This window comes from Nicotiana tabacum, chromosome 9 (assembly GCF_000715075.1).
Source record: "Nicotiana tabacum cultivar K326 chromosome 9, ASM71507v2, whole genome shotgun sequence".
Taxonomy (NCBI): Eukaryota; Viridiplantae; Streptophyta; class Magnoliopsida; order Solanales; family Solanaceae; genus Nicotiana; species Nicotiana tabacum.
The window spans coordinates 73,166,679-73,238,767 of NC_134088.1; the positions used below are offsets into that span (position 1 = coordinate 73,166,679).

The 72,089-nt window shown below is 36.4% G+C and overlaps 3 protein-coding genes across 10 annotated transcripts; 2 read left to right on the forward strand and 1 right to left on the reverse strand.

Moving 5' to 3' along the window:
• Window positions 1-6,233: 6,233 nt before the first annotated feature.
• On the reverse strand, window positions 6,234-21,166 carry LOC107817030 (membrane-bound O-acyltransferase gup1). 5 transcript variants are annotated; one of them, XM_075221741.1, is made up of 21 exons: window positions 20,887-21,166; window positions 18,043-18,108; window positions 15,144-15,275; window positions 14,997-15,052; window positions 14,118-14,286; window positions 13,982-14,030; window positions 13,601-13,701; window positions 13,426-13,490; window positions 12,434-12,504; window positions 11,988-12,047; window positions 11,797-11,910; window positions 11,259-11,383; window positions 11,124-11,175; window positions 10,003-10,065; window positions 9,743-9,852; window positions 9,564-9,656; window positions 9,395-9,476; window positions 9,193-9,270; window positions 7,114-7,189; window positions 6,985-7,034; window positions 6,234-6,907 (listed from the first exon to the last, which is right to left on the reverse strand). In XM_075221741.1, exons 5-21 carry the CDS (start codon window positions 14,174-14,176, stop codon window positions 6,860-6,862), a joined length of 1,296 nt encoding a protein of 431 aa, XP_075077842.1. In that variant the 5' UTR covers window positions 14,177-14,286; window positions 14,997-15,052; window positions 15,144-15,275; window positions 18,043-18,108; window positions 20,887-21,166; the 3' UTR covers window positions 6,234-6,859. The 5 variants fall into 5 exon arrangements, with proteins under 5 accessions (XP_075077842.1, XP_016498287.2, XP_075077839.1 ...); XM_016642801.2 differs by having other exon boundaries at window positions 14,118-14,296; XM_075221738.1 differs by having other exon boundaries at window positions 14,118-14,296; window positions 15,144-15,309.
• A 3,755-nt stretch (window positions 21,167-24,921) lies between these two features.
• Window positions 24,922-30,261, forward strand: LOC107817028 (nuclear pore complex protein NUP98A). Its single transcript, XM_016642797.2, has 11 exons — window positions 24,922-24,964; window positions 25,055-25,192; window positions 25,696-25,941; window positions 26,134-26,343; window positions 26,430-27,100; window positions 27,317-27,380; window positions 27,475-27,517; window positions 27,692-27,821; window positions 28,149-28,265; window positions 28,480-28,645; window positions 29,464-30,261. Exons 1-11 carry the CDS (start codon window positions 24,922-24,924, stop codon window positions 30,048-30,050), a joined length of 2,415 nt encoding a protein of 804 aa, XP_016498283.2. The 3' UTR covers window positions 30,051-30,261.
• A 1,326-nt stretch (window positions 30,262-31,587) lies between these two features.
• Window positions 31,588-42,113, forward strand: LOC107816385 (uncharacterized). 4 transcript variants are annotated; one of them, XM_075221742.1, is made up of 12 exons: window positions 31,588-31,743; window positions 33,493-33,618; window positions 35,863-36,120; window positions 36,278-36,406; window positions 37,187-37,339; window positions 38,052-38,306; window positions 38,427-38,492; window positions 38,718-38,936; window positions 39,063-40,217; window positions 40,349-40,680; window positions 40,892-40,979; window positions 41,263-42,113. In XM_075221742.1, the coding sequence occupies exons 1-12, from the start codon at window positions 31,722-31,724 to the stop codon at window positions 41,889-41,891; spliced, it is 3,432 nt and encodes a 1,143-aa protein (XP_075077843.1). In that variant the 5' UTR covers window positions 31,588-31,721; the 3' UTR covers window positions 41,892-42,113. The 4 variants fall into 4 exon arrangements, with proteins under 4 accessions (XP_075077843.1, XP_075077844.1, XP_075077845.1 ...); XM_075221743.1 differs by having other exon boundaries at window positions 41,272-42,113; XM_075221744.1 differs by having other exon boundaries at window positions 41,377-42,113.
• Window positions 42,114-72,089: the final 29,976 nt, after the last annotated feature.

Here is a 72,089-nt window from a genome sequence, read left to right on the forward strand (position 1 = left end):
TTCGCCAAATTTCATCAGTAAGACAGATCCGATCTCGTATGGGGCCAAGTTATTTCCCTTTACAGCCCGTAGTATAAGTTGTGATATACTTTTATGGATTCGAAGTCCCTTCATACTTCGGAATATCTGGCATTTTGAATCTTTTCGGAATTAATTCCGGGACAGCACTTGGTTTGAACGGGAACTGTGTATACTTCTTTGAATATGGTATTGTTAACACCGGTGGTTCCCCCGGGATCTGATCTATCCGAGCACGAAATTTCTTAGTATTTTGGTACATTCATTCATTAATTTCCCTTATGAATCTCATGAGCTCGATTTTGAAAGGATCATTAGCATTGCTGTCATTCTCGGATCCACTACCTGCACCACCTGCCTCATTAAAACTGAACTCCTACCTTGGAGCATTGTTACTTGTCCTTTGAACTGTTTGATTTGCAAGAATGTTGGGAGGACTCTGAAATCCTCCATTGGAGTTATTGGAAGCAACAGAAAGCGCCTACTTTAATTCTGCCATCACTCGGTCTTGTCTTGAGAGGTGATTCATAATTTTCCTTTGTTGCTCCCTCAAAATTTTAACTGTCTCAACTACGCGTTCATCATCCATATCGTCAGGATTTGGGCTTCTCACATGCCGAGAATTTTGTTCTCCATGAACCGGGGTTGTTTCATCCCCTTCGTTGCGAGTTTCACTAGTCGAAACATCGCACTAGAACACATCTTCATTGTTTGTTCCATCCTTGTAAGAGTTGTTCACATCATTAGCTGCCATATCTAATTTTTCTTTTAGTAGAGAAAAGAATCAAACTGTGTTAGTAACAGATGAATGGATCTAAGTAATTACACATTTGTCTATGCCCCACAGTGTGGGCCAAACTGTTTACCAGTAAAATGGTAGTTGAAATTGTAACGTGATTTGCAGACATGTGAATTAATTTGGCCCAAGAATATGAAAAAAGTAAGAATAGAAATAAGATTATTAAAATAACTTGAAGAAAATATAAACATGGTTGTGGATCTAGCTTTTTCGGAAGCAGTGATAAGAATAGAATTAAGAGCAAAAGAAAGAGAATAATTTTATAAAGTAAGAAAATTTTAGCTTTTGAGTACAGATGATTTCTCGTGTCCAACTATGGATACAAATTTTTTTATTTATAACTCTATTCAGGGAGACAAGATCCTCAAAAGCTCTTCTTGAATGAGAATAAAACCCCTATTGATGGTTGCATAACAGTCAAATGTTAATACTGAGATTCTTTGTAACGGCTGCTCATTGAATGCTGCCCTTTCTAACCGATGTCATCATTTCAAATCTTCATTCTTGGTTGCAATGCCTTTGGAACTTACTCAGCACCGGTCATATGCTTGTATTCGGTGTCAACTATTTGCTGACTCATATCTTACATGTCTTCAGTTCCACGTGTCATCTTGTCATTCATCCAACTGTCACTAATCAATTTTACCCCTACACTATTATTGTTTCCTTAAATGCTTTCACGCTTGAGTAAACTAATGGTTGAGTATTTGTATTTCTTGACTAAACTAAGTATAGAATACGTAAACCGAGTTATATCACTGGTTAAATTTGTAGACTCATATCTATGTTAGCTTTCAGATGCCAGCCAATTGGACTGCCTACTAAAGCTATAGTGAAAAAAAGAATTAAAGTTAGGAGCATTCGTTTTCCAAAGTCAAAAAGATATATAGGGCTTAGCCATATAGGGCTTGGTACTAGTACCTAGCTACGTATTATTCACCAGAAAATCTATGCATATTAAACTCCTTTTAGTTTAGAACTTCCAATTCTAGAACAGTGAAGTTTTTCAAATGAAATTGAGTAGTTTGCTGTTCTTTTCTTTGTTGAGTTGTGATAACTTTTCCTCTTTTGAAAATTAGCAAATACAAAATCGTACTTGATGAGATGCCCGGGGCAGTGTGCACAAGCTGCTCATTCCTCACTTATTGATTGCATTATCTAATCTTTGAAGTTAGTGTTGTTGTGGGCACATTGATGCTAAAGTAGATATAACATCTTTTGCCCACTCCTACATGGCTTGTCTAACAAAGCCAAATCTAGGTAAAGTAGAACTTCATGGGGCCAAAGGAGTTGAAAGCAAATTCTTGGCTGGGGTCAGGGTTAAATCCAACTAAAGTTTTCTTCCATGTTATTATTAATTTCCTTATTAGTTTATTTTAAAAAGAGCATCATCTTTATAAATCTAAAAATAAACTTAAACATTTTATTTTGCACTTAATTAATAATGATAAACTTTTACAGTCATACAGATGTTATGGATAGATATGTTGTAGGATATTAAATCAAAAGTCGATCTTATAGCTGCCGCTCAAAATTATGACATGCTTAACACCTCAAGTTTCTAATATTTTTTTCTTCTTTTTTTTCTTGAATTCCTTGTCCAATCAAACTATGTCATATAAATTAAAACGATTGGAGTATTAAATAATAAGAATAGGGCTTCATTTCCATTGAAAAGAAAAGGAGGGGGAAAAAAAAGGAATGCATGCACCTCCCCCAAAGATGATCATTTTGTTCGATCACTTCTTTTTAAATAACAAATACAACTCAGAAGAAGGATCTTCCAAGTTGATAAAAGGAAAGAAAAGAAAGGGAAGAAAAAAAAAATACAACGGATATATCTCCTGACCAGAAATGTGAAGACCAACGGGATGTATCCATTTGAGCTTTCCCTTTTTCTTTTCTTTTTTTTTCTTTCTTTTTGGTGTGTAAAAACAATTCAATAACAAGACCACGTTAGACTCACCGGTGTCAACTGTCAAGTCATTCAATAAATATCCATGGTTAATTAGCGACCCATCGACAGATACAGTACGAGGACAATGGCCAGTATGTGCAGTCGCAGTCGCTAGTGAGTCTAATGCGCAGTGTCACAATCACAGTGCACGTGCACGAGGGGAACTTAGTGCAATGGACTATTATTTTTAAATTTATTTCTCATTTATTTCAACAAAGTACTAGTAGATACTTTAATTTGTACTGCGGAGTTAGATACGAATAAAGGATTTAATTGGATCCCCTTCATCGTAAAATATACTTGTATTGTTTAAAGAGAAAAAATGAGTTTTTTTTATTATATAAAAACCTCTCAATCCATTTGAGGTAATGACAAATGGTTCAAAAATTAAAAATCCTAAGTATGAAATTGTGGTATTTTCTTGAATCCTCTTAATTATTCCTTGTGAAAGTCGGCCACTTGGAAAGACATTTATTCTACAGCACCACTATTCAACCATCCATTCGAGTTTGATAAACTGTCTTTCTCACACTTCTTTTTCGGATCATCTTCTAAGATATACTCTCTAAATTGCGATCTACTTTGAAAGTTGCCAAAAATTTTGTAAGGTTTCTCTCGTCAGAGCATAGCAAGTACTAACTACTAAGTCAGTGTCAACTTTGGACTTAAAATGACAAGATAACAACTTCTTGATTTATGATTAATTACACGAAGTAAGTCCTTTTTGATAATTAATAGACAATAATTGAGTCACTTTTTGGATACTTGAGTTGTCTAATCTCGTCTGGGGAAACGATTTGTTGTGATAATTGTTTAGACAAATCTATTTGCTACGAGTATCTGCCTATCAAAAGCTTTGGATCTTGCATTTGATTTTGTTATTTAATCCCTTGGTGTGATGGAACCTTAAACTGATAGCTTTGTCTTCAACTCATTAATTTGATCTGGAACTAATTGATAGTACATACAATAACTTCTAGTTAATGCTACAGTTTCAGTCAAATAAAGTGGGATAAGTCATGTCTGTCTACATTTTATACTAAGGAGTCAGTTATTTTCAGAGATGTATTCTGTGCACATGAGAATGTTTTCCTGACATCAATGATCATATAGAGGCGACAAGTTTAAATGACTCTGTCACAAATGTCAGATAAAAATGTTGCTTAGCCTATAGATTTTAGCTGTTTTTTTTTATTTTACTAAAAAAAGATTGAAAACATTGCTCGTTCATGTAAAATGATCAGTTTTTGCGTGAAACTTTTTCTTTCACTCATAAAACTTTAATTTTTTTCAAATAAAATATATATTCAAACATAACTTCAACTTCCAAAAACTCATTTTTCAAGTTTCAAACCAAATAAATATTCATCTGACAGAAAACTGTAAGATTATTTTTCCAAATAATATTTTGCTTTGTTCTTTCTTTTGTCCTTTGGATCAAGACTATTGTGCATAGCTTTTTTTGGTCATGAAACACGAGACCTGGTGTCAATACAACATAAAGAGAACAAGAAGCAGTAACACAAATTCTCTATTCTGGGAGTCATAATTTTAGATTTAACCCATAAGCCAAGAGAAAAAAGATGAAGCAGCAGAGGAAATTAAATAAAGGTACAATCAGTTGTCAACTTCAAAGTTGATATCTTTTTTCTGGTTCAAAGAAAGATGAGTCTAGAAAAAGTTAAAGTGTGGAAAACAACCACACAATACAAATGAAATCTTTGAGGATTATGTTAAGTTTTTTGGACCCATCAATCAATGGATAAACCATTAAACATTTATGGCTGATCGGCACATCATATAGTATATGAAAAGGGTATTGTTGAAAAGAATGTTATGCGCCACATGGATGCATCCCCACACAAAATATTGCTTTTTCATATTTTATAGGATATAGCTTAGTGAAATCCAGTCTATCAGCTATGACTTGAGCTATTTCTTCTCACTAAAGTTTTCTAACTTCAGCAATTTTGTCTAAACTAAGATCAAATTAATATCAGTTTTCTCTTTATTTTCTTGTCGATAAAACAAACACAATGAATACAATTCAGGCTGAGTCAGGGCTAAGTTCCTTGTACTGGTCATTGAGAACCTAATCATCTGTGACTATCGTTTTCAACTCAGCTAAAAAACAGAAGGTAAACGCCAAGCAAATCAAATGCACACGATCGACCTCAACTCTAATAACATCATGCTTGTCAGTTTATGAATCTAGGAATTCTTAGTCGTATTTGATGTGAGAATTAATGAGTCGTGGAGCCCAAGGACCAATAATCAGACAGCAGGAAAGGCCTAAAAAATTAAAGAAGCACAGGTTACATCCATAGAAAACTCCGGAGAAATTAAAAAATAGCCAGATTTACAAGTGGTAATTGAGAAATAGCCACAGTTCCATTATATTATACTGGAGCTCCAGCATATTCCATTATAATATACCGGTTCGGCGTAATATGCTGGAAGTTTATACACAGGTGCTCCAATCTTCAGTATATTATGCTGGAACTTTCTGCGTGCTGGAGTTCCAGCATAATATGCTGAAAGTTCATACACAGGTGCACCAATCTCCAGTATATTATGCTGGACCGGTCCGTGTTGCAGCAAAATAGTGACTATTTTTTAATGACTTTACAAACGGTGGCTACTTTTGAATTACCAGTCCGAAAACTGACTAGTCCGTGCTATTTTTATAGAAAACTCATAGCACTAAAAATTAACAGCAAAACTTATATCCCAATAACTTTTTGGAAAAAGATAAATCACTGAACTCGAAGTTATTCCAGGAGATGTAGGCTAATAATTAATTTAGACTTATGTTTCTCTGTTATTTGGCTGAATAATCTGGAGAATCCGCAAGCCTTTGTAGAGGACTCAGTTGAATGAGAAACACTTTATCCAAAATACTACTAAGAAAAAAAATCAGACAGGCTGAAATTTAAAATCTTATAGTTGTGCTGATACTAAAAGGCCTCTTTCTTTTCCTTATTCTATTTATCTGCTGTTAACTTTCTGTACACACAAAATAGGATGCGAAAATATCTGTCTTTGAAATGTAAGGGTAACACTCATGAAAAGCATTGGAAGTTTGGAACTACACAACCATTTCATTCCACTAAAGCATATGCTTAGATCAAAAGGAAACCATCTCAATTTCCACTATAGGTGATCTTACTTTTGAGACCTAAAAGAGAGAAATATCCAAAGTAAGGATTTCTCCACTTTGCTCAAGTATATTGCATGTGATGAAAAGGCCACTTGACTTCTTTGTCACCAAAAGGAACAAAAGATCAGATAAGTCACAAGATAAATTCTACTTTTTTAACCTTATTCTGCTTTTAACCATAAAATGGGATTGATAAAATCACTGAAACATCTTTGCATTCAACTTTATCTTTTTTGTTGGGTTTAAACATGAGTATCCAATTTGGATGCAGGCATTATAATTTTACGTGTCTTTGTCCATTTGCTGAAATATTTCATTGCAGTGTATTTGTTCTGCTGTTAATCATGATTAAAACCCTTTTAGCAAGGTTTGGACTTTCAAATCACAAGCAGTTTAAGATAAAGACAACTGTACTGTAGCTTGAAATGAATTGAAGCAATTTTAGAATACCCGTACGAGAGATGGCCCATTTGATAAGAAGCCAAGAACCATAATACAAACGCCTGTAAAGGAAACAACTTGCTATTTTCTGTCTTTTACCCTTTGGCTCGAGTTGTCAAATATATCACAATAGATCATTGGAAGACGATCAACAGCGCACACGCTCACCTAATGTAAGCTTGCAGCGAACTCCAAAAATTTTGTACCCCACTTAGCCCCATTCTTGCCGTGGTAAGACCCGAGTTATCCACACAAAACTGCAACCTGGCGAGCTCACATTGACCAATCTGGTGAACATAAAACTTAAAAATAGACGGATACTGAAATACCCAGCTAAAAGGTCACCTCGCTGTCCAAAGACCCAAAAACAATCCTGAAACATACCAAGCAATTCCCTCGTGATACAATACAATTATTGCTTGAAAGCTTCCTCACTTGCATCACTATGTTTTTCTGCTCAGTCGGACAGGAACAAATCTTTGTATCATCTACCACGGACATTTTTCTTAGCTTCAGATATATGGAACATCAGCTGCATTATAAGATCATAGCATGATAAAAAGCATCGAGGAAGTTCAAAGTGAATTAGATGCATTTGGAGAGTCCTACCTTAGTGCCAACGTAAAACGTAATAAACATGCCACCAAGTGTCGGGAGTCCTAAAACATGGAATATTTTGTCATCTCTGCACCTACATCAATCTAATAGACAAGCATCAAGTAAAATGTGACACAGTACCTTCTTTCTGAAGAAATCTAGAAAGAAACCAATTGATTCCGGACGGTCCGATGACAAAGCCAACAAGATTGGCCACCTGATGACAAAGCAGTGTGGTTAAGACAAAATTTAACCATTTCAGCTTTAGGTGGCAAAACATCCGCTAAAATGCAACACGAAGACCTTTGAAACATAAAAGTTGTCCGCTTAACCCTTCTAAACGCACACTAGGGAAAGGTCAATCAGAAGTTCAATTTTTCTCATCCCACCTTGTGGCTACGAACTGTGGCATTGTTGCAATGCATTTGCATGTGCTGATGAGTGCTCATCATGCACAATATGTTACGATCATAAAGTGCACAAAATAATTAGTGACACTCGGCAATAAGTTAAGTCATATGGTTGAATCTTGATATGCAGAAATATCCAAAATTCTTCATATTTCTAGTCTTATGTCCTGTAATTTGAACAACTTTATCACTCTGAAAGAGCAACATTAGTTTTTGTTCTTCAGTTTTTTTTAGCAGAAACAATAATTCAAGTTGGAATTCTTTTTATGCTTCAGAACTACTTGCTTAACTTTTGCGGTATACTTAGTCTGATAAATAATACCACAATCCGGTTTAAGTGCATAAAATAAAATAGAGTTAATACCTAAACAACGCCCCCCCCCCCCCCCCAAAAAAAAAAAAACTAAAACTATCCACGTTTTGCAACTTTAATACTTGAACTATGGAATGTTGTTACACTTAACTATAACATTTCTTATCTAAAAAAACCTACAGTGCAAGTGGCATGGAGAGTGACTTCACTCTTTTTGTAGTATGTGAAAGCTAGAAAATAGACCAAAAAGAGCATCAATGTCGCATTTTACATTTATTTTTTAAAATTAATTATTTTTATTTGTTATTTTTTCTTTCTACTCTCTTTTACTTTTTTCTTCCTCAAAACTCTACATCTTTTGCTAATAACAGTAATACTAAAAATAATTTAATCAAAGAAAATGATAAACCTAGTTGCCAATCACAAATGAATTATATCAATAATGATAGACTCAGTTAAAAAAGACATAACCATACGTGAACATTTATTTTAAGTACATTTTAATGTTCAATCTTTTCAATTGGGTTTAATTTTATTGATTAAATTCGATTCTGATTTGCAATTAGGTTTACTGTTATTGATTATTATTATTTTGTTTTACCGTTATTTTACGAATATGGATTTTCAACTAGATTTATTTTTATAAACAAAAAGTTTCGGTTCTGCAAGAGGAAAAAAAAAGAAATCACTAAATTTAGATAAGGCAACAAGAAAGAAAAAATAAGAAAAAAATATTATATGCTTAAACGTTCAAATTTTTGTTTCTTTTTTGTTAATTTGTTGGTATTACTGCACCTAAGGGTATGGCCTAGTAGTTAATGAAATGGGTGAGAACCATGAGGTCTCGGGTTCAAATCCCAACGAAGACAAAAACACTAGGTGATTTCTTCCCATCAGTCCAAACCTTGGTGGACAGAGTTACCTGGTACTGTTGCACCCGAAGAGGCATGTATGCTGTGGAATTAGTCGAGGTGCATGCAAGCTGGCCCGGATACCACGGTTATGAAAAAAAAAATTAGAAGTTATCTTTTTTAACTGAGATACCACGGTTATCAAAAAAAAAATTTAGAAGTTATATTTTTTAACAGAGTTTATTTATATGATAAAATGCACTCGTGATTTCAAATAGATTAATTATTTTTTGATGTTATTATTATTTTAAGGTTATGGGAAACAAGAAGTTTAATGTCATTAGCAAAAGATTTGAAGAAGAAAAAACTGAATAAGAAAAAGAAAATATTGAATAAGAAAGAAAAAGAAAAGATACCGACTAAGAGATAAAAATAATTAATTTAAACAATGAATGAAAAATGCCACATGTATACTCTTTTTGGCCAAATCTCTAGCTCCGCACACTACAAAGAGAGTGAAGTCACCCAACAATTTAAGTATTAAAGTTGTGATACGTGGATAGTTTAAGGGGTTTTTTAGGTATTAACTCAATAAAATAATATAAAAGCATGCTATTTTGACTGACTAATAATTTAGCAGACAAACCATGAGACAAGTGATGGTGATAGCCCCAGCAACAGCACTAAGTTCACGGCAAAGGAACTTGCCAAAAGAGCTCTCCACCTAGTGCGTACAATAGGTTCAGCAACATGGCACCAAGAAGAAAAAATAGTCGGTCATAAAATAAAATAAAAACCGGCATGCGTAGAACAAAAAGAACTACGAATTAAGCATTGAATGGCATAACCTTGAGAGCATTCGCTGCCGATTTTACTATCATTTCTGGTACAAAGAAGATGCATGTCAACCATGCCCAAGAAAGAAGCTTCCTGAAGCCAATTGCAAACAAGTTGTCAGGTGAAGTCTAAGCCTAGTACAATAATACAAAGTGGAGTTGATGATTGCAGAAACAGTACCACTCCAGATCATGCCATATAGCAACAAACGTGAAGATGACCCACACATTTAGCAGTTTTCTCTGAGTACCTCCAAGAGGAATATACATATATCTAAAGGTAGACACATCATACCAAATCTTAGTGTCAGTGCGAGACAGATGCTCAGATAAAGCAAGTCAAAAGATTGAGAACAGTACCTAACAAGCCATTTGTTAAAGGAGGCATGCCAGTTTTTCCAAAAACTTTCCAAGTTGTAGCAATTATTTAAACACCTTGGCATATTCTCAGGAGCCTCAATGCCATTGACCTGGACAAATATTATGGTAGAAAAGAGGCTTCTCCTCAGATATATGATTAACATGCTGCGGAGACCAAACGTCTCCAAAAAGCATAAGCATAAGGAGCTACAGCTTAGGAACGAGTAGAAAGGCAAAAGAAGCATGACTGCAAAATTTACCAGTGACCAGAATCTGAAGTAGCGCCAAAGCAGAAAAAACTTGAGCCACATGAAATTCAAAACCTGCTCTTTTTATCATAGAGATTAGTAATGGTACATCCTATTAACTGGAAAATCAGTAACTCAAGAGATAGTCTGAAAGACCATTGGCACTTCAATAACAAATACCAAAAAAGATGCTTGAGAGAATAAGCATTTTAAGTAAATATAAGAATGAGGGAAATACAAGAAACCGCGGAGGGAAAAGAATCAGATTTAACAGCAATTCCTTGTTGATGATAGTTGGTGTTCTTTCGTTTGACTTGCTTATAAAATTCTCCTTTAGATGTTGAACCATAAGGTACTATTTGCAAGGGCCTTTCCCTTCCACGCTTGGGGAGTTTAAAGGCGAATGAAAGGATTGAACCTCACTACATAGAGCACCTCAGAGGTGTTGCGTTTATATATATCTGTATAAATAAAATAGGTCTGAATTTTCTAGTTGAGCAGCTCTGTAGAAAGAAAATAGGTAGCATACAAATGTACAAACATTTCACCACCTCAGCATTGAATTAGAGAAATAGAATATCACACTTGAAGAATGGTGGTCAGTGTGCATCTGCAGGGATCTAAAGACAAAGCCTCAAAGTATCTGAAGGATCTAGAATAAGTGATACTTTTTAAGTCTTTAAATGGTTAAAGAACAACGGTCCACATTCCAGTTAGACTCTTGGAGTTGTGCATCGTTAAGGAAAAATATTCCATGTGGCAAAACTGGATAAATCAAAGACATGCGCAGCAAAACTCAATAAAGCCAAAACATTTAAAAATGGAACTAGGGGAGTGAAAAAGCACAGATCTTGCTTGCTTTGAGATTCATCTGTTCCTTCACAATTTTTACCTTTCAAGAAAAAAAATCATGTATTTTGTACACAGAACAGCACTAACAGCTATGACCTAAGTAGCTCTAAATTTAAACACCAGCATTTACTCCGACCTAGATCAAGCTGTTCAAAGGATTTACGACCAATAACTGCAAGCTGCTGTTTTCAATTATTCATTTTTGAGAAACACATAGAATTATGTTTACTAGGGAACTCTATGAGTTAAGTGGCTCTAGCATTATATGTTCCAGCACTTACTCCATACCCAATGACGAAGATGTCCAATGGAGATAAGTATTTCCATGTTCCACTGCAAATTTAACAAGATTCAATCACAAGGCCAGATAGGAGTTCAAAGAAATTGGGGTTATTTGAACACCATAAGATACTCACCTGATTGCGAAAGCATTGTAATAAAAGAAATGTGTCATTGTCTCCATTAGCATCAAGCTAAAAATCCAGCGTAGTCCATACCACACTACATCTTGTACTGAGTATGTTTTCTGAGGAGTATCCAACTGCAACGACAGTAACATCAATAAACAATGAGATTGATGAAGGTCATGCTGTTCACAAAATTCTTGGTTAAAGTAAAGGAAAACAAAAGTGGTCAAATTCATTGCTCAAACTCGTACTGGGACAATCAGCTATACCAAAGAGAAGTACACACCAAAAATAAGAACAGATTCAAGATGTACCACACAAAAATAATTGTGATCTCGCCGAAGGAATGGTTCTTAACAACCTGTCATTCCTTCTGGCACATGGCATTCCAGATAGAAAATTACTGTTTTTTAAATGGAGGGGACTGACACAAGTACAGTTATTCAACAGCATGTATGTTCATATTTTCTACGCTATGACAGTATCTTCTGCACAAATATAAGGACATAAAAGAAGAAAAAGGATGTAAAAGCAAAATCATCTCTACCTGTGAAGCAAATGCGTTGAAACTAATAATTGGTCCAGCAATATAAAGAGGTGCATAAATCAGGTAACACAAGTATATAGTTAAGGAGAATGTGTCGCTTTTGAGACTCCTTCCCTGCAAAGGGGGGAGATGGTTCAGACACGTAGAGAGCTAGATACATTTAGAATCTAGCAATTGAATTACCGGCTAACCTGTAATAGCTGGTAGCATGTTTTTCCTGATGAGCAATTATTGCAACGCTGAACATGCTTCTGTAATCACCGTAACTACTAATATCAGAACAGATAAAGGCTTCATTTTATATGATTGCATTCATCAACTGTTAACCACTATATATAGGATAAAACAATGAAGATAAGATTCCAATATCCAATCAATGAGCTCATACAGGAAATTGATGCTTGAAGTGGTATCTACCCTATTGAGAGAACTAAGTAAATGGAGACCATCTATCAGCAGCACATGGCAACCTTCTCTTAACACGCATGTTCATGCAAAGATATTATGCTGTGAGATAAAGGAGATCTCTTAAGGAAATAGTGTTCATGATGCAGTACTAAAGGAAAGAATCTATGATGGTAACAAGGATGTACATAATTGACAGCACTTTCGAATGGACATCTTACCATCAACATACCTCTTGGTCAAAGCGATTATCATGACCTGCCCAATGGTAGTCGTACCCAAAGCTAATCATTCGCAGGACAACTGCAAAATAGATACACTTAAAACTTCAGATAACCAATGAAGATGTTTCTATCCATGTTGACAGCAAAGTATAACAGGGAATTATTAGTTAAACGCTACAGTTCCTTCACTTTCTTTCTTGGTATATTTGCAGTTCTAAACAGGCACGTTACATAGCACCTTTGCGCTAGGCAGAAAGATAAATAAAACTAAATCTTTTTCCCCAGTAAAATGGGATCTTGATACAAACATATTGCGAGCAGGTAAAGTACCTTTTATTTTTAAATTAAAGAGCACAACTTGGAGTTTTCCTCAAGAAATAATAGGCATGAATCCTAACTTCTCATAAAGCAACAAACTTTCCACTTTGTCAGCTATTATGCATATGTAACATAAAGTTGCACTCAGGAAACCTTGTAAGCAAGGACACTATAAAGGTCATCAAGTGTGTTCCTATTACAACAATTGCCGAGGATTTTCTTATCCACCGACCACCATTAACTATGTTTTTACTTCTTTATGTTTCAAGATCCTCAATATGTCTCCTTATGTGTCACCTGTAATAAATCAACTAAATAGATTGGACATGAGTATAGCGGAACAGTTGAGCTTTATCATATTTAAATGGAAGTGGGTCCTAATATAGAGAGATTTTACCCCTTTAATGAAATTGTTCCCTTCAGGGGACTAAAATAAAGATTATTTTTGGAATAAAATATGGTTCAATCTTATCTCAACGGCATCTTACTGAAAAAATGTCGAACAGCGTAGAATGTTTATTTGATATCCCAAAAGTACCACGGCAAGACTTTTCTCCCCAGAAAGAAGACTCATTTTTAGATCAACCAAGAAGGGGTAGTTATTTGAGAGAACAGATGAGGTGATAAGTGATGGAAATAAAACATGCATGCAACTTAAAATAGACAGATCGAGAGTATATACCAAAGTTAAAGCATATATGCCACCTAAATGTGCCTCGATAATTGTCCAAGTAGGCCCACTTTGGCCTACAACATAGACACAAGATCATCGGAAGTATTAAAATAACGTAATTTCTGGACTCAGATAAATCACATCATAGTAAAATGCAGCTTGTGATTGACCAAAGACAACTTACCCCAAAAGGGAAAATGGATATCCTCCATAAACACGGTTACATATTAGAAATGTAAGATTAAATATCCACAACAGGAAGGCATATTTGGTCCTTCCGCATACCTGCAGATACAAAGGTATAGTAAATAAAAACAGAATAACTTCTTTTGTCATGTGGGACTATTTTCCGCAACTTTAACAATAAAGATATTTTTAGTTATGAAAATCCTCCACATCCAGCACTATGGAATGAAAATTGTCTAGTTGTAGCTCTTGCAGAAAGATGAAAAATTTCTGCAACACAGCTAAAAATAAAATCTCCAAAGGAAAGCTAGCAGATTTGAATATCATAAATTCTCTATATCAACAATAGAATATGAAACTAAAATTCCACGATACAAACCTTAACTAAAAGATAATTAGCTGAAGCAATTGACAAGATGTATACAATGCTGCACCAAAAACAGAACGTCACAAAGGAATCCCGAGACCCACAATGGAAAAATATTACTTTTTAAATTTTAAAATAGAAAACACACCAAGCTCCATGGAGATATGACAAATAAGCCATAGACAGTAAAAGCCAAACGATTGACATTCCCTTTGCTTTTAGGCCATATGATCTAGATACAGTAGCCACTAGAGCGAAGATTCCAAAAACCAAGGTAAGAATCGGCAAGTTGCCCCGAAAATTTCTCCACTGAGCATCTGATACATCCTAACAATAGAGCAAAACTTAACAAAGAGGATGAAAAATATCTAAAATGTTACTAGATGCACAATTGATACAAAAATGACTACTCCCTCTGTCTGAAAAATAATGGCAGGGTGCGTACCAGAGTCGATGCATCTAATTTAATATGCTAATTCAAACATCACACCTTAATTCTTGTTGGTATGGAGAAAATGTTATCCATGAAAAATATTTTCTACAGAAAATGTTCAACCTTGGAAAATCATTTTTTGGATCAACTACAAGAAAAATAATTTGACAATACTACAACAACTCAAACAAGTTGGGTCGGTGATAGTTGACTATTAAAGGTTGAGAACAAATTCTAAGTATTAATTCAAGTAAGTTACAGTAAGAATAAGGATATTTGTATAGGAAATTACTTCATAAGTGAAGGAAGTAATTTTTTCCCTTTTTGCGGAAAATGTTTTCCCTTCTGAGAGAATATTTTTCACCAATCAAGCACATTATTTCGAAACTACGTAATAAGTACTACAAACCACAATGTTCTCTGGTTTAAAATATATGAAAGACTCTAGTGGTAAAAGAAGAAGCTATTTGACTCCTAAAGTAGTAATTGTGCCCCACAAATTAGGATAGAGGGATTACCATAACAAAACCCCAGTAGCAACAGTAACCAAAATAAAGAGAACTCAAAAATGGTTAAAAAGTAAAATTAGCATACATTGAGTCTATCAGAGATCCAGCCAGGTCGAAGCCCATAAAGTTTGGTGTAATGATCTGCAGATTCAATTAACCAAATAAAAGTTGGATTAGTAATTATTTATTTGTCCATTCAACACACAGAGACATGGGGAAAAGGAGAGAATACCGCGGGAGATTTGGAGAGAACGACGAATGATGATAAAGTAAAATCCAACGGCGTAGAGAATGAGAAAGGGAAGCTCCTTCCTCTGCCAAGAGCTTGTCATGGCTGAATAGCTTCAATCAACTATGCCTACTCCTGTAACTCAATGGTGAAGAAAATGGGAAAGAATCTACTTGGTTTAGAGCAAGAATCATTCAGGCATTTCGTCAAATACTTTAAAATTCAAATCAAATGAGTACTGATACTGGGGGTTAAGCCTGGAAGCAATTGTTTTTGGGGCTTTTCTTTTAGCGGGTCAAAAACACTTCTATGCGGGACATTTGTCGAAAGAACATTTCAGATATACTAGTACTAGAATAACATAAGAAAGTAAACATAAGATAAATTATACAAGTAACTCATTGGTAAATTTTATTAGTTGCTTCATATTTGCTCCTAGAAGTTAGATTAATTAAGCCATAAAAGTTTTATGTATTTGTAATTTTTATTTTAATATCTAATTTTAGATTTCAAAGTTAAATTTACCAGATTTTGGTGTGTACACACGGTGTACACCCAGTATATGGAAAATGGTTTCTCAAACTTTGACCTCGATTAGGCCAAATGCCACAAGAGGTCCTTAATCTTCGTTAGATCATAATTTGTAGTTATGTACCTTCTCCTTTGTATTCTTTTGTTCTATAATCATAGTAACGGAGGTTAGTTTTATTACAATTAGTACTGCTATTAGGTTATATGCACTGTATATTGAGTTTTACAAGGACAACAAGGCCTCATTTGTTTTTATTAAGATTAAGACATTTGAATTTGAATGCACATATGAATATTAAGATGTATATGCATATCTAAACACTGAATAATTAAGATTGTTTGTTCAATATAGAAATGTGTATAATTTATCTATATTTAAATATAACAAATATACAATTCAAATAAAAATATTTAACTATTATATGAATAAAATACTAGAGAAATACTAACTTGAACAAAAATAATCATTATTTGAGATAAATTGAAGTATTTAAATATGTAAATGAGTATTTTGTGTTTGATTCAATTATTAAACTATCTGAACTATAAATAAATTATATATCAATAACAACAATTTTTGTAACAAAATATAATCATAAATATTTTATTCAACGTAAATTTATCTTCTAATCAAACTTATCCAACAAATTTAAACAATAAACTCAAAACTAGTTCTAATTTAGATGCACAAATATTAAAGTATTTAAATAACTAACTGATAATCTGATCAAGTTTAAATATTCAAATACTGAAAAAAAAAATTAAATAACTAAAACACAAAACTCTCTAGTACCTCCTCTTCTCTCTAGAACCAACAACAATAATCTCATATCCAAGAAAGAGGGCACATACACATGAAGTAAACATTTTTTGGTCCTCAAATAATCCAATGATGAAGCTTCAAAACATAAAAGGAGCTTTGTTAAGGGCTATAATTTCCCATGATTCAAGATAATGTTTTTACCATCACCAACCCAATTTACTATATTTCACTGTTCTACTGTTCCAAACAATGACATAAAACCCTTTAAATTTGATATTACTCTATGCATCTGAGATCTCTCATACACAAACTGATAGTGCCCAAAAGTTTTTCAGGGAGTTAGAATGTAGATTTTTCACTTAGAACTCACAAGAAGAAATGTAATTTTAGAAGTTCAGAGAAGATTATGCAAAGAACTGTATGACGAGCCATCGAAGTTTACTCAGACCTAACACTTCTGTCAAACTGTCAATAACTCTATTCTTTATACTAGAATTTATCCTTCCCATCTGAACCCACAATTTTTATCAATGCATCCTTCTACTTTAGAAGGTCTTCTCTTTTTGATGATTTCAAAAAGGGTCTTTTCAAACTCTAATCTCAAAACAATAAATTACCATTGAAAAAATGGAATCAAGATGGAGAATTCTAAGTAAAGATTTTGAAATATTACCGAAGAAAAACATTTGGCTGTGGCTGGTTGATGTTGATACGAGTGAAGTCGTTTTGCCGAAAGTAGAAATAATGTTTTACGCGAGAGAGAGACAAGCATGTATTTTAACGTCCGGAAAAAAAATGGACTCAATGGGCTGAGATCAGGACCATTCAAATTCAGACCCTCAAGTAGAGAAATCCAAGGAAAATTTACATGGTATAACCAGTGGCGGATCCAGGATTTTACACAAGCAGGTTCAAAAAAACAACATCGATAGATATTAGTATAAGCAGTGTTGGGTATGACAAGCATGTAAGGTTTGATCACTTCTTTTTTTCTTAAAACAAAATCAAAACAAAGACATGCTAAAGTCCGCGCTCTATAGTTTTAACAAAGTTAAAAATACTTTTAAAAAGATATAAAAATAAATATTTTTCTATTTTTAGCAATTTATCTATTTAATTTAACAATTTTTACTTCAAGAAATTCAATTTAAAAAATATTATTAGCTCTAAGATATTCATATAAAATCTAGAATTTTTCTTGTTATTATGTTAGAAGTTGTTATTTCTAAACAAAAGAGAATAAAAGAATTTATAAATCCTAAATTAGTTCCAATAATTAGTGAAAAAGAGTTACTCTATATACCACATCCAAAAATTTAGTATAAAACAAATAGACATTTCAACATAGACTAAATTTAAATTAAACTAAAAAATAAATAGTTTGAATAAATATACTTGCATTTTAATCAAATTTTAAGAAAGAATCAAAATTCGCACCAAAGGGAGTGGTCGGGTGGTCAATGAAGTGGGTGAAAACCATGAGGTCTCAGGTTCAAATCCCAGCGGAGGCAAAAAATACTAGGTGATTTCTTTCCATCTACCCAAGCCTTGGTGGATAGAGTTACCTAATTTCTTTCCATCTACCCAAGCCTTGGTGGATAGAGTTACCTGGTACTTGTTGCTGGTGGGAGGTTGCAGGTATCCCGTGGAATTAGTCGAGGTACGTGCGCTGGCCTGGACACAGAAAGAATCAAAATTCACTTTGTAGATAGATTTAATTTTTTAAAGCAAATTAAATTATAGAATAATTATTATTGATTTCAAGCAAAGAAAATAAAATAAACTAGTAAAATGACAAAGGAGAGGACATGAGAGTATAAATTCAGAAGGGACAAAATGTCTTTGCCTTACATAACTCTTTCCGCTACAGGCTAAAAAAATATATTGGACCAAGCGTCGAGCGGATTCGAATATATGACATAATCCCATATTAAAACCAAATACCCAGTCAACCTATACTTCTTGGTCAAAGGTGCAGTTTAGGTTGACCAAATCTGGTACGGATCACACAGCCACATCCAAATCGTATCTGATCGACGGCAGTGCAGCAAGGATTTAGAAGGAATTGACAATATAGCTCATTCATAAATAGCCCAATGGGATTGTTAGCAGCATTTTTAACAACATTGATTGTTATCATGTCATGAACCATAAGCTTAAAGTTAAATTGAGTGAAGAAGAAACCAAGATAAATCTCTCACCACTTCTCGCATGCAAACTTCACTATAATGCAGATGACTGCACTTTCCTGGATACTACCAGCAAGGGAAAATACAATACATCAAAGAAGTGGCAGCCTAATGAAATCTTATCACACAAGGAACCATGGAGGTTTTGTCATGATAAATTGAACCTATTATGATTTGACTACAAATTTACGTATTCCAATCTACAGTGGCGAAGCCACATGGTCCTAAGGGTGGTCAACTGACCACCCTTCGTCGAAAAATTGCACTGTGTACATAGGTAAAATATTACGTTTTAGAGGTATATAACACATATTGAACACCCTTTGTCGGAATCTTTTTTCACTTCTTTTAAATTTGAACACCCTTGGAGAAATTCCTAGCTTCGTCACTGCCAATCTATGTATGGTCCCTCCCTTACTCCCTCCCTTTAAGCCAACCAAATAAGGGAAATCAATTGATAAAGATTTAGAATTATTACTTAGGTGCAAATTCTCTGCAGTGGTCAAAGCAGCTTGCTCCATTGTGACTGAGAAGGCAGAGCTGCTGAGAACACTAAACTCAAGTGAGCCAGGCGCATTGTTGTTACAACCAAGTAAAGATCAGCTGTTGAGAAACATGCTCTCTGTCGAACAAATATAGGTGTAAAAACAAAAACAGAACACCTCTACCAACTCTAACTGCCCCCAACCCTTTATCCCCCACAAAAAGAGAGTGAGAAAATTACGCCTTTCTTATATCAAACTTGATGTTCTAAAATTAATTGCAAAATTGTAAGTATTGAGCAACTTCTTTTTGACTGTTCTCTTGTCATGTTGGTCTCAAAATCAAGTCTAGAGGTGAGGAGACCAAAAAGAGGTAAAAGAGAAAAGAAAGACACAGTTATATGAACCAAAATTCATATGGGATGTACTTGTGTATAACTCTAATGCCACTCACCATACAAAAAGAACCAGCAGCTTGGTGCACTAAGCTCCAGCTATGTAGGGAAGTGTTGGACCATATTGGTTCTTATATACGCAAGCGACCATATAAAAACAAATCTAGCAAAATTGTAAGACATCCCTCCGATAGAATTTGACCACCCTCCAATAATTTAGTGGTAAACAAAATAGTAATTACTGTAATTTTTAGAGGTATCAAGTATCTAGTTCTCTAATATATTAACCTTAAGGCATGCAGAAAGACTGGATTATACTCAAGGGTACCTAAAACAATGATATCTAAACAAAGAAGTTTTACAAAATTATAAGACATACCATAAGATAATACTTCACCAATCCCTAATGTAGAGGTCCTAATTATCCGTTTTGGTAATTTATTAACCTTCAGTCAAATATACCAATTTTGCGCTTAAGCTGTACTTAAAACAATGATATCACACTGCTTATATTTGACACAAAAGACTTTGAAATCAAATTATCTGGAAAGGATGTGGCAGATGACCTTAATATTTGTAACTTTTTCCCAAGAACTGATAAATATTCCATCTTTAATACGTTTGGGACACAACTTAATCGATGATCAATCTAGACATACCAAATGGTGGATACTATTAGCAAACCACTCATGTCCCACCTAGCCCACAGTTTCTTTCATGTCATATTAGCAACCTGTAAGCTTAAAGTTAAACATAGTGAAGAAAGAAACCAAGATACAAACTCTTTCCTACTTCTCAAGTCCAAATTTTAGGACAGTATAGACGAATGCAACTTATACTAGAACAAAAGAGCACAATATGGCGATGAACTAGCAGCATACTGCCAATTAATCATATCAAGAACCATGCCGGTTTATCAAGATAGTTGCTCTTAGTTTTTTATTTGGCTGCAAAGTCAAGACTGGTAATCTTAACTCGACGCATATGGATAGAGTGAATTATACTTAAAGGAGTAATTAAAACAATGGCATATAAGCAAAGAAAAGTAACAGGAATCTGTAACACTTCCCTCAGATAAACTTGTCCACTCTCTAACAATTTATAATCTAGGCAAACAAGACATTTATAGTTAATTATCAGAAAAATTAAAGTTCTAGTTCTCTAATATATTAACCTAAAGTCAAGCCATGTGGATACAGTAATTTGTGCCAAAGTACCAGTAATTGCTAGCACTTAAAAGCTAATTAGTACAACATAACAAGTTAGAAGCCATTATCACATGGTGAAACACAATTTTATGCAGTATGAGCAGACACAAAGCAATCGATTCGGAATTCCTATTTTACCATTAAAGCACATTCGAAGACGAAAAAGACGGTAACTTACAACTTGATTTGGCCGGCAAATAGAAAGAAATGGAGCCTGGGGCGAGTAGAGTAGGGTTGCAGTGTCAGCTGGTCGAAGAAGAAAGTGTAGCGCAATTTGAAATTGGGGGCGAATTCAATTCCACTCTGATTTTGTGATTTAGGTTCGAATATGGAGTCCGTTGCGCAATCAAGGGTCGCGTGCTTCATAGACTCGTTTTGTTATAATTATGAAAAGAATCGTGTTACGTATAATGCATTGGTTATAATTAATTTATATTCAAGGTGTCAGACGGGCCAGGCTGGCCGGTTTCGGACCGGCCCTGATAGGTTGTAGACCGGACCGGCCCGATAGTAAGGGGGCCAGACAAAGCTGGATTGGGACGAGAACCGGCTTGTGTCGGGGAGAGTTTTGATATCGGTTAACCGGATCGGTACAACCTGGAACCGGTTAAACGGACAGGCCTGGATTGGTTCAATGACTAAGTTAAAAAAATATATATATTTTGACCGTTGCTCAACGGCTAATTTGCAAGAATATCCCTTTTTGGATATTTTTTTCAAAAATAATACTTTTATTATTTACTAATTTAACCCTTTAAAAAACTATAAATAGACCCCCGCTCCTTCTTCATTTCTTCACTATCTCTCAATTCTCAAACCCAAGTTAAATCATGCCCCATGCTTCTAGAGTGCGCTCATATGTTTGGAAACACTTTGAAGTGGTAGAAGAAAATGAAGAAGTTCGCAAAGTAAAATGCAAGAACTGTGGTCGAGTCTTAAATGTTCGCTGAAAGTGAGAGGACGCATGCTGTTTAAGGAGGCATATGAAGAGTTGTCTTGAGCGTCTTCCAAAAATTCTTATTTAAGTTGATTTGAGACAATTTGTATTATTTTAAAATTATTAGACCTATTTAAGCTTAATGTTTTAGTTTGTTAGACAAGTTAATTTGAAGTATTATTATGCAATGAAAATATGAAATGAAAGCCTTTGAAGTTTGATCATTACATATCAAGTTATCAACACTCTAGTATAAGACTTATCCTATAAGTTATATTTTTTTCATGTTCATTGTATTATCTAAATTCGTAATGAATTTTTCAAATATAAAGCTTTTAAAGCTTTTGAAATTTATTCAAACATTCTTTTTATACGTTAGTTTTTAGTGTTTTGCATTTTTACTTTATCTTAATATAAAATTACAATTGCTATACAAATACAAGAAGAAGAAAAAAACGGCCCGGCCCATTAGGCACGGAACCGTTTCGGTTCAATTTAGCATCGGGGAAGCCTGAAACCGGTAAAAAATAACCGGTAACCGGCCCGATACCGAAACCGGCCTGTTCCCTTTTCCTCTACCCCGATCGGCCCGGCCCGACCCCTTGACATCTTTAATTCGTACTAACAATACCTACGAGGTTGTTTGATTGGAGGGATTAGAAAACATACTCCTAATACAAACTCCTCTACAAAAATAATAAAATATTTTATTGGAGGAATTAAGTTAATAAATAATAATCCCAACACAAGTAATGTAGTGTTTATTGGTAGTACAAGAAAAAAATAAATTTTGCGTAATTAATGAAGCGTTCGATCAGCGATATTAAATAATACTCGCATTAGTTATACTCGCTTTAAACAAATTATGTGCAAGATCAAACGAAAAACCTTCTTGTTTTTTTTTACCTCTTTGGCTTGACTACTTCTTTCAATATAGACATAAAAGCATTTAACAATAAATTTGTCCTTAAAGCAAGTATTCTCGCCATAATAATTAGTGTATTATTTCCTCCGTCCTAATTTGTTTGATACTATTAGGATTTCGAGAGTCAAACTTCTCAATTTTGATCGCAAATTTAAATATAAAATCTTTAAGTTTTTAAAAAATGTACATATTTTTTTAAAAATGTATAAAAAGTATTATAAGTTATAACAAGCGACTATTTAAAATATTTAAAAGGCATATGAAAAATATGTAGTAAAAGAGAAACTCGTTTGACTCTTGAATGAACTATATAACTTATTCGTCATATGACAAATTGATAATCCTTCATTTGTTAAATGAAAATGACAACCAAACAAAAAAGATAATACCAAATTGTATTAGGATTATTTTGTTCGGTTAGTTAATGTTGGGCATGATATGGGAGAGGGCGGAGAACCGAGTAGCTTAAAGAGTAAGCTACACGTACGGTTACTCGGCTTAAAATGTAAGTCTGCGTAAAACTAACTACTCTTCTTCTCTATTTATATAATATATACTCCTATACACGATCATGTTTCCTCATTCCCATACATTGTCTTTTCCAACATTCCACTTTTAAGGAGAATATACCAGTGATCTTGCTCTTTGCTATCTCTGTTTCAAAACATGTCGATGTTTTCCTTTAAAAATGATACCGCACCATGTAAGTGAAATTTATTCTTTCTGCTCTTATGTTTGCTTGCTTTTGTTCCTCCTCTATTTCTGTTGGTTCTAACTTAATTCTAAGTTGAAAGTTTATGCAGTTTCTCCATATCCTTGATATTTGAGAACAAGAATGACTACTTATATATTGATAAACACTTACAGTATAATATAAGCATTTTGCCTCCTTTTTTTACAAATTTTTTTCCAATAATTAAACACAACTTCAACTTTCAAAAATTATTTTTCAAAAACTCTTTTTTCAAGTTTCAACCAAATTCATGTGCAAACGCTAGCTAAGTTTCAGCAACTTTCGTCTTCAGTGGAGTAGAACATTCATATGATTCCCCATGTTACTTGTCTGCGAATAATTGCTGGTATATTACTATATACACTAAACAAAAAGACCAGTAACAAATAACAATAAAAGTTTTTGCATATTTATACAAAAAAAATGGTTTGAACCCACAGAAATCGTCTCCTCTAATTACATGTAGTAGTATGATTTCTCATAGTTGTCTTCTTCCTGTTTGTTTTATGTTTAGACTATTTTTTCTCCTGGTTGATTATAATTTTTTTTGTAGAATTACATAATTAATATAGTGATTGATTGTTTTCTCTCTTTCTCTCATGCATGTTCTTTTGACAGCTTCAGGCCTCTTTAGCAGTAGCAACCTATTTGGTTCTACATCCGGAATTCAACAGAATGGGAATCCTTCTGTGCCATTTGGAACAACATCATCAGCATCAGCACTTGCTTCTTCTTTTGGAACCTCAACGTAGTAAGCAAGAACATTACCCACCATACTGAGATATTGCAGTTATTACTAACATTTGGAAAAAGAGTAGAGCTCTATGCCACTTCATTGCATAGCTACCTTTCCCAAGGAGCAATTTTATTTTTTCAACCAATTCCACAAACCACCTCACTGCTCTGTCAAAGAAGATATGGTAACTCTGCTTTCATGAAATCGGCAGTATTAAGTATAGCATCTGTACCAATCCTCACCTGCGCCATAGGCGACAGAGAATATTATGTTATAACATTTAGTACATAAACCATGGAAAAGCATAGTCAAAGGGTGCCTTTAGTTCATTCGCATGCAACAACATCCAAATTAAATAGAATAAGTGGTCTTTCTTCTGAGTGTATACATTTGGACAGAGATGGGGGAGTGTTCTATGGAAAATTCAGTTGATAAGACATAATAATATAAAGGGGAGCCTTGAAGCAACGATCAAGTTGTTTCCGTGTGACTTATAGGTCACGGGTTCGAGCCGTAGAATCAGTCACTAATGCTTGCATCAGGGTAGGCTGCCTACATCACACTCCCTTGGGGTGCGGCCCTTCCCCGGACCCTGATGCTTTGTGCACCAGGCTGCCCTAAGACATAATAATGCACCATAATCAAGCTAGAGACGCAATTTAACTGCAAAAAGTTTCACAAAGAAGAAGAAAAAAACGTATTGATTATATGGTGACAAGTGACTTTTTCTGAGACAATTGCAGAACCTAATCTTTTTGGATTGGATATGATCATGCAAGCTGAAAAATGTCATAGTAATAAACAGATCGTGGGATTTTAATTTCTTGGAGAAATCAATCGCCTATTCCAAAATCATTATGCATAAATAATCGAGTGATATTAATGTTTTTACCACCAAAAGACGTTGAACTTCCAAAGGGAGAAAGTACTGATGCGGATGAGGTTGCTCCACTACTTCCAAACCATTGTGGGACTGAAGGATTACCATTACAGCTCCTAATCTGTTGAATTCCAGATATAGAACCAAAAACATTGATGCTGCTAAAGGACGGTCTTGAAGCTGTCAAAAGAGAGAAAACAATTGATCACTATGTTAATTATGTAACTAAGGAAGTTGTTCTACAAATATCACAATCAACCTGCAGGAGAAAAAGTAGTCCAAGCATAAAACATACAGGAAGAAGACAATCATGCTATGTAATCAGAGGCGGATATAGAACGGGTTATGCGGGTTCAACCCATTATTTTTTTGTTCAAACTATGTATACATATGCAAAAAACATTTAAACAGGCGCGTATAATAAGATTACATTCTGAAAGCGTTGACTTTAGACTCTAAATTCGCCGATGACTATGTATATATTGTGATAGCAGTTAAATCCACAGAAGATGAATGAATAGTCTATTAGTGTTACAATTGATGCTTGACAAATTTTTAAGAAGGAACTAATTAGACTAGGAAAGATTGCACAAAGCTTTAAAACATTTATAATCTATCTATCTGGTCCTCTATATTCAAGTTGAGAAATCAATCGCCTATTCCAAAATCACTGTGCAAAAAAGAAAAGAAATAATCGAGTTTTTATTTCGGGAGAACTTATTCAACCAATCTCGTGCGTCTAGCTACTGATGCTTGTAGTTGTCTTCAGTGATTAGAGAAATCAATTCAGTCTGCTTCTGGTACTGCAGGAACCACAGCCTTTAATGCAACAAACAATGCTACAACTTTACAAACACAAGACAAATCTCTGGGCTCGTCGTCCACTTTACCAACATTTGGAAAGAAATATGAAGGTAATAGTGTGGCCTATAAACCTCTGTTGTGGTCCAGAGATGTCAGTGTTTCAGACTCCTCAATATTTGGTTCCTACTCCTTCGGCCAGCCAGCAGTATCCACGTCAGGTGAGCAAAGGTTTACATTATAAGTATTTCTCATGTACTAGCAGATTATTCAACATTTGGGGGGAGAATTTTGTTTTGATATAAGATAAGATACCATTCAATGTGCATTCCTACATGCTCCATATAGCTCTGAAGTCTATGTTGAATTTTTATTAAATATTTATCGATTTCTTGATCAAATTTGCAATCCAGGAAAAGTAGTTACTACACCATTGCTCAAGAGCTCTGATTTTGGAAAGTCAGCATTCGGTATTAATCAGAAAGGAAGTAGAATAGCATCATACACTGCAACTAAAGAGAAAGAGAGCAAGGAAAAAATTCAATCCATTAGTGGCATGCAGGCTTATGAAGATAAAAGCCACGAAGAGTTGAGGTTTGAGGACTATCAGTTAGGTGATAAAGGTACGCTTAACTTATTTTATTTATCTTTAAATAACAAGCAAATCTACCTTATTTTATAGGTATATATTTCATGTGTGAATTTGCAGGTCCGACATGTGCTTCTATATTTGGTGATTCAGGCACATCTAAATTTGGTGTCATTGACAAATCCAGGCCTTTCACATCACCAGTATTTAACCCATCCACTGTTAATCAACCTTTTCATTCTCATTGTCCAAATCCATTTGCCGTGAAAAGACCAGGGATTGACTCACTACCAAATGAAAATTCTATCACAACTTCATCTACCCCATTATTTCCAAAGTCACAGCAGTCAACTGTTTCCCATATATTTCCCCCCAAAACATCATTCTTAAACTCAGATGTTTCTTCTTCTCCATGGACCAATTCAAGCCCTTTTGCATCTTTAAAAGCAGCTTCTACTTCTTCCACTACCTCCATCTTTTCTCCGTCAAGTAATCCATGGGCTTTATCAACGTCTTCTGCTCTATCGTCTCCACTGTCTACTGCTTCTCCATGTTTGGTCTCACCTTCCCGAGCCCATCATTTTGATCAGAATCGCTCTTTCTCTACTTTTAACTTGCCCACCTTACCTTCTGTATCACCTCCATCCCTTCTTCCAACTCCTGTCTCGACTACAGCACCAGCTCAATCATCCTGGCAGTTGCAGCCTACTTTACCAAGCCTTTTTAATGTTCCAAGCACACCATCCTCTTTGTTTCCCACATTCGTTCCACTTGCTCCTAGTCAAATTACTGTAAGTGATTCTCAACCTGTATGGAATTAGATCTCATTTATATACCTGTGGCATTTGCTTTCTGTTATAAATAAATTATATCCCACATTGTGGTCTCGTGGAGAAAAGGAGAGGAAAAAAAAAGTTTGGACACTTCTGTTGTGGGTAGTGGAATAATTCTTTCTGGTGTTGTACATTTAAGTTGATTTGCATCCACTGTTCTTTGTTCCTCTGCAGCCAGAAAAGACTCCTAATAGTGAAGCAACAATTTCACCGGCCATCTCTTCTCAGCCATTGACAGGTACTAATTACTTCACAATGTTTTTTCACATTGATAATATGTTGGATTAACAATCCATGTAAACTAATCACCCCCTGGCTCCTGTTTCTTTCAGAAAATGGACAAGGAGTTGGTCATCCGGGTATCAATGTGCAACAGTGAGTAATCAAACTTAGCTATCCTTTTGTTTTGTACTTCTCTTGTTAAAAATGCCTACTTTTGGCTTTCAGAATTACCGATCATTATTTTGATTTCTGCTGCTTTAGTAAGAAGTACTCTACAGTTGTTGTCTTAGCCTGATCCTTTTATTCAATACTTTAACATGTTTTCAGGTCTTACTCTCCAAGCATCACAGGGTTGCAGCCATCTATGGTTCCTTCTGAAACAAAACCTGAAGTCCAGGTATTCGCTGGACGCCCAGATTCAGCAACATCCGTACAGTATGGAATATCAAGCTTACCTGTAAGTTTTATTAACCTATGCCTCTGGACGTGTTCATTGGTCTCAAACAAAGCATCATACTTCTCAATAGCAGTTACATGGTGTACTAGTATGCCTCATTACAAATCCTTGTATGCCGTTCATTCTATGCATCTTGGCAATAAGAGTTTTCACTTTTAGTATTTCTCCAATAAGCATAGACATCAATATAGGTGGCCAAGTTCAAACCAAACCATCAACTTTATTTTGGGTTTATAGCCATTTTTTTTTTGAAGTCATATTGTCTGTTTAAGGTGAAAATAGAGGTTGTAGGTTCTTATGAACAATTCTCTTTGGTTGCGATTACAGGTTTCTGACAAAACTGCTCTGGTCAGACGAAGATCCTCGTTGATAATTCGACATTCATCTCTAAGTCGGCATAGGTTGCCACCTCAAAAATACAATCCTGCAAGTGATAAACCAAAGGTGAGAAGTAGTATTGTTTTTCTGGAAAGAAATCTAGAGTGCAATAATAGATGCTTGTGTAAGGAAAAAAGCAAAGATCATATGCAAAATGCAAGTATTGGTATTCATCTGGTCTGGGTGAAAAAATATATAGTATAAGACAACGTCCATTCAATTATCAGCTCAAAGTAAAAAACGGGAAAATCTAACAGGACTATAATTTCTGTTTATGCAGGTTCCCTTTTTTATGGGTAAAGAAAATGCTTCTGGCATAGTAAGGAAAGAAGTTGTGATCATTTCAAGGGAAAATCCAAGGGATTGGGTTCATCCTACCGCTAGAGAATTTCCTATGGGGTCTGATTCATGTATATTGTCTCAACTGAAGCATACATCTGCGGACGGTAAGCTTTCTTTTTTAATGTACTATTTGTCTATTTCATGCCTTCCTTTCACCTCTTTTATCAAATGTATATATAGGAGCTGATTAAATCCAAAACATGTTCTACACTAAAATCAAAATCTGTTTTTCACCAAGAGGCTATTAGATTGAGACATTTAGCTTCAAAACTATTGGTTTAGCTGGAGATGCATATATCAATTATAGTCACGAAACGAGACAACACGTGTAATGTTAGTTGATTACTTGCTATCTACCATTTTATGGCTGCTCCATTAAGATTACCTCTTTCCATAAGTTCAAACCTTGGAATCTCTAATAGTTCAAATTAACACCAAATAACTTCACAAATTAATGATTCTTTAAATGATATGTGGGACACTATGATTTGTTATCTATTTGAGTATATCTAAGATATATAAAGAAGTTGACTCGCTATTAGAGTTGCCATGTGTGTAGACGTAATTTACATGAAAAAGAAAGAGAAAAAGTGAATCGTTTATATACAAATTTCAAGCAGACAGGCAGTAACATCATCCGTTCTCTGTAGCTAGGTGCAGTTCCAGTTAGCTATATTTATCTGCTTGAAGTCTGGACAATCTTTGGGTTTTTTCTTAATCTTGTGAGAACTATTGAATGAGTCTTCTGATGCTTCAATGATAAAGCAGTAGTGCTACAAAGAGATGGAGAAAAAGATAGAGCTGAATAGCAAGTAACTAGTTTATCTCTGTCTGTAGACATCAATGCAATCTTAAAAGGGGGAAAGAGTTAATACATAGTCCGTCTTAACACCTTCTAAATTCTCTTTCTGTGAAAATGTAGGGATGCACGATGGAGTCAAAGTTAATGACAAGCCTAACTTAGCGCCTGAAGAGAAGATGCATCATGATAAATCTGGACACCAAGTTTCAGCTGAAGCATTAAAGGATAGCAAGCATGATTATAAGGATATTGATGCCATAATGCCCGAGCTTCAACGCTCTGATTACTACACAGTTCCTACTATCCAGGAATTAATGTCAAAGGAGAAGGAAGATCCTGGTTTCTGTAGCCACGTGAAGAACTTTGTGGTCGGAAGATATGGCTTTGGAAGCATCACGTTCTTGGGAGAAACAGATGTCCGGAATCTTGATCTTGATTCTGCTGTCCATTTTAAGTGTCGTGAGGTGATCATCAATATGGACGAGAGCAAGAAACCCTCAGTTGGACAAGGCCTCAACAAGCCAGCTGAGATAACTCTCCTTAATGTCAAATGCATCAACAAATCGAACGGGAAGGAGTACACAGATGGACCAGTGGTTAACAAGTACAGAGATATGCTTGTTAAGAAAGCAGTAGAGCAAGGTGCAGAATTTGTTTCTTATGATCCAGTGCAAGGGCAGTGGAAATTTAGGGTCTCACACTTCTAGATTAGTTTACAGCTTTTGCTATAGTACAGTCAACAGAGTTTTGGATTTGGTAATATTCTACTAAAGGTCTATCACTTCAATTGTAAGGTGGTCCTCCAACTGATTCATTATACAATTTGCTCATTTTGTTCAATGGCCTGGTTCTGATCATTTACTATTCCCAATAATGTATATTTTACCATTTTGCAGTATAATTGTGTTATAATTTCATTTGTACTTCATTTATTTACTAATGGATAGATATCCCTCCATTTTATTTCTTGTGAAAGTGATTGATTGAGCACAATATCTTAAAAAAAAATGACTTTTGAAATATATGGCCTTAAACAATTCGTGAAATTTTATATTGCTATATAATTATGACATTAAGAGTAAAATTGAAAGTTTATACTAAATGGTTATTCATTTTGAATATAAATAGGTATTTTTCATTTTAAACTGGTTAAAAAAAAAAGAATGTTACATAACAATGAATCATATGAGTATATCTATTTGAATATAATTTCGAAAAAACTGGTTTTATAACCTTTTGATATTTTTTTTTCTGAGTGTTTGGATTTGGTTTTGGGGGAAAAGATTTTGAAGCTATAGTGAAGGAATTTATTTTGGGATTTAACTCTTCTATTTAATTTTCAAAAATAAAAATCTAATAAAACGTGCTTGAACGAGAAAATAGAACAAATTCACAGAAAACAAAACAATCAGTAAATCTCTTGAACAAACTTGTTGGCTTCCCTTCAACTGCAATTCAAGTCAGCACCGGGAAATGAGAAATCTCTTCGATTTGGTTGGAAAGTTGATTGAAAGTTTTTTGCAAAACTTTTTCTCAACTTTTGAAACTAAATTACTGCGTTTGTTTTATCAAAAAAATCGATGTAAAATAGATAGTTTGTTCTATCCTCCGCTGAATATTTTTTAGATCAATAGATAATTTGATAAGCTAATAATTTTTTTCGTGTTTCGGTATGTGGTTAACTCATCGACTAAAGATAAATTAGATCAGTTTTTACTATTTTTTTTGTACTACCTCGACATAACATGAGCATAAAAGGTGTTCGAGAATCAATTCAACTACTTGTTTAGGAGTTTTTAACTTCGCAAAAGAGTTGAATTTTTTGTTCTTCCAAATTTATAAAAAACGTAATTTTTTCTTATCAAACAAACTAGTCCGAAGAATTTTTTCCATCTTCTTCAAGAATATGACAAACTATTCCTAGAGGTGCTTCCTTTTAAAAAAAACAATTCTCTCTAATAGTGGTTGGGTGAAAAAAAATGATTTTTTTAAAACAAAGATAAAATAAAGTTTTCAATAACTTTGTGTAAACAAAGGGAGCAAATAGGTTTACATATCTTGCAATAAAAATGATAAGGGGTTTCCTTTTTTTTTTATTGGTTTAAAATTTAAATAGAAAAAGAGGGTATAATTTGACAAACCAAAGAAAAGAAAAAAGCGGGAAAAGAGAAAAGGCAAAAACCGAGAAGAGAAAAAAACCGGAAAGTTAAAGCGGCAACCGAGTTAGCTTTAAGAATAAGCTAAACAAGCTTACTGGGCTGCGTACAGAATATGCAACCTCTCAACTTCTGTCTTCTCAATATATATATACGACCAATGTTTCTTCATTCCCACGCATACATTCCACTAGTGAAAGAATATACCAGAGATCATAGATAATGTCGTTGTTTTCCGCCCCATGTAAGTAAAATTCTTCTTTTTAATTTGTCCTCCTCTTAATGTATTTATTCTCTATTGTCATTCATTCTTGATAACTGAGACTTGCAGTGTTCTTTTTCGTGTAATTACTGTCGTGGTTCTTGCTTGTTTGGTTTTAATTTGAAAGTTTGTGCGATTAATTTCTCTACGCACCCAACGCCCAATGCATGGGGTTCGTCCAACAGTTGTCTATGCTATTGTCTGTAATTAGCCCTGTAAGGTTATGTTAAAAGAGATGGCTATGAGATTATAAACTCTGAAAATTAGAATTTGAATTTCTAATATCGCACATTATCCACTAAGAACGACATGATAGTAGTCGATTCTGATGGACCTTTCAATCTTTAGGTATTAACTTTTGCTAGGTCTTCATTATTCAATCATCCTTATTTCTCTTTGAATCTTATTTTTCTCAATATTGTTCTTCTCTTGTTCACGAGGTACAGAACTTGTTAATATAATAGTTAAGTGTTACCGAGTTAACTACCTATAAGGAACTGATTCACACATTACGCTTTTAGTTGTGACTTATAGTATGGCTGTGTTTGTCAAAATTTTAAATTGTTGAAAGCAAACAATTCTAGAGTTGCATTATGAAATTGTTAGTTATTTCTATAAGACTAATAGTCATTTTTTTAATTTATCTGAAAATTTGTTCTCTCGCAAATGATGAAAAGAATGTTTTTTGAAGAGAAAGTTTGAAATTATAGTATTAAAAAATGTTTCATGATTTATTTACTTCTTATGATATATATATATATATATATATGAGAGATTTCCTCTCCTAAAGAATGTTTTTTCACTTTTGATATTAGCTTTTTAGGATGTTGTAGATAATTTGTGTGTTTTCTTCTTATTCATATATATATATATGTGAGACTTAAGCCCCATGTCTCGGGACTTACCGCTAGCCTCGTCCTAAGTAAAATGCTCGCCTCACGAATGAGTTCTTTCTACACTTACATTACTTGCTTTTATCCTCCTCTATCTTTGGGTATTCTCTGTTTTTCATGCATCCTTCAAAATTTAAAAAGAGAATGTTGTTTTCTAAAATTCTTTTTTGGGTTTAAATTTATGTGTGGATCTTGAATGCAGTAGAGGAGCCATATACGACAAAGTGGATTCAATCTTATACTGCGTAAATAGGATAAAAGTAAAATTATCAATACATATATATAAAATTTTGAATCCCCTTTAACATAAGAGAAATACAGGAGTGACGTTTTTGAACTTTTTTGAAACTCCTTGATAACACCTTTAAGTTTCAGAAATTTGTGTTTTCAAGCGAGCTGAATATTCATGCTACCCAAATTTAATTTATAGAAAGAATCTTGGTATTACTCTCTAAACTAACAAAATAGGAAAGAGGAAGAGAGAGCGAGGATACTGGATGAATATTCTTTGTCAAACTCACAATACATAAAAGCTTCTCATGATTGTACAATTGTTGGACGTTTAATGTTATGCTAAAAATTTACAAGTGATCATCACATTAATGATAGATGTCTAACCCATATTTTGTGGATTTTAATTCTGCTTCAGCATGCATGCATGTAATTTGTAAATCACAATATGTACCTAGCATGCTTTCTTCTGTTTTGCATAGTTTTCTTCTACTGTATGTTTCGTGCTTCGATTACTTTTTCTGGTTGATTACATTCTCTCCAGAACAAATTGGTTATATAATTGCAGTGACTGATAGTTCTCTCTCACATACTTTTCTTCTCACAGCTTCAAGTCCGTCATTTAGTAGTAGCAATCTGTTTGGAAATAGAGCATTTGGAGCAACCTCATCAGCTTCATCATCGGCATCATCAGTATTTGCTCAACCTATTGGAAGTTCAGTGTCTTTTGGCGGTAAAAACTTGAGTATAACTTGATTATTTCTTTTTCTTTTAGCATTCTGATTTTGGGATAAGGAGATTCTGGAGATGCTCGGAGGCAAAAGGTGTGTCGGTTCCCTACATTATGGCGATTAAGGACATGTATGATGGGGTTAAGACTCGGGTTAGGACAGTAGGAGGCGACTCTGAGCATTTTCCTATTGTAATAGGGTTACACCAAGGTTCTGCGCTCAGTCCGTTCTTATTCGCCCTGGTGATGGACGCGTTAATACACCATATTCAAAGGGATGTGCCATGGTGCATGCTATTCGCCGATGACATAGTTCTGATTGATGAGTCGCGAGCCGGTGTTAACGAGAGGCTGGAGGTTTGGAGACAGGCTCTTGAGTCTAAGGGTTTCAAGCTGAGCAGGACGAAGACGGAATAACTGGAGTGTAAGTTCAGCGCTGAGCCAGGGGAAGTGGGCGTGGATGTGAGGTTTGATTCGCAGGTCATCCCGAGTAGAGGCAGCTTCAAGTACCTTGGTTCGGTTATCCAGGGGGGAGGGGAGATCGACGAGGATGTCACACACCGTATTGGGGTAGGATGGATGAAGTGAAGGTTAGCATCTGGAGTCCTGTGTGACAAAAGAGTGCCACCGATACTCAAAGGTAAGTTTTATAAAGCGGTGGTTAGACCGGCCATGATGTATGGGGCTGAGTGTTGGCCCGTTAAGAACTCACATATCCAGAAGATGAAAGTAGCAGAAATGAGGATGTTGCGGTGGATGTGCGGGCACACTAAGATAGATAAGATTAGGAATAATGATATTCGGGAGAAGGTGCATGTGGCTCTCATTGATGACAAGATGCGGGAAGCGAGGCTTAGATTGTTCGGACATGTTCAGAGGAGAAGCCCAGATGCTCCGGTACGGAGGTGTGAGCAGCTGGTTACGGAGGGCACGAGAAGAGGTAGAGGGCGGCCTAAGAAGTATTGGGGAGAGGTGATCAGGCAGGATATGGCGAGGCTCCAGATTTCCGAGGATATGATACTTGATAGGAAGATGTGGAGGTCAAGTATTAGGGTTGTAGGTTAGGAAGTAGTTGAGTCGTGCCTTACTTCGTAACATGGTGGGACTAGCCATGTAGGGTTTTTGTCTAAGATAACTAATGGGAATGTTGTGGCTTACTATTTCGCTTTTCAATGCAGGTCCTATTTACTAGCTATCGCTTTTGCTTTACATCTTTCCTCTAGATTTCATGATGTTCCTATTTTTCTTATGACTGTTGTGGTGATACTAATATTTACTAATATTGTCTTCCTTTACTTTGCATTTTTCTTCTGGATTTCATGGTGTTCCTATTTATCCTGTGATTGTTGTTGTGATACTAATATTGTCTTCCTTTTTGCCCCTTTTGTTTTTTTATTTTTTTGAGCCGAGGGTCTTTCGGAAATAACCTCTCTACTCCTTCGGGGTAGGGGTAAGGTCTGCGTACACACTACCCTCCCCAGACCCCATTAGTGGAATTTTACTGGGTTGTTGTTGTTATTCTGATTTTGGGATAGGCTATTGACTTTCCCGAAGAAACTGCAGAATATATTCATTTATTGTTAATTAGAAGATTTTTAGCTTGCATGATCACATCCATATCAAAAGTATTAGGTTTTGATTTTGTCTTAGATCTAATATCATTTGTCGCCTTATCACCAGCGTGTTCTTTTGTTCACCTTTTACAGTATTAATTGTATCAACCTCTTGCTTGATTTTGGTCCAACATTATGTGTTATCAACTGAATTTTCCACAGAACCCTCCCCCATCTCCAAAAAAATAGAGATGGGGCTATTGCATTTTGCATTCGAGAACTAGAGGCACTCTTTGAATATGTTTTTCCTTTCATCTTTCAATTCTTTAAAGCATAGCATTCTCTGTTGCCTATGGCCCAGTAAGAAACGCTATAGATGCTATTCTTAATAATGGCAATTTCATGAAAGCAAAGATACCATATTTTCCTTTCTAGAGCAGCAGTGAGGTGGTTATGGAATTGGTTGAAAAAATAAATCTGCTCCTTGGAAAAAGTAGCTATGCAAGGCGTTGAGCTGTATTCTTTTACAAATGTTAGTAATAACTGCAATATCTCAGTGGGATTTCTTATGGTGGGTAATGTTCTTGCTTACTATTTTGGGAGAAGTTATTCAACCAATCTCGTGCCTGCTACTGATTCTTGTAGTTGTCTTTAGTGATTAGAAAATCAATTCAGTCTGCTTTTGGAACTGCAGGAACAAAAGCCTCTAGTGCAACAAACAATGCTACAGCTTTTCAAACACAAGACAAATCTCTGGGCTCGTCATCCACTTTACCAACATTTGGAAAGAAATATGAAGGTAATGGTGTGGCCAATGAATCTCTGGTGTGGTCCAGGGATGCCAGTGTTTCAGCTCCTGCATTTGGTGTTGCAAGCAACTCACACTTTGGCATGTCAAGCACTCCCACATTTGGTTCCTGCTCCTTTGACATGCCAGCAGTATCCACGTCAGGTGAGCAACTGTTTACAATATAGTCCATTTTTCTCATGTACTAGAGCTGATAATTCAACATTCTGAGGGAGAATTTGTTATGTTATCTGGATTATGTGATTGATTTAAGAGAATATACCATTAGGTCAGACATATGGTTCTTCATTTGGTGTTTCAGGCATATCTGGATTTGGTGGCCTCCTCATACCAAGGCCCTTCAACGAATCAACAGTCGAGCAGTTTGGTATGTCAAGCGCTCCAAGATTTGGTTCCTACTCCTTTGGCCAGCCAGCAGTATCCGTGTCAGGTGAGCAATGGTTTACTTTATACTCCATTTTTCTCATGTACTAGAGCAGGGTTTTCAACATTTCGAGGGAGAATTTTCTTCCGTAATCTGGCTCTTGTTGATTGAAACAAGAGAATATACCGTTCAATATGCATTACTATATGCTATATATTGATCTGAAGTCCATGAGTTTGTTTTAATTAATATTGTTTATTTCGTAGCTTTAGAGTCCGTTTGGCCATGAATTTGTTTTTCACTTTTTTCTGGAATTTTACAATTTTTATGTCCAAACGCCAATTAGTTTTTTGGATATGTCAAGTGTTCATTCTTGATCAAATTTGCAAACCAGAAAATTAAGGTAGTACAACACCATTGCTCAAAAGCTCTGGTTTTGTAAAGCCAGCATTTTCTATTAATCAGAAAGAGAGAGAGTGCAAGGATACTGGATCTGATGAATATTCTATGTCAAACTCAAAATAAACAAAAGTTTCTGATGCTTTGTGCAATTGTTGGACGTTTATTGTTATGCAAAAAATTGACAAGTGATTATCAACATTAATAATCGGCGTCTTACCCATCTTGTGTTGATTTAAATTCTACTTTAGCATGGCATGTAATCTAACTCACAATAGCATGCTTTCTCTGTTTCTCATAGTTGTCTTCTTCTGTATGTTTTTGCTTCTGAACACTTTTACTCTTGGTTGATTACATTTTCTCTAGAACTACATAATTGCAGTGATCTGTCTCTCTCTCTCTCCCTCTCCCTCTCTCTCTCTCTCTCTCATACTCTTGTTCTCGCAGCTTTAAATCCGTTATTTAGCAGCAGCAATATGTTTGGTTCTACCCCCGAAATTGGACAGACTCAACCACTGTTTGGAAATAGAGCATTTGGAGAAACCTCATCAGCATCATCCGTATTTGCTCAACCTATTGGAAGTTCAGTGTCTTTCAATGGTAAGAACTTAAATATAACTTGATTATTCTTTTCCTTTAAGCATACCGATTTTGGAATAGGCAATTAATTTTCCCTAAGAAGCCCCAGAATATATCTATTTATTGTTAATTAGAAGATTTTCAGCTTGCATGGTCACACCCATACCAAAAGATTAGGTTTTTGAAATTTTCTCAGAAAAATTGTCACATTATCATCATCTTGTTCTTTTGTTCACCTTTTACAGTATTAATTGCATCAGCTTCTTGCTTGATTTTGGTCCATCATTATGTCTTATCAACTAAATTTTAATAGAACTCTCCCCCATTTCTGTCTAAATACAAAAGTAAAAGACCACTTCTTTGAATATGTTTTTCCTTTTATTTGTCAAATCTTAAAGCATAGCATTCACTGTTGCCTGTGGCTAAGGAAGGGAAACGCTTAGATGCTATTCTTTTAAAAGATACCAAACGTTCCTTTCTAGAATAGTTGTGAGGTGGCTATGGAATTGTTCCAAATACAAAATCTTCTCGTGAAAGTAGCTATGCAATGAATTGGCATAGAGCTGTACTCTTTTCCAAATGTTTGTAATAACTGCAATATCTCAGTATGGTGGGTAATGTTCTTGCTTACTATTTCAGGAGAAGTTATTCAACCAATCTCGTGCCTGCTACTGATGCTTGTAGTTGTCTTTAGTGATTAGAAAATCAATTCAGTCTGCTTCTGGAACTGCAGGAACCACAACATTTAATGCAGCGAACGATGCTACAGCTTTTCAAACGCAAGACAAATCTCTGGGCTCGTCCACTTTATCAACATTTGGAAAGAAATATGAAGGTAATGGTGTGGCCAATAAACCTCTGTTGTGGTCCAGGGATGCCAGTGTTTCAGCTCCTGCATTGGGTGTTGCAAGCAACTCACACTTTGGCATGTCAAGCACTCCCGCATTTGGTTCCTACTCCTCCGTCCAGCCAGCAGTATCCACGTCAGGTGACAAAGCTTTATATTATAGTCCTTTTTTCCCATGTAATAGAGCAGGTTATTCAACATTCTGGGGGAGGATTGTGTCCTGTAAATGTAGATAATGTGGTTCTTCATTTGGTGTTTCAGGCATATCTGGATTTGGTGGCCTCGTCATACCAAGGCCTTTTGACCGGCCAGCAGCATTTGTGTCAGGTAAGCAACCATTTACCTCATAGTCCATTTTTCTCATACCGATTATTCAACATTCTAAGGGAGAATCTTTTTCTATGTGATTGATATAAGAGAATACACCATTAAATGCGCATTACTACATGCTCCATATTGCTCCATGTTGAGTTTTTATTAAATGTTATTTATTTCTTACTTTATCTTTTTAGATATATTAAGTGCTCAATCTTGATCAAATTTGCAAACCAGGAAAAGAAAGTACAGCACCATTGCTCAAGAGCTTTAGTTTTGGAAAGGCAGCATGTGGTTTCAATCAGAATGGAAGTAGAATAGCATCATACATCGCAACTCCAGAGAAAGATAGCACAAAACCAGGTGAAACAATTCAGTCCATTTGTGGCATGCACACTTATAAAGATAAAAGCCAGGAGGAGTTGAGGTTTGAGGACTATCAGTTAGGTGATAAAGGTATGCTAAACTTGTTTTCCATATCTTTAGATAGCAAGGAAGTCTACCTTGTAATTCATTATATTATCTATATTTCATGGGTGAAATTTGCTGGCCAAACATATCATTCTTCATTTGGTGTTTCAGGCATATCTGGATTTGGTGTCATTGACAACTCAAGGACTTTTCAATCACCAGTATTTAACCAATCAACTGTTGATCATCCAAATCCATTTGCCGTGAAAAGAGAACCTTCTTCTGGTCATTGTCCAAATCCATTTGCCGTGAAAAGAGAACCTTCTTATTGTCATTGTCCAAATCCATTTGCCGTGGAAAGAGAACCTTTTGATTTTCATCCTCCAAATCCATGTGCTGTGAAAAGAGAACCTTCTTATTGTCATCCTCCAAATCCATTTGCCGTGAAAAGAGAACCTTCTTCTGGTCATTGTCCAAATCCATTTGCCGTGAAAAGAGAACCTTCTTATTGTCATTGTCCAAATCCATTTGCCGTGGAAAGAGAACCTTTTGATTTTCATCCTCCAAATCCATGTGCTGTGAAAAGAGAACCTTCTTATTGTCATCCTCCAAATCCATTTGCCGTGGAAAGAGAACCTTTTGATTTTCATCCTCCAAATCCATTTGCCGTGAAAAGAGAACCTTTTTGTTCTCATTGTCCAAATCCATTTGCCATGAAAAGAGAACCTTCTTATTGTCACTGTCCAAATCCATTTTCCGTGGAAAGAGAACCTTTTGATTTTCATCCTCCAAATCCATTTGCCGTGAAAAGAGAACCTTTTTGTTCTCATTGTCCAAATCCATTTGCCATGAAAAGAGAACCTTCTTATTGTCACTGTCCAAATCCATTTGCCGTGGAAAGAGAACCTTTTGATTTTCATCCTCCAAATCCGTTTGCTGTGAAAAGAGAACCTTCTTATTGTCATTGTTCAAATCCATTTGTCGTGGAAAGAGAACCTTTTGATTTTCATCCTCCAAATCCATTTGCCGTGAAAAGAGAACCTTTTTGTTCTCACTGTCCAAATCCATTTGCCGTGAAAAGAGAACCTTCTTATTGTCACTGTCCGAATCCATTTGCCACGAAAAGAGCAGGGTTTGATTCTCTATCAAAAGAGAAGTCTACCACAACCCCACCTGGCACTGGAACTAGAGTGGCATCTTATGCTGCAACTAGAGAAGTGGAAGGACAATATTCAATAAAGTTTTTGTCAATCTCTGCTATGCCATTGTATTCTAATAAAAGCCACGAGGAGTTGAGGTTAGAGGACTATGAATCTGCAAACAAAGGTAACACTTAACTTTGGTTTTCATTAATGTCTCTTTCCTTCTTGAGTTTTCATTTGTTTTCCCATGAATCTTCAATGAAAAAGTAATGTTGTCTATTTGACTAAGTGAAAAATCTGCTGCTGGTATTGCAGGGGCTGCATCAATTTCACAAAGTAAACCATTTGAGTCTTCATCAGGATCTACTGCCTCAAATGTATTTTTTTCTCCATGGATCCATTCAAGTCCATTTGCTGCACCTTTGAAACCAGATTCTAGTTCTCCGATTACCTCCGCCCTTTCTCCCGCTCCTATTTTAACTACCGGAGCAGCTCCACAATCCACATTATGCTCAAACTGCCTAAACAAGTCTCAATCATCCTACCAGCTGCAGCCTACTTCCCCAAGACTTTGTGATTCATCTATTGGGTTGGAAAACTTGACTACATCCTCTCAGCTCTATCCACTTGGTCCAAGTCAAAATACTGTAAGTGATTCTTAACCTATATGCAATTGGATCTCATTTGTATACCCGTGCCATTTGTGTTCTGTCGTAAATAATGTATATCCGCACCTTGTGGTCTATAATATCGGTGGAGAAAGGATAACTAACAAAAAAAAGTTTGGAGCACTTCTGTTATGGTATGTGGAACAATTCTTTTTGGTGTTGTACATTTAAGTTGTTGCTACTCTTGCAGCCTCTGTTCGTTGGTCCTCTGCACCCAGAAATGACTCCAAATGTTGGAGAAACACTTCCTACAGCCATCTCTTCTCATCCAGCAACAGGTACTAAGTGCAATATGTATCACTCTTTTTCAAGTTGATAGTATGTTGGATATTTCAAGGATAAAGCAGTAGAGCTACCATCAAAACAAAGAGAGAGGAGAAAAAGATAGAGCTGACTAGCAAGAAAGAAGTTAATCTCTTCTGTAGTCATCAGTGCATTCTTAAAAGGGGAAAGAGAATACATTGTCTGTTTCAACACCTTTATAGTTTGCATTTTGTTTAATTGCATATTATTTGATTAGCTCTTTCAAACTTCTTAATTCCTTTTTCTGTTAACTTAAAGAAAATGTAGGGATGCATGATGGAGTCAAAGTTAATGACAGTTGTGGCAAGCCCAACTTAGCGCCTGAAGAGATGCATTATGATAATTCTGGAAAGCTGAAACCTTGTTTCATAGTTTCAGTTGAAAGTGCTGCTGAAGAAGCAACAGATAGCAAGCATGATGATAAGGATGTTGATGCCATAATGCCCAAGCTCCAACGTTCTGATTACTACACAGTTCCTCCTATTCAGGAATTAATATCAAAGGAGAAGGAAGAACCTGGTTTCTGTACCCACGTGACGGACTTTGTGGTAGGAAGACATGGCTATGGAAGCATCAAGTTCTTGGGAGAAACAGATGTCCGGAAGCTTGATCTTGATTCTGCCGTCCATTTTAACTGTCGTGAAGTGATCATCTATATGGACGAGAGCGAGAAACCTCCAGTTGGACAAGGCCTCAACAAGCCAGCTGAGATAACTCTCCTTAATGTCAGATGCATCAACAAATCGACCGGGAAGGAGTACACAGATGGACCAATGATTAACAAGTACAGAGATATGCTTATTAAGAAAGCAGGAGTGCATGGTGCAGAATTTGTTTCTTATGATCCAGTAAAAGGGGAGTGGGCATTTAAAGTGTCACACTTTTAGAATGATGTTGAGATCTCTCTAGTTACTTGCACTAAACATTGGGATTTCAAAAAAGCTGAAACTTTCTTGATTGATGCTGTGACATAATCAAACTTAATATAGTTATAGTTGAATTCTATTTGACTCTGATATATGAGGTGAAGCATTCATTGCTGCAAGTGTACTCAGTCAACAGATTTAGTTTTGGTTTTGGCTATCTTCTAACATGAAAGTTCCAGTAAACTGCAAGGTGTCCTGTAATGAGTTTTTCATACATTTTACTCGCTTTGTGTGTATAAATCTGTTCAGTACTAATGCTAATGCAGTTATATAATATGAAAAAGTCCAGTTAGAAGGAAATTTCCAATCTAGTCCTGTCCGAACTAATATTTTGGGAGAAGGAAAAACATGAATGGTGACAGTGATTAAGCATCCACCCTTGGCTCCACTGGGGAGATTTCTTCCTGCATGTTTCATCCAACTGAAACACTCATTGTGCAATTATTTCGTCAGTCTGTTTAAGGTGCTTAATATTACTGCTTGGAGCCAATGTTTTAAAAGGCGTTTTCGGGTGAGTCCGGGACAACGCAGGGCGTAGTAAAAACGCACTGGGGCGATCTGAGGAGGCGAAAGTATTGTGAGGCGTAAGCCCCATTGTTCTGGACGTATGCTTAGGCGTTGGGCGAGTTTTTGCTTGGGGCGTAAGCCCAGAAAATCTTTCCAAATTAGAATGAAAATTGCGAAACAAGTCCCTAATTTAATACCAAAAAATACAAAAATCAACTTGTTATTGCATTCTAAAAAGTTTAAAAACTTAAAAGTTAAAATATACTTTATTCTTAACCCTAATTTTATTCTCTCTTTGTTTTCTTCGGGGTAAAGGAAAAAATAATCAATTTTCAAACTACAAAGCAAAAGCGCATCATCCTTCATGATTTGTTACGGTTCAACGCTTCCTATTATTTCTTTTCAAGTTATTTTGCTCTTTAATATCAAGTTAGTTTATAAATTTCTACTCAATTTTTTTTCTAAATTCTGATTCGTTTTTTTTGCGAAGCAGTTTTGATTAGTTTTTTAGTTAATTGCTGATTTAAATTTGTATTTTAAGATGAAGTAATTATATACACATTCCACTTATTTTATATTTTTTGAAACTTCTATAAATTTTATGTATTTTAACCTTATCTTAATATTTATTTTTATTATTTTAATTTATAGAATTTCAAAAATTAAAAATTGATGGGGCTTACGCGCAGCGCCTCGAGGCTTACGCCTCGCCCGTATAAGGTAAAACGTTTCGGCTTGTGCCCTCACCTTTTAAAACACTGCTCGGAGCTAAATGAAGGTCGCTTCTAGCTTGAGGCATATTGTTTGCTGAGCAGTTATTATTGTATCCTGTAGCTTGTTTAACGTCGTGAAATGTCACCAATGACGACTCCTTTTGAAATCTTAACAATTTTGTGTGTCTATGTGTGAATATTATCACAATGTAATTGTGTTATAATCTCATTTTTACATAATGAATTCCTAATCAGTAAATATTCTATCAGAAAAGGAAACGATGTCCAAATGTATAAAGGCGAATCTTTAGTTGCAACCAGCAAAGCTAGAATTAACTTGAGGTTTTCCAACATGTCGCCTTCCGAGTTATTAAGAAATTGGTCATCTTGGAACTGACCGCACACAGAACCGACATAATGAACAAAATATAGGATGTCGGAGACAACCATGTCATTGGTAAAATAATCTATTTATCTATATCTATATATATTATATTATATATTATCTATATCTATCTCTTTATTTATTTATATTTATATTTATATCTATCTATTTTATTATAAAAGTACGAATAGAATGTTAATTTACAAAAATAACCTTGTAATATTAAGCATAATAACTCATAGTAAAAGGTCATAACCGAAATTCTAGACGTCGTTAGCAATATAATCCTATTAGTTTTAGGACATACTTGACACTGGAATTCTTGATGTTAGCCATATAATTCTATTACTTTTAGGATCCTATTACTGATTCTTAAACTTTGGAAACTTTTTGCTAAATCAATTTATTTATAAATATGCCGGTTTTAGAATATAGTAAAAAAAGTTTGTGAATTTGACTAAACTTAAATATGCCCGTTTTGGGAATTAAACGAGAAAAAGAGACTAACCGTAAGTAGTCTACCAATCCACAAATTTGCTTTACTACTTAAGTCTAAATCCCAATATCAATTGGAAATGTATATAACTTATTTTTTGTTTGAGAATTGCCACATTGTCACGTAATTCTATTATCTTTAGGAATCCTATTAGTAATTACTTATCGGATATAGATATGTTTTCTTTTTTATATTGCACGTTAGCCGTGTAATTTTTTTTATTTTTAGGACATATTTTTAAAAAAAATCTATTACTAATTTAATTGAAGAACGTATTAAATTGTACGAATCCATTTTTAAAAAAAAGGAGCCAAACACTTCAACAAAATAAGTTAGTTTTTAGCTTTGATCTTCGTGTAAAAATACAATAACAAAATTCTGCAAACTTTGAGAAGGGTATTATTCCTTCCAATTATTATAATCTTTTTATTGAACTTATCAACCAAGTTTTTCTTACTTTAGCTTATGTATTCATATGTTATTTCCTAAGATTAAAAATTAACCATACGTGCAGGTGATATATTCCTCCATTTTTACTTTTTTCCTTCAATTTATCAACCACGTTATTTTGCAAAGAATTATTCAAGGTAATTCATATAAATAGTTATTAGATGTATATATTTGCAGAGAATTTCATTCAGATGTATCAATATTAGATCAAAATATTTTTATCTCTTTTCTATTTGGCTTAAATATTATATTATTTAGTTATTTCCTAATCAGCATTCACCTATTAATGTTCTATTCGTTTTATTAAAGAGATGTACTGGATTAGGCCGCTCGGCCTTTATAGCTCCTTTGGGTATTTTTTAAGATATACTTCTTAGGAATTTTAATCCTAAAATTAAAAATATATAGGGATACACAATTTTTTACTTTGTCTTAAAATAGTTAATGACATCATAAATGGCTCATGTACAATTGTGAAGGTAAAAAATTTCAAAACAAGTTATAGTCTTTTTGAATGTGTAAAACCATCATAAATAGCTCACCTACAACTGCCAAGGTAAAAAATTTCAAAAAATTTCAAAATAATTTACATCCTTTTTGAATGTGTAAAATCCAATATATTGACTTTTCTTTATATGTAGGATTTATATTGTAGATCTTATGCATAAATAACAAGCTTTAAAGATAGAGATGCATCGTCATATTCTTCTTACAAAAAATGTTACAAGAAGGTATATGTTAAAAACAAAATTGCTAATTGTAGCAATTGTACAATAAAAGACATCACTTGTGAATAAAAGTAAACAGATAAAAAAAACTTTTCCCTTCTTTTTTATTTCTTTAAATTAAATAAATATCTTTCTGATAAAACTATATAACACTTTATAGATACTGTTTAAAACTTGATGTGTTCGATCACAAATACTGTTATGCTTTTTGATGCTATAAAATACTTGCTAGGTTGTGATGTTAAAGAATATATCCAAGTAATTTCCCAAAAGATTATCATTTTTCAATTTTATTTTTGGTATATTAAATATATAATTTGATGACAACTTGGATATTCGGCTAATAACAAGGACATATACATCATTCCGTAATTTCTTGCTTCGTGTCAAAAACGAAAAAGAGCAAACAATAAAAGATAATTTGGTATGTCTTCCAAAATAATCGATCATCGAGCTCAATGATGATATTAATTGTGAAGATCGCTTAACAAGGGATATATTTTCACTAAATAAAAATAAAAGTTTTTACAAGGTACATGACAGAAAGAGCTATCTTACTTAACAGAAATGAATACGCTGATCAACTAGATGAGATGTTGATTGCAGAGTTTCTTGGTGAGAGCAAAATATTTATCCGTTTCGACTCAACAGAAGATTATACCAACTACTACTAAAAGAATACTTAAATACTTAACACCAAATAATATTCCACCTCACAAATTCGTTGTCAAGTTCATTATTTCTTTATGTGTTAGTTTCATGTATGTATATAATAGACACAAAAATTCTTTCACCGTCACTATGTTAAATTTATAATGGGTTCTAACTCTCTAAATGCTTAAAGAGTTCTCATTCAATTAGGAACCATTGCAGATTTTAGTTCTATATACCTTCTTTTTCTTCCACTCAACTATAGTTCATAAGTGTCTGAAAGCCAACAGTCAAAACACATGCTTTAGTAAGTTTTTAATTCCGTTTGACAATTAAAGGCCTTTAATTTTCTTTTACATGGTTTTGGTTTTTTTTGTGGCTTCGTGGTGCATTAGCTTTTATTTATTTATTGATAGCCGCTTTTAACTGGAGAATTGAAGATATTCTTATTAATTCAAAAATAAACTTCCACATCGTACATGCTGATTTTGAAGCAAAATGCATTCATTATATTGCTAAGAAACATAGATCTGTCAAATAACTTAATAGTATAAGAATAATATGTAGAGGTTTTGACAACAATGTTATATATGCAGAAATCATAATGGTCAATGTACTTTCAAGCATGCGTTGATCTCCAGAATTCAACTTTCGCCTCCAGATAATGAAGGATATCCTTTTTAATTTACCGAAAAATAATTTTCAGTACGCTTGCATTTTGCAATGACAACAAATAAAGCACAAGGGCAAACAATTTCAAATGCTGAACTGTATCTGCCACAACATATTTTCTCACACGGACAATTATATATTGTACTTTTAAGAGGAATATCATATTTTACAATAAAAATTCTGCTCATGACGAAGCAAGCAAAGCGTCAAAATAGAATATACATAAAGAACATCGTCTACAAAGAAGACTTAGGTAAGATAACTATAAATATATAATAATATTATCTAACTAACATGACTAAATTGATCCTTTTTGCTGGTTCAGATAACAATGTCCAATCATTTTGAATTCACGTCTTATGCTAATGTAATGATATTTTTCGTCATTTAAATAACTATTGTATTATATAATTTTCTCATTACTTAAATTTCACGTTCCTTCATAAAATAATTGCCTAAACAATTACGTACAATTCTTAACGTGCAACGCACGTTCGTAGAAGTTAGTTATTATAAAAGTATGAATACAATGTTGATGGATCATAATAACCTTAAAAATATAATTAATGTTGGATAAAACTGTAATCTTTAAAAATTTGAAAATAATAGGACTTGAAATCAACTAAAAGTAAAATTCTCTAAATTTTGTAACGAGACATGGTGCCCATGTAATAGTAATTCTACTTGGAGGATTAACTTTTATGAACTTTCAATCCTACTAGGACTAACAAGTAACATCTTCAAAACTAATTGGGTCAAAGAATTATCTGAAACCTAATTTTATTCTTATCAAATTATTTTAATATAATCCAAGGAAAAATCTAACTTTTCTATCTTTACAAACCAAAAAGTTCAAATTTGTAAGTTTAGTTACTAGAGATATTTCTATTTAGAGTGGACTACTTAAGACTCTTGCTTTTGGACGTCATGTCAAGCATGCTTAATAATTTGGACTTTTAATCAACTAAAATTTATAATAAATTCTGCTTAGCAGTGTTAATGATTTGTTTCGATCGATTATTTATAACTTAGGATTATGTATGCAGCTATTAATTTAGCCCGACCGTCATTACTGAGCTCATTAGGATGAAAATATTAGACATGAGACTTATTCAAAAACTTGAATTTAAAATTGGAGAAGGAATTTAACATGCCACTATATATTAATGGTGTTTAGCTCAAATTCGTTCTACCACGACATTCATCAAACCCAACTAACTAGACACATCTAAATGATAATAGTAGTGTTAAACAATATTTAGTTAGAAATAATTACGGTACCTTTAGCATACACATCGATTGATCAGACAATTTGCAAAAAATTAAACGTAGCTTTTTGACTCAACGTGAGATGCATCTCACGTTGGGGAATTAAGCATTCATGTAGTTTGAGCTTTTCAATTATTCACGTAATAAAATTTGTAAATAAAGTAATATAGTAGGAGTGAACTAACGGTACCTTGAAATAAATGCTTCTATTTGTTTCTTCTAAAAAATATCGTTAACACATATAAAATACTATAGAAAAACAATTTATAGAACATATTTTTTCTATAAATTTTGTTCAGTTCGGTTCGATAAATTTTTTATTTCTTTTTATAGAATTAAAAATCTATCCTAATTATTCGATACGATTCTAAATTTATATTAGAAACCCACGGCATGTTCTTTTAAAAAAATATGTTTTTAAGGATAATCTACTATATTTTGTTGTTGTAAAAAGACATATTGACACATTGCTCAAAATATAGTAATATTTAGGACATTAATTGTCTAATTTAATAATTTGAACTTTGAAGTAACTTTACCCTCTTTAGATTAAAATACAATGCTCCAATCTCAAATAAATATTACTCTGTAGTACTTTGTAACTCATAGTCTGTGTTATTGTAAATACTAACATCTCAGTCTATTGCATTAAATTATATTTTATGAATATATTCTATAAAAATATTGTCCACCCTTTAGCTAATACAAACTTTTAGTATAACTTTGTTATGAAGCAGTTTACATCTATGATTATTTCTCTCTTTTGTGTTAGATGGATATGTGTGGCCTGAGGCCATGTCTTAAAAAATCCTGCAATATTTTATTAGTTAAAGCACTTAAAAGATGTGAAATTACTTTGTTGTATTTAGACTCTCTTCATCTTAGTTATCACACCCAGAACAATGCCAACATGCATAAGGAAATGAATTTTTGTGGAGTATGGATGAGGTCCGAAAATTGATAGATCTTTCACGTAACGATGTAATAGGACTCTTTGAACAACACGAAGATTTATATCAATTGTTCTACGTTGACATTTGCAGCTTGAATGTCCATATTGTGTTCTTTATAGTGATGATGAAGAGGAATTTTGTAGAAAATGATGATCAAGTTCGGCACGAGAGAGGAGAACCAACTTATGATATCCTAAATAATAGAGCGTATATGGCTTATTTTTTTGTGAATGTATTATTACTTTAATATTATTGAGTTCCGCTAATTTACTTGATAACTGTTTTTATTAATATTCTTAGCCATAGTTAGTGAATTTAAATTTTATTAGATATATCACTGGAAATCTCCTTTCTTGAATATTGTCCACTTAGATGGTACAATAGAGTTACTTTAGGTACACATGCAAAATATATTCGTGCAAAGCATGAACATAGAGACTAGTATCTATATCTATATCTATCTATACTACATTTGTCACGATCTCAATTTTCCACGTCACGACCCCAAATTCCCTCTGTAGGAGGTCGTGATGGCACCTAGTCTCTAAGACTAGGTAAGCCTATTAATGTAGAACAAGAATAGATATCTGAAATAAATAAACTACAATTCAAATAATTACAACTCCTAAAACCCGGTAGAAATAAGTCACAAGCTTCTAAGAATTTATTATAAAAGCACATACGGAGAGTTTTATTTAGGGGAACGAGGTTCTAAAAGTTAAAATGACCGGTTGGGTCATTACATTCTCCATCTCTTAAACAAACGTTCGTCCTCGAACGGGTTTAGAATTATACCTGGAGTGGTGAAACGATGAGGATAACAGCTGCGCATATCATGCTCGGTCTCCCAAGTCGCCTCCTCGACCGGATGACTCCTCCACTGAACCTTCACGGAAGCAATATTTTTTGACCTCAGCTTTCGAACCTGCCTGTCCAAAATAGCCCCTGGTTCCTCAACATAAGATAGATCCTTGTCCAACTGAACTGAACTGAAGTCTAAAACATGAGGCGGATCGCCGTGATACTTCCAGAGCATAGAAACATGGAATACCGGATGAACTGCAGAGAGACTAGGTGGTAGTGCAAGTCTGTAAGCCACCTCGCCAACTCTTTCAAGAATCTCAAAAGGCCCAATATACCTAGGGCTCAACTTGCCCTTCTTCCCGAACCTTATCACACCCTTCATAGGTGAAACCAGGAGCAAGACCCACTCGCCAACCATGAATGCAACATCAGGAACCTTCCGATCCGTATAACTCTTCTGTCTAGATTGGGCTGTACGAAGTCGATCCCGAATCAATTTAACCTTTTCCAAGGTATCCTGAACCAAGTCTGTACCCAATAGCCTAGCCTCGCCCGGTTCGAACCAACCCACTAGAGACCGGCATCGCCTGCCATATAAGTCCTCATACGACGCCATCTGAATGCTCGACTGATAACTGTTGTTGTAAGCAAACTCCGCAAGTGGTAAGAACTGATCCCAAGCACCCCCAAAATCTATCACACATGCACGAAGCATATCCTCCAATGAATAGTGCGTTCGGACTGCCCGTCTGTCTGAGGGTAAAATGCTGTACTCAACTTTACACGAGTACCCAACTCTCGCTGTACAACCTTCCAAAATTGTGAGGTAAACTGTGTACCCCAGTCAGAGATGATAGATACCGGTACGCCGTGAAGTCTGACAATCTCGCGAATATAGATTCGAGCCAACTGCTCGAAAGAGTAGGTAGTCATCAGAGGAACGAAATGAGCTGACTTGGTCAACCTATCCACATTCACCCAAACTGCATCGAACTTCCTCTGAGTCCGTGGGATCCCAACAACGAAATCCATAGTGATCCGCTTCCATTTTCATTCTGGAATCTCTAACTTCTGAAGCAATCCACCCTATCTCTGATGCTCATATTTCACCTATTAATAATTTAGAGACTGAACTACATACTCCAATATGTATTTCTTCATCCGTCTCTACCAATAGTGTTGTCTCTAGTCCTGATACATCTTTGCAGCACCCAGATGAATGGAGTACCGCAAACTGTGAGCCTCCTAGAAAATCAACTCATGCAAGCCATCTACATTGGGTACATATAGCCTGCCCTGCATCCGTAATACACCATCATCTCCAATACTGACTTCTTTGGCATCACCGTGCTGAACTGTGTCCTTAAGGACAAGCAGATGGGGGTCATCGTACTGACGCTCCTTGATACGATCATAAAGAGAAGATTGAGAAACCACATAAGCCAAAACTCGGCTCGGCTCGGAAATATCCAACCTGACAAATTGGTTGGCCAAGGCCTGAACATCCAAGGCTACAGGACTCTTTGCTACCAGTAAATATGTTAAGCTGCCCAAACTCTTCGCTTTACGACTCAAGGCATCGGCCACTACATTGGCCTTCCCGGGATGATAGAGAATGGTGATATCATAATCCTTAAGCAAATCCAACCATCTCCGCTGCCGCAAATTAAGATCCTTCTGTTTAAACAGATGTTGTAAACTCCGGTGATCGGTGTAAACCTCACAATAGACACCGTACAAATAATGCCGCCAAGTCTTCAAGACATGAACAATAGCTGCTAACTCAAGGTCATGGACTGGATAATTCTTCTCATGTACCTTTAACTGTCTGGACGCGTAGGCAATCACCCTACCGTCTTGCATCAACATTGCGCCGAGACTAATACGCGACGTGTTACAATACATAGTATAAGACCTTGAACCTGTAGGTAACACCAATACTGGGGCTGTAGTCAAAGCTGTCTTGAGCTTTTGGAAGCTCTCCTCACATTCCTCGGTCCACCTGAACGGAGCACCCTTCTGGGTCAATTTGGTCATAGATGCAGCGATAGAAGAGAAAACCTCTACAAATCGGCGATAATACCTTGCCAAACCAAGGAAACTCCGGATCTCTGTAGCTGAGGATGGTCTGGACCAACTCTACACTGCCTCAATCTTCTTCGGATCTACCTTGATCCCCTCGCATGAAACTATATGACCCAAAAATTCCACCAAATCAAGCTAGAATTCACACTTTGAAAATTTTGCATATAACTTCTTTTCTCTCAAAGTCTGAAGCACAGTCCTCAGGTGCTGTTCATGATCTTCCAGACTCCGGGAATACACCAGAATGTCATCAATAAACACAATGACAAAAGAATCAAGATAGGGATGAAATACACTATTCATTAAGTGCATAAATAATGTTGGGGTATTGGTTAGCCCGAATGACATTACAAGGAACTCATAATGACCATACCGAGTCCTAAAAGCAGTCTTCGGTATATCTGGCTCTATAATCTTCAACTGATGATAGCCTGAACGCAAGTCAATTTTTGAGAATACCCTGGCACCCTGAAGCCGATCAAATAGGTCATCAATACGTGGCAATAGATATATGTTCTTCACTGTAACCTTGTTCAGTTGGCGGTAATCAATACACATCCGCATAGAACCCTCCTTCTACTTTACAAATAAGACAGGAGCACCCCAAGGCGATACACTGGGCCAAATGAAGCCCTTATCAAGCAATTCCTGTAACTGTTCTTTTAATTCTTTCAACTCTGCTGGGGCCATACTATATGATGGAATAGAAATAGGCTGAGTGCCCGATAACAAATCAATGCCAAAGTCAATATCCATGTCGGGTGGCATACCCGGAAGATCCGCTGGAAATACATCAGGAAAATCCATTACTACAGGAACTGACTCCACGGTAGGAGTATCAATACTAACATCTCTCACATAGGCCAAATATGCATCACACCCCTTCTCAACCATTCGTTGAGCTTTAAGAAATGAAACAACCCTGTTAGGAACATGATACGAGGTACCTCTCCACTCTAGCCACGGTAGACCTGGCATAGCCAATGTCACCGTCTTGGCGTAAAAATCAAGAATAACGTGATAGGGCGACAACCAGTCCATGCCCAAAATAATATCTAAATCCACCATACTGAGTAATAATAAATCAGCTCTGGTCTCAAAACCACTGATAACAATTAAACACGACCGATACACACTGTCCAAAATAATAGATTCACCCACAAGTGTAGATATATAAATAGAAGAACTCAAGGAATCACGTGATACGCCTAAATACGGGGTAAAATAAGATGACACATAAAAATAAGTGGAGCCTGGATCAAATAAGACTGATGCATCTCTATGACAGACCGGAATAATACCTGTGATAACAGAATCGGATGCAACGGCCTCTATCCTAGCAGGAAGGGCATAATATCTGGCCTGGCCTCCCCTCTAGGGCGACCTCTACCTGTCCGACCTCCACTTATAGCTGTCTGTGCAGGTGGAGTGGCAACTGGTGCAGTAATCATTGCTTAAGAAGCCTGAGGCCCCTGTGGAATATGTGGGGCTTGAGAAATCTATGGAGGTGCACCCCTCCTAAATCTAGGGCAATCTCTCATAATATGACGAGTGTCACCGCAGTCAAAACAAGCCCTCGAAGGACGTGGCTGCTGGGATTGGCTCGGGCCTGATCGACTGGACTGCCCGCTGAAAGCACCCCGTACAGGAGGTACAGTAGACACTGGCGGTGCATAATATGGAACCTGAGGTCTGGGAGCAGCCGGAATACCACTGGAAGCTGGAAGTGTTGAATGAATAGGACGACTCACATAACCTCTAACATGACGGGCTGCAACTGGGGCACGAGAACTATTATATGTGCCCGAATCTCGGGGTCTCTTAGGTTCCCTCTCCCGAGTCCTCATACCTTCCAATATCCTAGCAATTGACACCACCTGTTGGTATGTGATGTCCATCTCTAGATCTCGGTCCATACTGAATCTGATACTATGGTGGAGACCCTCAATAAATCTGCGAACCCGCTCTCGAACAATAGCAACTAAGGCTGGTGCATGCCTAGCCAACTCACTAAATCGGACCGCATACTCTGACATGGTCATAGAACCCTGGCGCAGTTGCAAAAACTCTACGCGTCATGCATCTCTAAGACTCTAAGGAACATACTCCCTTAAGAACATATCTGAAAATTCAGTCCAAGTGAGTAAATATGCCTCAGCGGGACTATCCAACTCATATGCCCGCCATCACTGGTAGGCTGCTCCTCTAAACTGGAATGCCATGAAAGAAACCCCACTGGAATCTACAATACCCATATTACGAAGGATACAGTGACATTTCTCTAGAAAACTCTGAGCATCCTCTGAAGCTAAACCGCTGAAAGTGGGAGGGTGGTACTTCTTGTACCTCTCGAGCATGAGCTGCTCCCCCTATGAAACTGCTGTCCTAATCTCAGGATGAACTGGGGCAACTGGCTGCACTGGTATAACCTCTGGGGCATGGTCAACTTGGGCCCATGGCTCTGGAGTACGGGTGGAGGGAATTTGTGCTCCTCCCTCGACCTGAGATGTGGCAGGAGCAAGTGGAATTAACCTTGCCTGAGCTAGAGTGCGAAACATTCTAAAACACTGGGCAAGAGTCTCCTGAAGTCCAGGAGTAGTAACAGGCGTCTCAGGTGCCTGTTCTCCAACTGGAGCTACTGGTGGCTCTGGTGCAGCAGCTCGTGCAGGTGCTCTAGCTGCACCACGTGGTCTTCCTCGGCCTCTGCCCCGACCCCGGCCTCTTACGGCTCCAACAAGGGGCGCGAGTGTCTGATCATCAGATCCAGTTGTGCGTGTCGTTACCATCTGTGAAAGAATAGAAAGACAATAGTTTAAAATTTCGAAGCCAACAAATGCGCACGATAAGGAATCAAAGAAGTGAATATTTCCTAACAGTTCCATAGCCTCCCGAAGATAAGTACAGACATCTCCGTACCGATCCGCAAGACTCTACTAAACCTGCTTGTGACTCATAATACCTATGAACCTAGAGCTCTGATACCAACTTAAGTTTTCAATTATGAGACTAAGTGTCTCATTTCACTCAGAAATCCTTCCGGACCCGAACCAACTAACCCGATAAGTCATAAATTAATTGTAAGGCATAAATTGAACAGTAAATTATGGAATAGGGTTATAATACTCTAAACGATCGGCCGGGTCATTACACGTGATGGCACCTAGTCTTTAAGACTAGGTAAGCCTAACACATGCTGATTATTAATGGAATTTAACTAACTTAATTGCAATACATTAATAATATCTGTAACAACATAGTTGAACCAACATCAATTAAATAACCCCAAAATCGGCAGTACAAGTCATAAGCTTTTCTAAGAGTAACTAGAAATAGCAAGTACATCACTGTCTCGGAATAATAGTAGACAACGGAAATAAAATACAACAGAAGGTGTCTTCGGGGCCTGCGAATGTCGAGCAGGTATACCTTGAAATCTCCAGCCGCGCAGACATAAGTCTCAAAACTAATTCGATCAGAAGTACCTGGATCTGCACAAAAATATGCAGAAGCATAGCATGAGTACACCACAGCGGTACCCAGTAAGTATCAAGCCTAACCTCGGTAGAGTAGTGACGGAACTAGGTCAAGACACCTACCATACATGTAAACCTGTACAGGATATAACATAAATCTAACAATGGAAAGAACATCAATGTAAGACCAACAATAGAATGATTACAAATTTACAATCAACAGTGAAAATGATGGAAGCACAAATGACAACAAGAAACAACCAGGTAATAAAGCAACAACATAGTTAGAATACAAATGAAATATGAGTGAATTCAAGTAAGGAGAACCGATGACAACTCAATCAATCAAATCATTCCTAATGCACGAATTACAACAAGAATTATCTGAGGCACCACTCCTCGTAATCTCAAATCATACATCACAACTTCCAAATCTTACACGCATGGCACTTCGTGCACATATTTTCCAGATCATTTTCGCACGGCAAAATTGACGTGCTACCATGTACATCATATTCGTATCAATATCAACTAAGATTATCGATGAATAAATTTAAACACCATAAAACACAATTTCAAACTTGAATAAAGTAAAGCGTCAAATGAGATATTTAACTTAATTTAGGATTCAAATAAAGTAAAATAAAGGAGAGGTTGTGCAATAGAGTATCAAATGAGATTAGTTTAGAAATAAATGAGATGAAGTTAAATATCATATTTTAAACAAAGGAAAACATCAGTTAAATTTAACGAGTTAAATATAGAATTTGTTAAAATAAAACGTGATAACAATTTTTAGGTAAATTACACAACAATAAGGTGATGAGTAGAACATGAGAAACTAATTAAAGTAAAAATGTGATAACCATTTAAATTAGTAAAGTGCCGAATGAGATACGAGTTTTATTTTTGAAAGGCACACAAGTGAAATGCCTTAAGAATTCTTTCATTTAAATCCGCTAAATTATCAACAACTCAATCGGTTATAAGATAATGATCTCGTGCACATAAATTCACCTCGACAATCAGTTTATCAAGAAATAACGGAGGCAGAAATTGGCATGTTGAAGCAACATAATATATCATGTAGAATTCATGACTCACACAAGAAATCAATATCGTTCCATTATTAGAATACTGACGGTTAACCAAATACGATCAAAATACAATGAAGTGATTTAAGAGACAACAATAACCATCCTAACATAAAATGTACCATAAGAACCACAACCGAAAATAACCTTAATATCATAACAATCACAACATGTACATCCGTTGTGGTGTGCAACCCGATCCCACACAATAATAACAATATCCGTTGCGGCGTGCAACTTGACCCCACCATATCATCATTTATCAATATCATAATCCTCCCTTATTCCACAATATCATCATTATCAATACTATTGCGTCATGCAACCCGCTCCCTAAGCAACATAAATTAAGCAAACAAATTACAACCAAGTCACAAAATCATAAACCAATAACTCACAAAGAAATCACAACGGATGAAGAGGTTAAACCATAACTCACAAAATCAAATAGTAAGAAATGACGATTCATAAACCAAGACACGCTTTTCGAAAAATCAATTAACAATGAAGGCATGTGACAGATAAGGTATGTATTCGACAAGTAGTTGCAATCAACAATTGAAACATATAAGGGTGAACTTGACAAACGAAAGATAGAACACGTACTAACAACTTCAAACAAAGTACGTAAGGGAAAGCCTAACAACAAAAGGTATAATATGAAACAATAACTTTAGTTTAAGGCATGAAAGAAGCCTAATAGTCTAAACCGGTCAAATACCACATATAAGTCCGTGTACACACTCGTCACCTCGTGTACACGCCTTTCACATAATTCAAATAGTACCATTAATCCAAAATCTAAACAGGTAGTCCCCCCCACAAAGTTAGGCAAGATACTTACCTCAATTCGGCCAAATCAATACTCAAATTAGCTTTTCCTCTATAAATTCTCCTCCGCTCGGCTCAATCTAGCCAAAGACGACTTAAATACATCAAACAATGCAAGAAAAAACAATTTCAATTAACAAAGCTATGGTCTTTATACAATTTCCAAAAAGTCAACAAAAGTTAACCCGGGCCCGCCCGGTCAAAACTCGGGTCCAAGGGTAGGTCTTGACTACCCATAGCCCCACTAGTCCATATATGTATTTTGTTTCCAAGTCCGAGTCCAATTCAACTCTCAAATTCCAAATTTTTATTTTTCAAAACTTTGGCAGAAATTCCCAAATTTCCCCTTAGATTCTCATGAATTTGAAGTTAAATCTACTATAAAATCATGAAATATAGGTTCGGGGCGTGACACTTACCCAATAGTTTGGTATGAAAATCTCTCCACAAAATCGCCTCCCACCGAGTCTAGGGTTCAAAATATGTTAAAATGAAGCTAAGTCCCGGAATGAAAGTCTTAATACCAGCCTTAGATGTCGCATTTGCGACATCAGATTCGAAAATGCAACAAAGGCGTCGCAAAAGCGAAGGCTGACCAGCTCTGTCAAAGTCGCAAATGCGACACAAAACTCGCAAAACGCGCTCAGAGTCTTTGCAAAAGCGACAGTTTGTGTCGCAAATGCGATGAAATCTTCCTAGCCCATCGTTGCAAAAGCGAGAATGATCTTGCAAATATGGACATTGCAAATGCGATAAAAACCTCGCAAATGCGAGAACAGAGACACCAGCAAAGCTGAACCTTCTTCCAACACTTCAAAACACGTCCGAAAATCATCCGAGCCCTCGGGGCTCTAAACCAAACATCCACACAAGTCTAAAAATATAACACGAGCTCGCTCGCACGATCAAAATACCAATTAACCTTGAGAATCATGAATCAGACGCCAAAACACATGAAAATCACCGTGAACTTCAAGAACCTCTAAAATTGCAACCACGCGTCCGAACCACATCAAATCAACTCCAAATGACAATAAATTTTGCAGGCAAGTTCCAATGCCGAAACAGACCTATTCTAAGTCCCGAAACCAAAATCCGAACCCAATAGCCTTAAAGTCAAACCATGGTCAAACTTAGAAAAATTCTAAACCTTTAAATTGCCAACTTTCGCCAAATGGTACCAGAACCTTCTAGAAACATCCATATGCAAATCCGGGCATACGCCCAAGTCCAAAATCACCATCCGGACCTACCGAAATCATCAATACTCCGATCCGAGGCCAAATTGTAAACCCAATTTCCTACTCCTCAATAATAAGATCCTCTATTGGATCTACTGGTGGCATAGCTGGAGCAACTCTACTACGGGATGGAGCCCTCCCTCGGCCTCTAGCAAGAGGGGGAGTAGCTCCTCCATGGTCTGGAACATCCGTTGCACACGTTCTCACCATCTGTGAAAGAATAAGAGAAAGATATTTAGTACCACATTAACTGCACGATAGGAAATGAAGAAAGAGTAGTTTTCTAACACCCTATAGCCTCTCGAAGATAAGTACGGACTTCTCCGCACTGATCTACAAGACTCTATTAGGCCTGCTCATAACTTGTGAAACCTATGTGAACCTAGTGCTCTGATACCATGTTGTCACGACCCAATTTTCTATAGGCCGTGATGACGCCCAACGTCGCCGCTAGGCAAGTCAACGGTAAACTAACCACGTATCTATTCTTTTAACAATTTTGAAATAGTTGATTTTTAATTATTGCATAAGTAAGACATGAGAAAATTTAATAAAATAAAACATAACGAATTGTAGGAGCACGTGTAGTGAAAAGAATACTCAAAAATCATTAAGTATCTACTAGCAAAATTCCAAGACCTAGTGTCACAAGTGTATGAGCTACTAGTAGAATACACAAAATACTAAACTACTATCTGAAGTAAAGTAGACAGAAAGTAAATACAAAAGAAAGACTTCGGGTGCTGCAGAACGGGTTCGGAAGGCAGATCACCGCTAAGTCTCGATGTATCAGGAGTGCGCGCCGGGATGATGTCCAGATGCTCCTGCCTCAGATCCTGCACGGTTAGTGCAGAAGTGTAGCGTGAGTACATAAACAACATGTACCCAGTAAGTATCTAGTTTAACCTCGAAAAAGTAATAACGAGAGGTCGACTTCGACACTTATTATGGGCTAACAATAAAATACCGAAATTCTAAATGAACATGAGTTATGTAAACAACCATAAATCTCCATAACAAGTGATAAATAAATATTTATTTCACTAATAATAAATCCCAAGTCAATTACCATCATTTAAATAATTGTAACCTCTCAAGCCAATAAAATCATATCATGAAGATTAGGCTCCAAGTATTATTACGCACGATTTATGCCGAGGTCGTATGACCCGATCCAAAATATATGTAAATACCGTGTGCACTGCTGAGGGTCGAACGACATGAACCATAGATTCATCTATTAACCCGCTGAGGCAAACAACCCGCTCACATAAGAGTAGAGAAAATTTACCTCGCTCGCGAAAGTACTTGCGACGCGAGTGAACATCTATTTCTCAAAGTTATTATAAAATTCTTCTATTCTTCCCCACACATAAGAAATTTAAACGGGAGACTTTAAATCTTAAAATCATTAATCTTAGCTCTAGTTAATACAATTAGTATGCATGACCAACGTATTGGAGCAAACAAAACATGGTGTAAGCCTAAGACTACCCGGACATCACATAGAATATAGCTACGCACGGACTCTCGTCACCTAGTGTGTACGTAGCTCCCCACACATATAATTCACAACAAAAATACACCTAAGGGGATGAGTTCCCTCTTACAAGGTTAGGCAAGAGACTTACCTCGTCTTAAAGCTTGTTTTCCAGTCTCAAATCCGCTCTAAAGCCTCAACTCGGTGCCAACTATCAATATTAAGCGTTGAAATGCACCCGGATCATCCAAAACCCAATCCGAACATACGTCCAAGTCCCACATAATCATACGAACATATTGGAATTTTCAAATCCCGGTTCCGAGGCCGTTTACTCAAAATATTGACCAAAGTCAAACTTAGCCTTTTAAAGTCCAACTAAGGAACTAAGCGTTCTGATTTCAACACGAACTCTTCCAAATTCTAAACTAACCATCCCCATTAGTCATAAAACAGTAAAAGCACATATGTGAAGTCTTATTTAGGGGAACGGAGATCTAGAAAGCAAAACGAAAGGTCGGGTCGTTACATTCTACGCCTCTTAAACAAACATTCGTCCTCGAACGGGTCTAGAATCATACATGGAGTGCTAAATATGTGTGAATAGCTGCTCCATATGTCCTCCTCGGCCTCCCAAGTCACCTCCTTAACTGGTTGGCCCCTCTACTGAACCTTTACAACAGAAATCTTCTTGGACCTCAACTAGCGAACCTGCCTATCAACAATTGGAATCCTCTTCATAACCCGGGTTCTCATCTAACTAAATCGTGCTGAAGTCTAACACATGCGACCTATCGGCATGATACATCCGGAGCATAGACACGTGGAAAATCGGATGAACTCCAGATAGACTGGGAGTCAAGGCGAGCTCATAAACAACCTCCCCAACTCGTCTCAACACCTCGAACGGACCTATAAACCTTGGGCTTAACTTTCCCTTCTTTCCGAACCTCATGATCCCCTTCATCGGCGAGACCTTCAAGAGAACTTTCTCGCCCACCATAAAAGATAAATCATGCACCTTCTGATCTGCATAACTCTTCTGTCTGAACTGTGTTGTGCAAAGTCTCTCTCCTGAATCAACTTTACATTTTTCAAGACATCCTTCACCAAATCAGTACCATACAACTTAGCCTCGCCGGGCTCAAATCATCCGATGGGAGAACGACATCGCCGACTATATAAGGCCATAAATGGAGATATCTCGATGTTGGACTGATAACGGTTATTGTAAGAAAACTCGGCCAAAGGCAAGAATCGATCCCACCGCCGTCTGAAGTGAATTACACATGCTCTGAGCATATCCTCCAAGATCTGAACTATCCGTTCCGACTGTCCATCGGTATGCGGATGAAAGGATGTACTGAGATCTACATGGGTCCCCAACTCACTCTGTACTGCTCTCCAGAAATGCGAAGTGAACTGAGGGCCTCTATCTGATATAACGGAGACAGGCACACCATGCAACCGAACAATCTCCTGAATATAAATCTGGGCCAATCTCTCTGAAGAATATGTGGTCACAATCGGAATGAAGTATGCCGACTTGGTCAACCTATTGATAATGACCCAAACTGCATCAAACTTCTGCAAGGTCCGCGGCAACCCAACTACGAAGTGCATAGTAATGCGCTCCCATTTCCACTCAGGTATAGTCATCTGCTGAAGTAGGCCACCTGGCCTCTGATGCTCGTACTTAACCTGCTGGCAATTAAGGCACCTCGCTACATACTCAACTATTTCCTTCTTCATTCGCCACCACCAATACTGCTGCCTCAGGTTGTGATACATCTTTATAGCACATGGATGAATAGAATACCGAGAACTATGTGCCTCATATAGGATCTTCACCCTCAAGACACCAATATTAGGAACACATAGGCGACCCTGGAGTCGCAGAACACCATCCTCACTGATAGTAACCTCCTTGGAACCACCCTGTAGGACCGTCTCTCTAAGAACCAACAAGTGCAGATCATCAAACTGGCGAGCCTTGATCTGCTCGAATAGTGAAGATCGAGCAACATTGCATGAAAGAACGAGACTGGGCTCTAAAATATCCAACCTCAAAAGTCTGTTAGCCAAGGACTGAATGTCCAAAGCTAATGGCCACTCCTCTACTGAAATGAAGGCCAAACTGTCCATACTCTCTGCCTTTCTACTCAAGGCATCCACAACTACATTCGCTTTACCCGGATGATAAATGATGGTAATATAATAATCTTTTAGTAACTCAAGCTACCTACGCTACCTCAAATTGAGATCCCTCTACTTGAACAAGTGCTGCAAGCTGCGATGATCGGTGTAAACCTCACAGGACACCCCATGAAGATAATGCCTCCAGATCTTAAGAGCATGAACAATCGCGCCAACTCCACATCACGTACAAGGTAATTTTTCTCATGGGGCTTCAGCCGACGTGAAGCATATGCAATAACTTGCCCCTCCTACATCAATATACAACCCAAACCAACGTGTGAAGCGTCGTAGTACACAGTATACATCCCTGAACTGGAAGGCAACACTAACACTGGTGCTGAAGTCAATACGGTCTTGAGCTTTTGAAAGCTCGCCTCGCAATCATCGGACCATCGGAACGGAGCACCCTTCTGGGTCAATCTAGTTAAGGGTGCTGCAATAGATGAGAAGCCCTCCACAAACCGACGATAATAACCTGCTAACCCCAAGAAGCTCCTGATCTCGGTCACTGTGGTGGGACGAGGCCAACTCTAAATTACCTCGATCTTCTTGGGATCAACCTTAATACCCTCGCCTGATATAATATGTCCCAAGAATTCCACAGAATCTAATCAGAACTCACACTTGGAGAACTTAGCATATAACTTCTGTTCCCGCAAAGTCTGAAGCACCAATCTCAAATGCTGCTCGTGCTCCCCCATGCTACGTGAGTATATCAAAATGTCATCAATGAAGACAATGACAAACGAATCGATATATGGCCTGAACTCCCAGTTCATCAAATCCATAAACACCGCCGGGGTATTAGTCAAACCGAAGGACATCACTAAAAACTCATAATGGCCATATTTAGTCCGGAAAGCCGTCTTCGGAATATCTGAATCCCGAATCTTCAACTGATGGTACCCCGATCTCAAGTGGATCTTGGAGAACACCCTAACACTCTGCAACTGTTCAAATAAATCATCAATACGCAACAACAAGTACTTGTTCTTAATGGTAACTTTGGTCAACTGGCGGTAATCAATGCACATCCGCATAGTCCCATATTTCTTCTTCACAAATAACACCGGTGTACTCCAAGGCGACACAGTTGGTCTGACGAACCCCTTCGCTAGAAATTCCTCAAGCTGTTCCTTCAACTCCTTCAAATCTTTCAAAGCCATATGGTATGGTGGGAAAAACAAGCCGGGTACCTGGAGCCAAATCAATACAGAAATCAATGTCACGATCTGGTGGCATGCCTAGGAGATCAGAAGGGAATACATCGGAGAACTCCCTGACTACGGGCACTTAATCAATCACCGGAGTCTCTATAGTAGTATACCGAACATAACCCGACTAGACGTACTGGTATACAGACCCTTCAACTCTAATCTAGGCAACTCTAGCATCGCCAAGGTAACAGTCTTGGCATGGAAATCAAGGATGGAATGATATGGAGACAATTAGTCCATGCCCAGGATGACCTCAAAGTCAGTCATATCAAGCAACAGAAGATCCACTCGGGTCTCATAACCACATAAAGTAATAATGTAGGACTGATAGATCCAATCCACAACAACAAAATTGCGTACTGGTGTGGACACATAAACAAGAGTACCCAAGGACTTACGAGTAACACCCAGGAAATGAGCAAATAGAGATGAAACATACGAATACGTAGACCCTTGATCAAATAGTACCGAAGCATCCCTACCGCATACAGAAATAATACATGTGATTGCGATATCTGTGGCCACTGCATCTGGTCTGGCCGGGAAAGCATAGAATCTAGCTGGAGCGCCACATGACTGGCCTCCTGTCTGACCTCCACCTCTAGGATGACCCCTACCCACCTGCCCTCCACCTTTGGTCGGCCAGACGGCTGGTGCGGCAGGTGGTGCTGTAATCATAGGCTGGTGGCCCTGTTGTACCACCTTGCTCCGAAGTCGGGGACAAAACCTCTTCATGTGGCCAGGATGCCTGCACTCATAACAACCCCTCGGAACGCCTGACTACTGACCGGAACTCTGACCTTGATGGCCTCAATACCCACTAGAGGAACCCTAAATAGCTGGTGGCCGGTAGGAACTCTCTGGTATGGCGTTGAAATAGGATCGCACTGGAGAAACCCGAGGAGGCGACGATGTTGGATATGTTGGCCTGCTAGACTGACCCCTGCCCCCAGTCGGGGCACCACTGAACTCTCCAGAATACCGAAACCGCTTATCCCTCGTATCCTGCTACCGACCACGCTGACGTGCACCCTCGATCCTCTGAGCTATCTCTACAACTAGCTCGTAAGAAATCCCCATCTTAACCTCTCGGGCCATATTGGCCTGGCTAGCAGAGTGCAAACCTGCAACAAAACTTCACACTCTCTCTGTATCGGTCGGAAGTATCATAAGTGCATGACGAGATAATTCATAGAATCTCGCCTCATAGACGGTCACCAAAATCTGGCCCTGGTGGAGCTTCTCGAACTAAAATCGCAACTAAGAGGGTGGAATATATCTATCCAAGAAGAGGCATGTGAACTGGTCCCAAGTCATGAGAGGAGAACCTGCTGGTCTGCCGAGAAGATATGACTGCCACCACTTACGGCCCCTGCCTTCCGGCTGGAAGGTAGTAAAATCCACCCCATGGGACTCTAATATCCTCATGTTGTGCAGTCTGTCCCTACACCGATCAATAAAGTCCAGGGGGTCCTCATGTCTCATATCCAAAGATATGAGGTTGTAGCCTGGTCCATATGTCAAATAGCCTATGCGGATCGCCGTCCATAGCTGGTATGGGCTCAGGTATAGCTGCTGCAACTGGCTGAGCACCGCTCACGGGTAGTGCGCCCGTGTCTGATACACGATAACTGCATGCCCATGAGCCTGGGCTATAGGGGTCTGTGCTCCCCCTCCCACCTGGGATATGGCTGGGTCCGCTGGAAATAAACCGGCCTGTGTCATAGTATCCATGAACCGTAGCATACGACCCATAACCTCCTGGAATCCCGGTGCGAACATGAAATCCACTGGGGCAGGCTTTGCTGCAGGCACCTCATCCAGCTCCTCAATAATAGGATCCTCTACTGGATCCACTGGTGGCATAGCTGGATCAACTTTGGGATGTCCTCATCCCCTACCACGGGCTGGAACCTTCCATCGGCCTCTAGCAACAGGGGGAGTATCTCCTCCATGGTCTGGAACATCCGCTGCGCGCATTCTCACCATCTGTGAGAGAATAAGAGAAAGATACTTAGTACCACATCAACTGCACGATAGGAGATGAAGAAAGAGTAGTTTCCTAATGCCCTATAGCCTCTCGAAGATAAGTACGGACGTCTCCGCACCGATCCACAAGACTCTATTAGGCCTGATTATAACTTGTGAGACCTATATGAACGTAGTGCTTTGATACCATGTTGTCACGACCCAATTTCCTATAGGCTTTGATGGCGCCCAACATTGCCGCTAAGCAAGCCAACGACGAACTAACCATGTATCTATTATTTTAACATTTTTGAAATAGTTGATTTTTAATTATTACATAAGTAAGACATGAGAAAATTTAATAAAATAAAACGTAACGAATTGTAGGAGGACGTGTAGTGAAAAGAATACTCAAAAATCATTAAGTGTCTACTAGCAAAATTTCATGACCTGGTGTCACAAGTGTATGAGCTACTAGTAGAATACACAAAATACTAAACTACTGTCTGAAGTAAAGTAGACAGAAAGTAAATACAAAAGAAAGACTTCGGGTGCTGCAGAACTGGCTCGGAAGGCAGCTCACCGCTAAGTCTTGATGTATCAGGAGTGCGCGCCGGGATGATGTCCAGATGCTCCTGCCTCAGATCCTGCACGGTTAGTGTAGAAGTGTAGCGTGAGTACATAAACAACATGTACCGAGTAAGTATCTAGTTTAACCTCGAAAAAGTAGTGACGAGAGGTCGACTTCGACACTTATTATGGGCTAACAATAAAATACCGAAATTCTAAATGAACATGAGTTATGTAAACAACCATAAATCTCCATAACAAGCGATAAATAAATATCTCTTTCACTAATAATAAATCCCAAGTCAATTTCCATAATTTAAATAATTGTAACCTCTCAAGCCAATAAAATTATATCAAGAAGATTAGGCTCTAAGTATTATTACGCACGATTTATGCTGAGGTCATTCGACCCGATCCAAAAAATATGTAAATACCTTGTGCACTATCGAGGGTCGAATGACACAAACCATAGATGCATTTATTAACCTGCCGAGGCGAATGACCCGCTCCCATGAGAGTAGAAGAAATTTATCTCGCTCGCAGAAATACTTGCGACGCGAGTGAACATAGATTTTTCAAAGTTATTATAAAATTCTTCCATTCTCCCCCACACATATGAAATTTAAACGGGAGACTTTAAATCTTAAAATTCTTAATCTTAGCTCTAGTTAAGACAATTAGTATGCATGATCAACATAATAGAGCAAATAAAATATGGTGTAAGCCTAAGACTACCCGGACATTACATAGAATATAGCTCCGCATGGACCCTCATCACCTAGTGCGTACGTAGCTCCCCACACATATAATTCACAACAAAAATACACCTAAAGGGATGAGTTCCCCTCTTACATGGTTAGCAAAGAGACTTACCTCGTCTCAAAGCTCGCTTTCTGGTCTCAAATCCACTCTAAAGCCTCAACTCGATGCCAACTATCAATATTAAGCGCTGAAATGCTCCCGGGTCATCCAAAACCCGATTCGAACATACGCCCATATCCAAAATCATCATATGAACATATTGGAACTGCAAATCTTGGTTTTGAGGTCGTTTACTCAAAATGTTGACCAAAGTCAAACTTAGCCTTTTAAAGGCCAACTAAGGAACTAAGCGTTTCGATTTCTACCCGAACTCTTTCAAATCCCGAACTAACCATCCCCGCTAGTTATAAAATAGTAAAAGCACATACGTGGAGTCTTATTTAGGAGAACAGGGATCTAGAAAGCAAAACGACCGGTCAGGTCGTTACACAAATACTCAAAAGTCAATTTGATCAATTCTTTCAACTTCAAGCTTCTCAAGTGGGAGTCCTCCTTCAAAATCAATTTCGTATAACTCAAAAACCAAATACGACAATGCACGCAAGTCATAATACACTACGTGAAGCTACGTAAGACCTCAAACTGCCGAATCGAACGCAATTACGCAAAACGACCAATCGGGTCGTTAAAATATTAAAAGTACGAAACCCCTTAACGAAATGTCGTTTGCCTTTTTTACCCTTTTAAAATAGAGGTTATAATGGATAATTTAGTTATTAATTATTCTCCTAATTTTTAGCACTTTTAAGTCAACTAAAATTTTGCTTATTAAAGTTTTCCTTATTTAAACTACTACATAGGAAATCTTAATATTTAGGACATCAAAATAAATCACATTGAACAAATTGCTTTTAGATATTTCTTTTTATTATATGTGCATACAAACTAATTTGAAACATACATATCAAATTTCATTAAGCATTTTATGGTTCTTTTAAATGCATACTTTTCTCCCAAATTAAATGACAAAACTATCGTATATACATCAAAATCTATATAATTATTTTCTTGAAAAATATACTTATATCATTAAAGTGTAGTCTATATTTTGAGTACCTACAATCTTTAACCCATTCCGACCATATAAAATTATGAATACCATGAAAAAATTAAAAACCAAATTTTGAAATAACACAGGCGAAATATATGACAAAAGTAATAAAAAACATAAATATATAGCTCACTATAGTCTGGAAACAACATAAACATAATCATTGAAAACAATTACTGTAATTGTATAATATGTAGAATTTTAAATTAGTTAAAAATTTGATTATTAAATTTTTTTAATTTGAATTATGTAGAAAAATCTAATAATTAAAAATTTAAATCAATAAAGATTTTACCTTAAATAAATTATTTCTTTATTTGGACTATGCAACATAACTATAACACATTGCATGTTAATATTAATATTTAGAACTTCAAAATCAACTTAAATTTTATTTATTGAATTTTTGTATAATATCTAAATATTACGCTCAATAATTATTTCAACTTGCAAAATCATAAAAAAAATATATTCTAAATGAGTAAAATTTACTCAATTAGAAAAATATCATACAATCAATAATTAGTTTTCTATGAATATTTGCAGACTTGAAGCAATAAGGATGAAATAGTAAAAGATAAAAATATATTCTAAATGAGATGTCATTAATTAATTTTCTTTCAGTTCATAAATATTCCAACAAATGACAACTCCCTATATTATTATATATTATGTTATTTTTTATAAACTATTAATTAAATATTAGTCATTTTTAAAGTTTATAATGTCACTTATCAATTTTTATTATTTGAAACATTATCGTAATAAAAGTATTTTTTACTTGTTTGTTTCTATATTAGGAAAAAATTAACAATATTTTTTATTAGTTATTCTTATTATTTGGTGAAGACTTCCATTTACAGGATTTCATCCTTTATTGAGCCTGCTAACATGCATACTAAAGCTAGTACTATATTAAAAGTATGAAACTCTTAGCGAAATATCGTTTGCCTTTTTACCCTTTAAAAACTAGAGTTCAGATTATACAAAATATTTTTTAATTATTATTTTCCTAATATATAGGATTATTCATTTAATAATTTTTCTAATATTTAAGAATAGTCATTTAATTATGTTCCTAACATTTAGAATTTTAAAATAAATCAAAATTTTATATATTAAATCTTTCCTTATTCGAACTATTTAAAATTTTGAAATTAAGAAAGATTTTAGTTATATAAATTATTTCCTTTTACAATTTATTACTTCTAAGATTTAAGTAATAATTCTAAGCTAAATATTAAAACACAATTTTAACTTAGATGTTCTCTTACCAAATTGTCACGACCCGGATATCCCACCCTCAGGACCATGATGGTTCCCACCCTCAGGACCATGATGACACCTAATATTTCACTTGCTAGGCAAGCCAACGTTAGAATAGGTTTAAGCCATTTTTAACAATTTAAATAAACTGATGCCGATTAAACTGAAATAAATGTGATAGAATTGAAATAAAGTGTGAAAAGTCATAACAACTGAAATATCTAAATACAACCCCGGATCTTGCGTCACAAGTGCACATGCTACTAGAATAATACCGATAAAGGTCTGAATAAAAATAAATATGTCTGAAAGAAAATACATAGCTAAGCTAAAGTAGAAGGGGACTTTAGGGCTGCGAACACCGAGTAGCTGTACCTCAAGTCTCCGTCTAATAGACAACTCGAGAAATCTACTGACCGCCGCTAGGACCGACTCCAAAAACTACACAAGAAGTGCAGAGTGTAGTATGAGTACAACCGACCCCATGTACTCTGTAAGTGCCGAGCCTAACCTCGACGAAGTAGTGACGAGGCTAAAGCGGATCACTTACAATAACCTGTATGCAGTATAAAATAATGACAGGAAAGGAAAATATGGAAACAAAATAAGGCAGTTAACTCATGAAAATAACTCAATCCTCAAAGAAAACCAGTAAATACCAAAAATACCAATCCCCAGAGTCTCGTGCGAAAGCAGCGAAGCCAACACAATAAAATGAGGAATACAAAACACATAAACTGTTACAGCGCGCAACCCGATCTCACCGTACAACACGATCCTTCCTTATTCCACCATGTAAATATCAATAATAATAAGTAAATATATGTTGCGGCGCGCAACCCGATTCCACCATATAATCAGAGTCAATATCATATTCCTCCCTTATTTTACCATATCAATCCACCCTTATTTCACCTGTTGCAGCGCGTAACCCGATCCCACCGTATTAATATAAATCCTCCCTTATTTTACCTGTTGCGGAATGTAACCCGATCCATAAATAAATCAATAAGTGCAACCAATTTAACAACTCGAATCACAAGAATCTCTACGATTAACGAATATGAAAGCTACAAATCAAGAAGGAATCTTGTACCAATTTATGAAAGGCTACAATTAATACTAAGCAACAAGGCAAGTCAAATATATAACAGTTAAAGGGTACAAATAAGAAAATTAAAGCAAGTATCAATTAAGCATGGGAGCATGGAAGAAATTAACATTTATAATATGAGAATAATAAATGACAAGTAGCAAGTTAAGGCGTAGGAAGCAATTAAGGCATGTAACAATCAAGACATAGAATGCTATAATTAATGAATTGCGAGTAGACATGGAAACAAGTAATTGACGGTGTATAGACACTCGTCACCTCGCATATACGCCGCTACTCATGAAATTCACATAGCATATAGCTCAAGGATTCCTAATTCCCTTAAATCAAGGTTAGACCTAACACACTTACCTCACTCCGCAATCAACTCAAAATTCAACCACGGCTTTGCCTTTTGAACAAGCCTCCAAACCAACCGAATCTAGCAAATTATCAACCAAACGATTCAAAATAAGCCTTAGAAACTACCCACGAATGAAAGAGGTTCAATTTAGATCATTATTCAAAAGTCAACAAAGGTCAACCCCGGGCTCGCTTGGTCAAAATCTGAGATTCGGACCAAAACCCAATAACTCATTCACCTTCGAGCCCAATTATGTAATTAGTTTCGAAATACGACCTCAATTCGAGGTCTAAATCCCAATTTTACAAAATTACCTAATTCTACCCAAATCTCTAATTTCTACCATGAAAATCCTAGATTTGATGTTGAAATCTTATGAAATGTAATGGGTAATTGAAAAGAAGTAGATTAAAGTCACTTACCAATGAATTTAGAAAGAAAATCTCTTGGGAAAATCGCCTCTAGGGTGTTTAGGGTTGAGAGTTTGAAAGAAATGAGCTAATTCCCGTTTTACCCTTCTTTTACCCAGCTGCAGTTATCACAATTGCGATACATAGTTCGCAATTGCGATGATCGCAAAAGCGATCAACCCCTCGCAAATGCGAAGAAGTTCCTAAGCCTGATGTTATCGCAAATGTGACAATTTTGTAGCAAATTCGAACTATACTTCGCAAATGCGAAGAAGCACCAAGTAGACAGTGGTCGTAATTGCGACCAAAACCTTCGCAATTGCGAATATGCTAAGTCCGCAAATTCGAAGTATTTCTCGCAAATGCGAACTCTCCCCAACCTAGGCCGGACTCGCAAATGCAACATATTTTTTGAAAAAGCGAGGCTCGCATTTACGAGCCATACCTCGCAATTGCGAGATCTGCAGACAACACCAGAAATAGAAATGCATCAGCTATGTTTCTAAGTTCAAAACCACTCAGTAGCCTATCCGGAACTCACCCGAGCCCCTCGGGCTCCAAACTAAACATGCGCACAAGTGTAATAACATCATAAGAACTTGATCGCATGACCAAAATACCAAATTAACACTTAGAACTACGAATCGGACACCAAAATGAATAATACCTTCAATGAAACTTAAGAACATGTAACTTTTCAACCGGATGTCCGAATCACGTCAAATCAACTCTGTTTTGCACTAAATTTTGCAGACAAGTCATAAATACTATAATGAACTTATATCAAGTTCCGAAACCAAAATACAGATCCACTAACAACAAAGTCAAACTACAGTCAAACTTAGAATTTCTTAAAACTTTTAAACTTCTAGTTTTCAATAAATTATGATAAATCAAGCTAGGCACTTCCGAATTCGATTTCGGGCATACGCCCAAGTCCCAAATCCCGATAAGGACCCACCGGGATAGTTAAAATACTGATATAGGTCCATTTTCTCAAAACATTAACCGAAGTTAACTCAAATGAGTTTTAAGGCATGGTTTTTTTTAATCAAATTTTCACATAAAAACCTTTTGAAAGAAGACACAGACTGAGGACGTAAATCGAGGAAGGCTAAACGGAACTAATCGAGGTTTCAAAACACAGAAATGAGGGCTAAAACTGAAAATGACCTATCGGGTCATCACATTCTCCACCTCTAAAACAATCGTTCGTCCTCGAACGAACATAGAAAAGTATATGGACTTGTTAAAAGGTGTGGATGTCTACTCCGCATGTCCGAATCAGACTCCTAAGTGGCTGCCTCGATCGACTGACCTTTCTACTGCACTCGAACTGAAGGATAACTCTTAGGCCTCAACTGTCG

Coding starts and splice junctions, on each gene's coding strand:
- LOC107817030 (XM_016642801.2), bottom strand. CDS start 15,243: ATGACAAGCTCTTGGCAGAGGAAGGAGCTTCCCTTTCTCATTCTCTAC. Junction 12,048..12,433: donor ATAATCGCTTTGACCAAGAG/GTATGTTGATGG, acceptor CGGTGATTACAG/AAGCATGTTCAGCGTTGCAA. Junction 7,035..7,113: donor TAGATTTCTTCAGAAAGAAG/GTACTGTGTCAC, acceptor TCCATGTTTTAG/GACTCCCGACACTTGGTGGC.
- LOC107816385 (XM_075221742.1), top strand. CDS start 31,722: ATGTCGTTGTTTTCCGCCCCAT. Junction 40,218..40,348: donor CTATGAATCTGCAAACAAAG/GTAACACTTAAC, acceptor CTGGTATTGCAG/GGGCTGCATCAATTTCACAA. Junction 40,681..40,891: donor TTGGTCCAAGTCAAAATACT/GTAAGTGATTCT, acceptor CTACTCTTGCAG/CCTCTGTTCGTTGGTCCTCT.
- LOC107817028 (XM_016642797.2), top strand. CDS start 24,922: ATGTTTTTACCACCAAAAGACGTTGAACTTCCAAAGGGAGAAA. Junction 28,266..28,479: donor CTGCAAGTGATAAACCAAAG/GTGAGAAGTAGT, acceptor CTGTTTATGCAG/GTTCCCTTTTTTATGGGTAA. Junction 28,646..29,463: donor GAAGCATACATCTGCGGACG/GTAAGCTTTCTT, acceptor GTGAAAATGTAG/GGATGCACGATGGAGTCAAA.